Source organism: Ylistrum balloti, unplaced genomic scaffold (genome assembly GCF_031769215.1).
Source record: "Ylistrum balloti isolate Yb309-2 unplaced genomic scaffold, AGI_CSIRO_Ybal_v1 Utg371072, whole genome shotgun sequence".
Lineage (NCBI taxonomy): Eukaryota > Metazoa > Mollusca > Bivalvia > Pectinida > Pectinidae > Ylistrum > Ylistrum balloti.
Genome location: NW_026782592.1, coordinates 299471 through 371559, shown reverse-complemented (window position 1 = coordinate 371559; position 72089 = coordinate 299471). Strand labels below are relative to the sequence as shown.

General features: G+C 36.3%; 2 protein-coding genes across 2 annotated transcripts; one reads left to right on the top strand and one right to left on the bottom strand.

Annotated features, from left to right (window-relative positions):
* Positions 1-2739: 2739 nt before the first annotated feature.
* LOC132560521 (5-hydroxytryptamine receptor-like) lies at positions 2740-3936 on the top strand. Its single transcript, XM_060225188.1, has 2 exons — positions 2740-3563; positions 3639-3936. Exons 1-2 carry the CDS (start codon positions 2791-2793, stop codon positions 3934-3936), a joined length of 1071 nt encoding a protein of 356 aa, XP_060081171.1. The 5' UTR covers positions 2740-2790.
* Positions 3937-27458: 23522 nt separating this feature from the next.
* On the bottom strand, positions 27459-66013 carry LOC132560523 (methylmalonyl-CoA mutase, mitochondrial-like). The gene is made up of 17 exons (XM_060225191.1): positions 65895-66013; positions 64678-64809; positions 63960-64091; positions 62783-62889; positions 61133-61316; positions 60534-60668; positions 60001-60118; positions 59555-59634; positions 56572-56703; positions 55779-56039; positions 55098-55340; positions 54619-54744; positions 54086-54187; positions 51667-51807; positions 31324-31451; positions 29755-29843; positions 27459-29169 (listed from the first exon to the last, which is right to left on the bottom strand). The coding sequence occupies exons 1-17, from the start codon at positions 65964-65966 to the stop codon at positions 29108-29110; spliced, it is 2244 nt and encodes a 747-aa protein (XP_060081174.1). The 5' UTR covers positions 65967-66013; the 3' UTR covers positions 27459-29107.
* Positions 66014-72089: the final 6076 nt, after the last annotated feature.

The following is a 72089-nucleotide window of genomic DNA, read 5'->3' as shown; positions in this document are numbered from 1 at the left end:
TACACATGTGACAGCCTTGATTCGTGAATAGAAATCACAATCTCAGCATTTCATGTAAATATCGATTATCCTTATCTGTTTTTATTTAAATTTTACCGATTCATTCCAAAATCAAATATAACTATCTATTTAATTTACTCTGTTATCGATGTATTTGACATATGGTCACGGAGATCTATTTACATAAACATGTATATAATTCATGTAAAACTCAGGATAGAGAACAAAAGTTGACCAGCATGTCTGTGACTTTGTTCAAATAGACTTTCACAATGACAGCCAAATGAACACACAGCAAACAAACCGAAAACTCAACGCAAAGCACACTTGAATTATTGGTCGAAGGTATTGGTGCTGGGTTCTTATTTACATCCAAATAAACTCAATGTTGATAGAAAACTCTTGCCAATATTAGTTTTTATCCAGCTCGATCTCAGACTTTTATTTGAGAAATAACTGAACAGAGAACACTATAAAGACATTTTTTAGTTAAAATCTCATAATACACAATTGTAATGATGAAATATAAGCTTTATGGCTTCACAACGACTTCAGAAATAAGGCTAGAGAGGACTAAGTGAAAGTGGCGTGCACGAAGGAATCTATTATGACGAACTTCGACATTATCACCCCATGGGAAATGACGGGGTGTTACACAGGGTCTGAATGATCAGTGATCTCGTTAGTGTTATTGGCTATTACATCCAAGTCTCCTTATTTCAACATCAGACACCAAAGTTTCATGATCCGTTCGTGCAGGCATATCTACATATTAGTGAAAGTGACAGTATAGCTCACATCCCGACACGATACCAGGTGTGATGTTGTCACGATATCTCTCATTTACGCTATGTGGTTCCATGGATTACTACGTTTAACTAGGTAGCAATAAGTTGTTTCATGTGAGACTGTGTAATATTCAATAGAGTCTCTTGGTACCCTGAATATGATTTTAATTATTTTAGAGAAATTCTTGAAAAGGAACTATATTTACCGTGTCATTGTCTTGAGACTTTTAGTGAGTATTCTATCACATGAATATAACCATGTCATATACAATGTGTATCATGAACTCTCGACGAAGAGAAATTGTCTATAGAAAGTCGCGGTTCGATTTCAGGTCAGTAAAACTCGTCAAACAACGAAGTACATTACTGACTGATCAGAGCGGTCTGTTACCCGATTTCTCATCAAAAAACCCGTGTCATTGTAGATCGCCAGTGTTCTAACGTCAAATGTCAGAGGGCACACCTGGACGCCAGGGATGTACGCCAGCATGTCCCTCTCATAAACGGAAAATGTCAGAGAATACATAACGCACGGATCTCACCGAGCGATGTAGACACATGTTACAGCCCGTGATTTTTTTTAAACATACCCTATACCAACGGGTCCCTAATTTTAACTCCAGAACGTCAAAGGTCAGCAGCATTCGACACTTGGTGAGAGATGGATGATCTTTAACATTATGATTGGGCGGTTTGATCGCAGTGCTATAATCCCGTGCAGATATGACGATTTCTCTTAACACTCCGCGTGTTTCTGTTGTAGAATATCAGTTTGTCACATGTTCCCGAGGGAAAAGGATATTGTTATGACATAATACTATCTCGGTGAGCCATTCATTATAACGTTACAGAAATTGCGAGCGTGAATGGAAATAAACGTGTTGCGTAATGGATTTCCAATGTACACGAACCATGATCTATTTGGGAACATATTCGCAGACTGACAATGACAGCATTTTCATCCGAAAAAATGGCAACACATTTTGGAATTGGCATTTTTTAGTAGTGTTTGTCGAGTAATTGGACACAATGCCCTACTGATAGTTGGATGTACAATTTCCTTGGGATTAATGTCTAAACATTTTATGAGAAATTATGTTGAAAAAATATTGAAACTTCTAAATCAGATATAAAAGATACACAATAAAACCATGCAGGGCAATACACAAAATTGCTGTTTGACATTTACCGTCGCGGTCTGTTGGCGGAAACTATTAATGATATTTCCTGTCCATGTAAAAGAACGGTTACAGACCCGCTATATTCCCAAGTCAAATCGGAAACGTTGGGATAAAAGTTGTTTTTTTAACCATCATATTTACTGTAGTACGAATTTCATTTCGTTACTTCTATTGTTTATTTGCCGATATCTATAGAACGCGTCACACATGACAGTGTCCTCATTTAACTTCTCTTTCTCTTTACAGGGGCGTCCCGTTGTCACAGTTAAGCAATTTCCGGTATTATTGTGGTACCAGAACATACACGTCACCAGACCAATGGATCAGCGATGGCCATAGTGGATGTTTCATCAACGCCCGGCCCTACACATAATAGACTTGGGATTATCTTGGTACTATATCGGTCGTGGAGTGCCGAATCACAGCCATGTCTGTAGTGCAGTGACGGTGTAGAGTGAGACAGTGACGATTCGTTAATTAAAACCGTGTCCTCTTACTCTGTCACTGTCAAGTGTACATCTGTGTATTCTGACCAAAGATGTGGATTTGCGCAAGTATTGCAATGCGTTACGTGATATGATTATGTGATGTCCACAATGATGTACGGCAGCGTCCCATTTAATAAAACTTCGACATCCTTATATATCACGGGATATGGACTGATTCTAAATGAGACGGACATGTATAATACCACTTTCTTTTCAAACGAAAGTTTTGGAAATGTTTCTAATTCGTCTGAGGGCGGCGTTGCGGCGGTACCAATGTGGTATGTTCCCCGTTACAGTTTTCCGATCTTCCTTTTCATCGTTATTCTTCTGGGAATGATGATCATTTCGACAATAATTGGAAATGTGTTCGTCATAGCCGCGATCTTAATGGAGAAAAGTCTTCAAGGTGTTTCGAATTATTTGATATTGTCTCTCGCTGTTACTGATTTAATGGTAGCAGTTCTTGTGATGCCGATAAGCCTCGTGAACCAAGTAAGTATATTCTGGTATCTTGGAGCCCATTTGTGTGATATGTGGATTTGTTTCGATGTTTTGTGCTGTACTGCATCCATACTTCATCTCGTGGCTATTTCGCTTGACCGGTTCTGGGCTGTATCTAATATAGACTATATAAGAAGGAGATGTGCTAAACAGATATGTATCATGATAGCAATTGTTTGGATTGTGGCGGCCATAATTTCCATTCCTCCAATATTTGGATGGAAAGACCCCGGAAACGACCCGGATGTCCTAGGTGTCTGTATGATAAGTCAGGACCTAGCTTATACAGTGTTTTCGACAGTTGGGGCATTCTATTTCCCTATGACATTGATGATTGTGTTAAATTTGAAGATTTACATGGCAGCCCGGTCACGGATTAGACGGAAACATTTCAGTGGTATCGCCCGACCAGTCGGTTGTCCGACAATTACGAAGGCCGAGGCGACTACAAGAAATAATTCTTCAGGAAGTGATGTCAGCCACGACGAATACACAGTGTATAATGGGTCATGTATTAATGAGGAAACCGCAATGAACGTTTCTGAAACAAACGGTACCGTGACAGTAAATGGAGGCGAACAATACTTAGCAGTGCCATCAGCTGTGTACATTGTAAACAAACAATTGGGAAGTTCAAACGCGAGAGTAAACAACAATAATCACAAAAGGATTCGACAAAGGGATAAAGAACGGTCAAGAAAAGCGAAAGTTGAAATGAAAAGGGAGAGAAAAGCTGCACGTGTATTAGGGATTATTACTGGATGTTTTATAGCTTGCTGGCTGCCTTTCTTTTTCGGGGCCTTACTGGGGCCATTTTGTGGCGAGGGCTGTTTCCTGTCATTGGATATGATGAGTACATTCTTATGGCTTGGGTACTTCAATAGTTTATTGAATCCAATTATTTATACTATATTTAATCCTTCATTTCGAACAGCCTTTCGCAAATTAATTTACAGAAAATATCGTTATCGAAGGTAACAGTTTACCAGTATATACATAATATTGAAGGTGGCGCCGCCATCAATCATGCTTTGAGAAGGGTGAGTCGATTGTAAAGGAGTTACTTTCAGTAATGACCTGAAGTCCGAAATATTTGTGTCGTAATGTACATTATTTTTCTGTTTTATACTGAATTCATTCAAATCGATAAAATTTTATTATTTTATAAAACAGAAATGGAGCCGTTCTGTTGATAAACGATGATAAACAAATACCCGCAGCTCCTCCTGTTCCTACGGATGGGTCTGAATGTGAGTTTTAATTCGAAAATGGAAGTGTTTGCTGGTGTGGAGTGTTTGAGGGAATCTCCAGACGAGGATATGGCTACGGTTGTTAGTGTGTGTGGATATGCAGGTTTTGGTGGTTTCAAACATTCCGGTGTGTTCGAGACCAACAAAACAAATATAAATACAGTTCCAATGTAGAATAGATAGACCATGAAGATCAGCAGCTTAGGGCTTCTATCCAATTAACAATTTGAGACTGGCTGAGCAACTTAAACTGAAGACAACATCACACCAGTGTTGTCACTATATACCCCCTATGATGCTGACCTGATGGTTATCTGTTCAACAGTGGAATTGATGCGGTAAAGTATGTTTGGATTACTGTCAGATATTTCCGACATTGGTTTCAAAAATTTATATTGTACTTAAGGCCTTTCGGTTGGAGACTAGCGCCAAACACACTGTACAGTGTTAGCCGCGTGCCACTAGTCAGCTAGGGTTATTTGTGAATTTATTTTTAAAATTCACGTGCTTATTTCATTTTATAAAGATATTCTCTTTTCAATTCCACGTTTTCAAGATTCTGGAGGGTTATTCCAGATGAGATGAATATATTCTTGCGGTGAGAATGCGTCGCTTTAGATGGGTTCTTACAAAATATTTTTAGTACAGAAATATCTACTTCATATTAAAATATATTGTGCGATCTTTAAATTGCAGTGTAGTGAGTAAATAAATGAAATATGTTAAATATTTTGTAAATGGGGCCACAGCAAATGATATAAGTGAGTTCCAGTGCGAGACGTTTATTTTACAGGTAAAGCCGGCCCCCTGTGCCTCTTAATATTGTCACTATAGATTAACAATGTATGTTGATAAATACATCTAAATTGTTTTACATCTGTGATCTGTGGAATACTGCACCTTTGTTTGATAATCCTATAATCCTATACAGTTTTGTGACAGCACTTTCCTTTTGTTAGGATATCGTCTGTGTCATGCATGTAACCTATTCTGTAACTTGTATGCATTTCAACCTATACATACATACTGATGCAATATATTTTGATAAACCACATAACTTGTACATGGGTTTAGCACCGTTGTATAAGTAAATTCTTTATTAAGAATTGTCAGGAATCATATTGTATATTTTATCAGAAAACGCTTTGTTACAGCATTGCATTGATTTAATCTGATATCTTGTTTTTGAATGCATGATTTCATTTTAACAACAGACACAAACTTTGGATACCTGTAAATGCTGTTTATCAAAGACACAAACCTGTTTATGTTGTTAAATTATGTCTCCATCTGACAATTTCCCCAGTCTTTCTAACCTTCTTATATCATGACTTTTGTCCCCTTGCTGTATATATCAAGTTCGAATTAATTGTACATAAAATGTAATGTATGTATGGACCACCAGATGTAAGTTTTTTCCGAATGAGAACAAAGTGATATAGATTTGTTGATAGCGTGACAATTGAATAATTAATGACTTGTATATGTACACAATATTAAAAAGAAAATAATTGTATATAACTATTTTTACAAATGATTTATTGTGCTGTTAATAAATGTTGAAAACCCGATCATTGGTCATTCATTCATGGGTGCCCTACACCACCTCCAATACGTCCTTTTTTGGGGGCGCCCCATAACTACCTGTTGTCATTATTTACTATCAAACGCCCTAAAACCTATCATTAACATCCCCTTTGAGCGCCCTATAACCTGTCACCAATTACTTCCTCGCTGAGCGTCCAATAACCTGTCATTATTAAGTTCCTCGCTGAGCGCCCTATATCTTGTCACCATTTACTTCCTCGCTGAGCGCCCAATAACCTGTCATCATTAAGTTTCTCGCTGAGCGCCCTATAACTTGCCATCATTAAATTCCTTTCTGAGCGCCTATAACTTGTCATCGTTTAGTCCCTCTTGAGCGCCCTATAACCTGTCATTATCAAATCCGCCTCTGAGAGCCAATTATCTTACAATGAAAATTGATTTATTTCTGTACCTCTATGACCTAGCATACGATCATTACATTTAATTTGTTTTTTTTGTCCTGAAACAAAGCAATGCTATATGTCATGACGTCCCTTCCATTTTTCATCTGTTAGTGTCTTATCTTGTACTAACGTCGGGGTCGTAATCTATCAATGTCATGATATTGGAGTATTGAATTCATGCAGTAATATCATTGACTCGTTTTAGACATCTTAAAATGACATAAATATGAGTGTGTGAGCGTCCTCAAATGTCATTGTTATGACGTCCTGCTTGAATATATATCATAATTCCTGCATTGCAATTATAAATACCTCTATGTCGTAATCGATTGATAGACAAACTACTTGTAAAACCGTGTAGCCGGGTTTTTTTTGGCGGGGTGATATACTCGCTATTTCGCGAAACAATAAAATGATCACGAAAATTAATCCGTGAAATAATGAGACACGTGCGTATAAGATGTTCTTTTTACATCAAGAGCGCGAAATTTTAATTCGTTGAAATATCATTATGTTGTTTTAAAAGTAAATCGCGAAAATTTTGACCCGCTAAAATTACCAGCTGTACGGTATAATGCTATTGGTGGAGGGTTTCATTTGTGTTTCTTACCTATGTAACCTGCACCAATATTAATATTTCATACTTATGTAATGGCCCATTAACATTCTCGGATTGGTTGTTCTGAAAGTCAGTTCAGTGACATCGTTACATTGTATAGACAATGATAACTGCTTCAGGCTTAAGGTGCCAGGTTGTACTCAGTGTATGAGTTGTATCTGTTTTAATGACTACTTTGAAGATCTTCGGTTAGGTCTTCAATGTGCCCCGTTTGGTGATAAACTGTGATATATAGTATTGGGTTACATAGTAGTTGAACACCAGGCGGGATCCTGGTCTTAAAGAATTCCTGACTGTAACTGTTAATGCATAGCGAACGACTTGGGCATGGCCACATTATTCTTATCATCCAAGCAATATGTTGGTGATTGTGGTACAGCTTTGATAGGGTGACGCACCCATTTCGTGTGATTAAGTGCAATCAGATTATATAAACAACATATTAGATGACTAGAATAAAAAAGTCACTGTAATACACGTGTTCGGAATTTATATAGGTTATCATTACGATCACGTCCTATTTATTTATACTTGTTTCTTGTTTATAAATGTGAATCTGTTATACATTTACGTACCACCCAGACATACCACATCTAACAAAGCATTTAAGTGTACGCGTAACACGACACGTGTTACGTACGTGATGAAGGTAAAGTGTCACGTGTGGATGCTGCAATAGATATATTTGTATCATGTAGCACGTGACATTTACAAGTGTGCTTTGTACGATAAATACAATAGTCACGTGCGTTGAATGCAACGTACATGTTCTTCATCATCTGTGTCATCCTTTTGTCTATAGTTTAAATGTGCAACGTTCCAAAATAAACGGCTACAATACATGTTTGTTATGTGATTGATGTTTCTTTCTGTTTTTATTGGTAAACGATAATACTGGCTGCTAACACGAAAACTGTCAGTAAATAGTTAATGTATCCCCGAGTGGGATCTGTTTCAAATGTTTACGATGCTTTGTTTCGTTTATCATGGTTGATTTTACATTTTTTTCAGATTTCTAGTTTCATTTCCTTAGTTTTAAGATTACCTGGCGAACTGAACTGGCGAATCTAAGTAAGGAAGTATCACATGATATATGTATGTAATTCTTGTTCTTCACCAGCAAAAGTCTGACGATCTTATAAAGATATATTCTGGTTTAGACTCCGATCGGAAATATTGCGCACGGTAAAATCAACCTGTTCTATGTTATAGGGAAATACATATATACAAACAATATACTTATATGTGTAATATAATTGAAATAAAATACCTTGTTACACGAAGAAGTTTAAAACGCATTTAAGAATAGACTCGTACAAAGTTGTAAGGAGAAAAAGAACGTATTGGGTAGTTTTGATAAAATGTAGACGCATAGATGTTATGGGTAATTTTACCACGGATAAAAGTATTTAGATTACATCTATACCATGTATTGTAACGTACGAGAACCTAATATTCTACTCTATATTTAATATTTACTTCCGACGATTTGGATTGTCAAACCTTAGACTCCTAGCATCACTGTACGACGAATCCTAAAAGTTTACAAAATATATATTTGTTGCTATAAATTTACTGACATATACCGTAATTATAATTTTTTCATCAAAATTTGTTATCAATTTGTACGTATATATATATACAAGTGTATTTATATCCTTTTCCGTATAACAGAAAGACTGAATATATTGCTTTACCATTTTTATTGTTGTAGATGTCACATCGTAAAGCGGAACCATTTATCTCATGATACTGTGAAATGGGTAATTTTCGTGACAGATTTATTATCGTCGATTTCGTGGGTACAATTAATCCGCGAGCTGAATGCTCACGAAATGATAAAAAATTAAGTACAAATGCTTTTTCAATACTAGTGGAATTCAAGATTTCTGTATTCATAAAATCAAGTTTCAACGGAAATGTAGTTTTAATGGAAATCCACAAAATTTGTGCCCACCACGCTTTTACAGTTGACATGTTTTTATTTACAAGACGAAACATCATCATATCACTTTTACAGATTAAACCATGTTACTTGGTACCTGCAATATGTTTATATTTACACAACGAAACATCATCATATCACTTTTACAGATAAGACCATGGTACCTGGTACCTACAAGGTTCATTCGTTCTTTTGATTTCTGTCAAAGTACCACCGGTTTAAAATTGGAGTTTAAATCTAGGAAGTTTCGTCTTTTTTTCTGAGATTTCCTGATTTCGTTATAAATAAATAAACATCTTAAACCATATCCTTAACATTGACCTAGTAGAATGACCTTACGATCAGATAATATATTCGCCCTTATTCCACCTCACCCAGGGGGACGGCAGTTTGTCACACACGTATAATGTAGTTACGGTTATGTCAGACTGACAATTTTAGACTGACCGAGAGGATGTATGGCAATGAGACACCACTTGTTTACACAACAAAGACTGGCTGGTGCAGATATTGATCGCTTAATTGGTTGACTTGATGTAAATACTTTCCCTCGTTACATAGACTATGAGGTTATGTCTGTCCTGGAATTATACATAACCTTATAAGTAAACCACAACATTGATTAACAAATGAGAAATATTGACAGATACACTTTAAAATGTTCACCCTTAATACAGGTCAATCTTGTATAACGATTGTATGCATAAATCCTGAGAATATCAGAGTGCCTGGTTGACAACATCGAGTTTGATTACAAGACATTTAAACAGACCGTCAACCTACCCACAGAAGATTGTACTAAAGATGCACAAGTCAGATGTACGTAAAAGTGGATACATTGCAGCCTAATAATGAAAGAAACTGCATCATACATTTGTTTTGTCTTTTGTCTGGAGTGTATTCACCCACCTAGTACATTACGTTACATACCTCAAAACACGGCACGATTTCGGAACTGTATTTACCCCATCTAGGACATATAAGTTACATATTACAAAACATGGCAAACAAAAAGAAAATACCAACATGTCAATATAATCATTATCCATATTCTAAAAATAAAACTAGAGAAAAGTAACAAAAGAGAGTTACATGGATACTCCTGAACACGTGCGAGGATGATAAGACCAGGTTTTCTGGAAGAGTAAGCGTCTTATGCTTTATTAACGAAGACATCCACCATGTAAACCTTTGTCAATCCAAAAAAGTAATGTCACGTTCTCTATAAAACATCGCAACCAACAGGCAAACTAACGACCATCAAGCATGTCGCAAAAAGAAATATAATATTTCTCATTGAAATCACTATGATGATTTTCCAATCATATGCATCAACATGCATCTTTTCAAACCACGTGTTACGAGCTTGTCCCTCCATTGACGATTTCTAGCACGAAAATCGAGATAATTGGAACAAACCCTTGAATATCGACTTCGAAATGTAAACACCATAGGCTGGGGATGCAAGGATAATGCTATCCAGAAATAGAACATTTACAATAGGGAAATTGAAATCATCACATTTCTCAAACAGCTTGGTGGAAAGCCGTCCATGTTGGTTTCGTTGTAGAAAGAGATCGAGATATACTGCTGATGAAGAAGAGTCTGTCGTGTCTTTGATGATGGGTATATATAATGGACGAGGATGAACTCACCGACGGCCTTACCAATATCACTTAAAGATAACAACTTGTTTTCGACATGTTAAACACTGACCAACATTTCTTCATAAGCGGTTTAATTAATAATGCAAACATAATATTCCAAACAGTTTATACAACAGTTCTGGACACAGTGTTTTCAAAATATGCGTACCATTGTAAAATAAATAAATAAATATGTTGAATAACCTTTGGCTGAATCACTTAATCACACAGAATAAACAAATATTCTCGCTTCGTTTAGTTACTGACACAAAGCAATTCTGACCGACATGGTGATAGTGATGTGTGTCGTGCTAAAGACATATAATGAGTAAGACTTGGGAACTGTAGATTACGAGAGGTAATAAATAAAGGTTATAGCAACATACCAGCCGTTTCGTCGTATCATGACTTTTCAGTAGTAATGCTGGGGTTTGGACCTAAAGTGGGAACTTACAGAATGCAAATTTTGAAAATCAACTATAAGCTAAAATAAGAGTGTAAAATATGGATTCAACAATGGGTGATTGTAAAAGAAAAGGTCGTAACCAACATGCCATGTTTTTATTCATTCGAATAGTGGCACAGTTCAGAATATACACACATACTTAATCATCAAATTATCAAATACATGAAAATCAACGACATATGGAAGAAAGTGCAAGGCCCGATCTGGATTTTGATTTTTTTTTCTTTTTCGATCACTGGTTTTTCCCTCACATTTGCCTCCTTGGTTTTAAAATTTAGGCCTTTAGTATCACTGACGAGTCCTAAAATGACGAAACAGCTGTATGATGCAGTTTAATTCATTGTTTGACTCTGCTGTATCTACTTCTAAATTGTTACTCAAAGGTGCCATTCCACTTGTGTCTTTTGTTACAATAATCAGTGTATATGACCTTGTCTGTTCTGCTCTTCGTTTGCATTTTAATATAGGAAGAATGCATATGGCACGAAAGTTTCTAAAATCTGCCTAGAACTCGTCCAGGAATACAAACCCTCTGATCTCCATTACTACACGTCTTGAGCATACTACTGATACATCTCCGTTAATCCTTTTTCTCTTGTTGATGACAAGATCGATTTTCCTCCAGGATTTTTCACACTTAAGTGTTAATATAAAGCATCATGAACTGAAATGATTCTTCACTGAATCAAGAATATTACCACAGATGGAGAATTATAGCATGATATTTACATTTGATTGTTATAAAAGCTAAAGACTGCCAACGGCTCATGATGGATTTATTGTTCACGTTTGGACAAAAAGCGATTAAGCTTTTCAGCTACGCCATTAAAAAAAATCAAAGATGGTTCCATTTCCGGTAACAGTATTTTCGGATGAAAAATCGTTGCAGGAAACTCGATTTTCAGTGAGAAAAAGGGAATTTGATTAGGTCTTGTGGAATAAAAACAAATCTTAATTGTCTTGCTTTCATTATTGATTGATTCAACATGTATAAAAAAAAAAAAACACAGCGGTTTCTGTTGCCTGGTGTAAGTTTAATGCCCTGGTAAGGAGATGTAGTGAATGGTTCTGACAGGATGCGCCTTTATTTACCGTTATTTGTGCCATGGCATATTATTTATTAGCATATAATCGACATTAGTACAGTTTATGCTTACAAACATGCACGTTCATGAAATCAAAATTAATGGTGACACTTCGGTCTCTGGTATTTGTAATTTTTTATCATGACATGTAAATATGAGTTAACGTACCGACAGAAGATTGTACTAAAGACACACAAGTCAGCTGCATGTTAAAGCGGATACATTGGAGCCTAATAATGAAAGAAACTGCATCATACAGTTGTTTTGTCTTCCGTCAAAGATTTCTGGAGTGTATTTACCCCACCTACGACAAATAAGCGACATGGTAGGTTTTCTGGACTTTATTTAATCCTAATAAGGACATAGGTTGCATACCCGAAAACACGACAGGATTTCTGGGCTGTATTTAATCCTAATTAGGACATAAGTGACATACCCGAAAACACGACAGGATTTCTGGACTTTATTTAATCCTAGTTAGGACATAAGTGACATACCCGAAAACACGACAGGATTTCTGGGCTTTATTTAATCCTAATTAGGACATAAGTGACTTACCCAAAACAGGACAGGATTTCTGGACTGTATCTAATCTTATTTAGGACATAGGTTACATACCCCAAATCAAGGTAGGATTTCTGGACTGTATTCAACCCTAGTTAAGACATAAGTCACATACCCCAAAATACCGCATGGTTTCTGGACAGTAGCTAATCCTAATTAGGACATAGGTTACATACCCGATAACTAGACAGGATTTCTGGACTGTATTTAATCCTAATTAGGAAATAAGTGTCATACCCCAAAACAAGGCAGGATTTCTGGACTGTATTTAACCCTAATTAAGACATAAGTCACATACCCCAAAATACGGCAAGACGACTGGACTTATTCATCCTATCTGGGACATATACGTTACATACCCTAAAATATTTCTGGAGTGTACCCTACGTTGAATACAATTAGGAAAATAATATATATGTTCACAAATAAAACACCGAAAAACAATAGATGTTTGATTGTGCATAATGTATATAAATGTAAATGTGCAATCAGAATAATTAACAAAAATATTAACAAAGTGAGAAAGCACAGCGACAACACATGGACACTTTTCGAGACATTTGGACACAAGAAAGAAAGGAAGGTAATTGTATCTAGTACTACCTATGCTTCCCGTCATAAGCGAGTCAGGTGAATGCGTTATTATTACAATCAAACTCAGGTGTCACATGTAGCCTTAAAGAAATCATCGAGGTTATTTCGTAGTGTTAATTGGAGGCGTGCCTCAAATTTAAATATTAACAACATAAGAACGTTATCTATCTAGAAATTTACACTACTGAAAATAGCCTCGAATAGCCTAGTGAGATCTCACTAGACATAACGGAATGGTGTCGGGGAAATCTAAACGGATATAAAATGTTTAAACCTATTTGAGAAGAACTCAAATTCAATAAAACTAGGGCAACAAAGGAACCAGAGAAAAATCTACACGGAGACTTCTGAAAAAAGTACAAGGAGAATACTGAGACCAGATGTTCCAGAAGAATAAGCTTCCTTTGGTTTATCGACGACACCCGCCATGTGAACCTCGGTCAATGTGAATTTTATCAATGAGAAAGAAAATAGGTTGTTCAAAAGTTGATAGGAATTAAGAAGGTATTAAAATCCACCCTTTTATTATTTGTTAGTTATTTGGCAGTGAAAGGTGGCTATGAAAAGGCAATGAAAATATAATTGTGTATCTAAGTATATCAAAATGCAGTGTAAACAAAATAGATCAATTTGGGTTAACTTCACTTAAATTATAAAGGAATAATCACTGATTGAAATATGATTATGATCCTAAATTTGGTTATTAAACGTGTCGGCATATTAAAACACAACATTAAACTTGACATGTAATTCATGGAGGCGACAAGGAAACATAGATTAAAACTGAAAGTTATATGTAGTTTACATGACTAGAGTGTTTTTGAAAAATATCGGATAGATTAATTATCTAATTAGGAAATATAATAATAATGATTCTGTATGGCATACAAACAGTTTCGTTACATGTACCATCCCGGAGTTGTGGATTTTCCGACAACGAGTACCCTAAGGAACTCAATACATTAGCCGATGACATTGATCCGATACCGGGAAATTGAGAAGTTGCATTCGAGTGACAGGGGCAGTGGAGGGAGGCGGAACCACTATTGATTAGAGTCGATATAGTGTAGTGTAACGTTAGATCTGAGTTAGTTAAGATAAATCTGAATTAGATTGATGAACAACATGCTCTCTTTATGAATCTTAGCTAAGGGCAGTGTTATCTGCGTCACGTCTTCACGTCTTATTTTATGTAAATTTATTTGGCAGAACTTACGTTATTGTAAAGGTTCAGATATTTGATCGAAATAGACACGTGTCACTGAGATTGTCTGTAATCTTAGGTCGTGATATCCAGCACAGAAAATGTTCTTTTTGATAAATCGTATTGACATTTACCTTATTTAAAACTCATAATAATCTCCCTCGCCCGATTGTAAGCAGCAACTGTCTGCATTTTATGGGTTAAGTAGTTTAACATAGTACGTTATCAAACCATGGTAAGCATAGATGGTTGAGCACTGGGACGAAACAAGGCGAAAACCTTAAGTGATAAACTGGCAACTTTGGGACGGCATCTAGGTCAACCAGCTTTCAATATGCAATGATGAATATGTAATTGAGAAGAGGTTGTTTACATCAGGCGTGCTAGACCTGTGTCCTCATTCATAAGCAATTTTTGAATAAACGAGAATAACATAGACAGCAACAAAGAAAGCACATGACCGTATATGTGGAAATAAAGGGTTCGATATACATGTAACCAAAGTCTGATAGAACGGTCACCCGATAACGTTGTTGTATCCTCATTGGGGTCAAACAGATCAATAAAAAACAATTTAACTCTGAACAATATTGTTAGTTACAGATGGAAGAAAATAACAACATGTGAACATAACTATAATCCAAACACAAATAATAATAATAATAATAAAAAAAATCAGGAACAGATACCGAAACCGCTGAAAATACTGAGAATACTGAGAATAAGACCATACGTTCAGGAAGATTGAGCGTATCCTGCTTCATCGACGACACTCGTTCTGTATATCTTGGTCAGTCGAAGTTAGTAATGTAACGTTCCCAAATGAGATCAATTTATACAACAGCGTAACCATTAGGTAAGCTAACAAGCATTAAACACGTCCTGCTTTATATCGTGCAAAAAATGTATAACTTCCTAATCAGATCACTATGAAGACTTGTGGTTTTATTTGTTCATTATCGATATCTTGCACGACAATCGTGATATTGGGCACACGCCCCTAAATATTGAATCAACTACAACATACATATACCAAAGACTGTAGGTTTGGGATGAAAGGATGTTGCTACCCAGAAATGGAAAATTAAAAAAAAAAGAAATTGAAATCATCATCCTTATCATACAGTTCGATGGAAAGCTATCTGTGTTGGTTTCGTTGAAAGAAAAGATCGAAATAAGCGGACGTAGAATAGCACGTCGAGTGATTGATTTCCAGTTCTAGTGGGTATGTAAATAAGTCCCTTGTTATTCAAAGATAAGCGTCTTCAATATATATGAAAGTTTAAATGAAGGATTTTGCAATGTATTTGTGACTTGTTTTGATAAGCTCTTCGACAAAGTCAGAATCGTTTGAAAACAAAATTAAGAGGCTAAGAAAGTTAGCTCTCATAAGTATGTCAGTAGTCTGTTGGAAGATCTTACCACTAAGCCCGACGAATATGTTGTCTACCAGACACTCCATTATTTTCTGGATGATTTCGTCCTCGAGAGAACGGAATTCTTTTAGTTTAGAATGGGGTATGTTGGTGCACTGAGTCGAAAATAGGTGTTAAAATTTGTCTAAAGTTATGAGTTCATTAAAATCCGCTTTCTATTCTTCCACTTCTACTGTAAACAGTATTACATTGAGACTGTAATCAAGAGTACTAATAAAGATTGTTAGAAGTTTGGACAAAGATTTGACAAGCCAGCAATAAAATGTTGTATATATGGAAACTTGTGAAGTCAAAATTATTCATGCATAATCAGCCAGTGTTTCTCCTTCTGAAATATTGGATAATGTATTGGAGGGGTTTGTTTTGTTATCAAGCAAACCTTGTCTTTTTAATATGCAGAAAATGAAACAGTGTTTGCAGACAAGGATCAAATTATTGGACGCCCTATCTGCATGCACAATAGCACACTTGTCAGATAAACCGTTACTCCGGGTATGTTCTAAAAATTACATGCTGTATATGAATATTTTATTCCTAGAATACTGTTTACAGTGGTTTGATTAGAACACCGTGACATTAACGAGTATTTCTGCATGTTTCCGAGTGCAACAATGGAACAAAGTAATTAATTAAGCATGTCACAGAGAGCTTGGGTGAGTCAACACATTACTAAATCATTGATGTCCACTTCCTACTCGCTGTCTACCCACACACTGCCCACATATTCACCATGTTATTTACATTATGTGTTACAGTGTCACTGTTCAAATGAGGTAAGTTCTGTTCCAGGTTAAGGGAATATAAATAATTAGGGACTAAGATCGGAGTAACATGTATATAATTCGCCGCGTGAAATAACAAACAAGTGATATGCATGAAGTTTTTGCATTTTGATCTCAGTCTTTTTTCCCCCAAATTTACAATGTAATTTTACATTTTCCGTTGGGCTATTTCCTACTTTGACAACGTCAGGAGGCATTGCTGTTTTGACTGCGCCGTTATAGACCCATTCAAAGCAGAGAATACATCACGAATTCGACTTTATATAATTAATATCAAAAGCTATTAAAGTATTGAAAACAAATGTTAACTTGTAAAGATGTTCCGGAGCCCTAGTGAAGACAAATGTTATATAACATCTTCACCTAGTCCAGAGAGTACCCCGGTCAGACATTAACCTTCACCAACTCTAGAGAGTGCCCAGGACAGAGGTTAATCTTCACCAAGTCTAGAGAGTGTCAAGGACAGAATTAAACTTCACCTAGTCTCGAGAGTACCCAGAACAGAAATAAACCTTCACATAGGCTAGAGAGTACCCAGGACAGACGTTAACCTTCACCTAGTCTAGAGAGTAACCAGGACAGAAGTTACCCTTCACCTAGTCTAGAGAGTACCCAGGACAGAAGTTAACCTTCACCTAGTCTAGAGACCCAAGGGTAGAGAGATGTTATTAGGTTTTCATTAATCGATACACCGTGTGTGATGGACACATTGGAATATCAAATGTCGGTCAGTACCTCGGCAAACAGCCAAAAGCTGTCTGAATTCCTGGCGTCAATCACATATCTCATTGGTGACTAAAATATAGGACAACTTGTTTGATTCAAAACAACAGTAAGCACTAGTAAAGTGATGTTACAGACCTCCAAAATCTAAATTTTAGAGTGGATACACATTGGCAAAATTTTCGGAAAGTACAAATATGGACCAGCACTGAATGTAAATTTGAGGAATCCGCCCTGTAGCAAACTGGGCGTGTGTAGTACAGGACGTCCCTTTAAGTGTATTATTTCTACTCAATACTTTTGCTGTGGTTTTATACCGGTTGTTGTAGTGCGTGTGGTGATGCCAGTAGGAATTTTAGTAATCAACCTCACAACTCTCATAAAATAAGCCTTTGATTATACCTATGTATCACAACTAAACAGGAAGGGACGGTCCTCTGTCTAAGTATAACAAGACCTAATGTATTTACAAAAATATACGTTCAATGTCATAATGATGACAGCCGTATTCCTAAACTGTAGACAAAATAAATGATATCAGTACCGACGTGTGGTGATTGATCCAGCACGCTGACCAATAAATCCGTCGACAATATAGATATTTTTTATGTTTTCCGTAAGGCATTAACAATTAACTAGCAATGCTTGTATTATGGAAGGGTTGAATAATTCTTTTGATTATAGTATAAATACGAAAGATGATAAGTAGATCAGTCCTTGATTTTAGAACATATCAAACCTATGATAGCATTTCATGTCTAAAAGCGAAATCCCAGATGAAATTGGACCTTGAAGACGACATGTGAAACCTCACAATATGGAAACAGTACAGGGGTGATGGGACATTTACACCATTTAGTTGTCATTAACGCTTGATAAGTGGCACATGGTAAGCGCTCACTTAAGATGCAAATTGTAACATCTAATCACGCCTTGACTTTGTATAGGAGTATCGTTACTGTAAGATAGTAGTAAAGATTCTTTAGTGAACATCACCTTTTAATTCTACTTAGAATTAGAGACAGTATAATCAACTAATCAAACTGCACCATGCAGGTGATTCATCCCTCGAAGACTCGTCAGTAATATTAAAACATTTGATTGGTCCTTTGAACTCTGGTTTGTTGAGGTGTGTTTGTGTTGATTGATTCAGTAACCGGATGTTTCCACCAGTTATACTTACATATGGGATAAACGACCTCAATGAAATCAGAAATGTCGTAGATTATAAAAGATAAAATCATCACATAATTGCACTTTGAAACTAAAACGCTAAATGAAATATCGATATATCACTTGTTCCGAAAATAGGATTGTTTTTAACCAAGATGTAAGATTAATAGTAATTTATCAATAAAAAGAATATCTACATGTTTGTATATGGAGAAATAGAATATTTCTGTGTGCGATATAAAGCTGTATGTGTTTGATGCTCGTTAGTTTACCTGTTGTTTCCGTTGTTGTATGCCTTGTTCTCATTTGAGAACGTGACACTACTTACTTAGATTGACTAAGGTTTACCTAGTGAGTGTCGTCGATGAAACAGAAGACGCTTACTCTTCCGAAACACTTGGTCTTATTCTCCTTGTTCTGTTTCAGGCTTTTCAGTGAAAATCGTTCTTTTGCTGATAATTTTTGTCCTAGTTTTATAGAGTTTGAGTTTGAATTATGATTATGTCGACATGTCCGTATGTTCTTGTTGTTTCTAGTAAAGGGTTGTTATTTGTTTGCAGGATACAACCCGTGAATAGACTTAAGAAATTATAAAACTGTGGGCTATGTAGATAATTTCTCACAGACGATTATTAAAAACCAAATTGAGAAGTTTAATCTGTTGTGTGATACTTTAACACTAGTTCGTACACGTTCACGTGACCTGAAGGTACGGTTCGAGTTGACTGTAAAACACAGAAGTGCAAATTGAAAGTGTGAAACTAATAACAGTAACAATTAGCTGGCGATAAACAGCGACTGTTAATAACAGACAGTAACAATTGTCTGGCATTACATGCGGATGCAAATAAACAAAACAGAGGAAAACGAATGGAATCAATATGAACAAACCTCTGGCGATAAGCATTTAATAATCGTTTTAAGCTCCAGAGAAATCTCTAATGTGTAATTACTGTTATACATTTATCAGTGTAATGGTGACAATATAACGTCATTGACACTGTTTACGAGTCTACAGGGACGAATTAGATATAAAAAAAACGCAACAAACATGAGAAGATATGACAATATTTCTCGAATACCAGAAGACAACACAGAGAAAGCTGCAGGTTATTGGATGCTTACCAAACACATATAACAGTGAAGATCACACATATACCTGAAAAGAATACAGATCCCAGTAACGATAATATATAAACCAAAAAATAATACAAAGATACCGGTCAGGATTACACATATACCAGAAAAAAATTGGGATTACGCATTGCACATGTAGCAGAAAAGACTAGAAAAGAATGACGATTACAGAAACCAGCAAAGTCGTAATGAAAAAAGGGGTTTTACACAACCAGACAGGTACCGGAAGTGATTGATATTTTCATTCTGTACTATAATATACACTATTCCAAAGTATCTCTGTACCAGAAGGGCTACTCTGATGCAAGTGGAGATTTCAAACATACAAATACAGTCGAACCTCATTATTTTAAGTCCGCTGGGACATTTTGTAAACTTCGAGTTATCCGAGTCTTCGAATGTTAAAGTGTGAAATTTGGCCGGGACCGATAATTAAGAAAGGTTTTCGAGTTATATGAGATCGTGATAACGAGGATCGACTATAATACAGTTTGATTTCCACGTCTTCATTTACAATTTGGCTCGGACGTAAGTACTAGACACAATACGACTAGGAAATACACATAGGAATATGGGATGGACGATGTAGTTAGCGGTATGATTCGTTGCAATGTAACAGAACAATTATAGAAGTAGGATGATGGTTTGACACCTCAGCTACATAATTACTGCCATCCATAAAAAACTGACGGGACTGAAATTGGATTAACACGCAACATAGGAATTAGGAATAAGAATCGATAACACTTCACGTGATGGTATCGTCAACTCATGAAAAATATTTTTAAAAGTTTGTTAAATCACAACGTACACTCTGTCATCAGTTAGGGACCACCAAATGTTTTTGACTGGGGTCCATTTTGCTCGCAGTTTTCAAAACAAATTCAACGATAACTCAGCAAGATATATGAAATGATGTAGAAATGTGTTAAGTATCTAACGGAACAACACGCGGTCGACAGGAAAAGAACTTACAGATTCGAAAGTGTTGTACCATTTTAAGGCTTGTTCAGAAAGACATTCCCAAAACCTAGAAAAAAAGTTCTTCAAATCACCAAACACATAAGTGGATCGTTGAGATCAATGGTTTCTATTGGGCGTGTAAATGCTATTATCGGTTATAGCCACCACGCTTCTGGTACAACTCTTGCGTATGCCGTCTCATTCTATTGCCAATACGCCGAAGGTTGTCCTGAGGACATTTCTGCCTTTCCAGAATCAATTCTGCCCGTTGTTCTCCAATTGTTTTGTATTTTGGACCCATGTCTATTTGTCCGAGATAGATGTAATCCCACATGCTCAATTTGGATAATGTTTGGCGACATTGCATGAGAGCACATCTATCAATTCTTCTTGGATGTAGTCCTGCACAACAGGACACCGTGCATTGGCTTTTTCCTTCATTAGGAATATTCCCTTTAGATGGGCATCAGAATCAGGAAAAACTTTAAAATGCACATCAACATCCATATGTAAGCAACGTTTACAGTTTAAAGAAAAACATTCATAAACAAACAGTAACATCACCGCCATCACCAAATGCTGTTGTCCCCAATATGTTATTCTGGTGGTATGTTGTATTTCTTGGTTTCCAAACACAGATCCTTCAGACAGCAAAATACGACTGCCAGCAGACTAGTTGAGTCATCGCCAAGACCTTATATTTTATGTACGGTGATCACGTACCATACTGTAGTCTTGCTTGTTTTTACCTTCCAGTAACCAGAAGTACATTTTACTGAGCAGCGAATGCTAAATCTACTATTCAGATGTCTATTGGTGGTACGCCGTCTTACGGGAGCATTATTGTCCCACTTTCCTCTGATCCTGCCGGTAATGGTGAATGGCGCTCACCTTGCCTTTCTACGATGGAGGTCATCTTCTCTGCGCTCTTGCCAGACCTGGCACGCTCGTCAACATGCCCGGTTTTGTTCAGGTGTCACATTAACAGAGAAATAACAGAATTAAAACACTAAAACTTGCAGCTAATTACCTCTACTTCTTATCTCCTTGAATCATTCCAATATTTCAGTATGCATGAATTTTACACGTGTCGTTTTAAATTACAGGATGAGGACGTGCATGACTTACAAGTGATACACGTGCACACGCTAAATTAGGTAGCAATGCAAACTTGTGTTCTGGTAGAGTTCTACAGTTTCATTTAGATTATAGTTATAAGTGTATCGCGTGATGGCAAATGGCACCAAACACAAAATGAGATATAGCAATAATTACGAAAAGGTTTACAAAAGGAAAAATCAGTTTTAATTAAAATGTTCATACTGAAATTGATGGTCCCTTAATTGAGCGAAACAAGCTCATAAAATATCACGTGCAAAAAAATTGTTTCACAAACTGACAGTCATGAATGACACGGAAGTGGAATGCCAACTAATGCTTTGCGATAGCAACATGGCGGACATAGCAACATATAATATCGCTCATCAAATCACTTTATCAACAAGGATATCATTAAACACTGTATGAAACAAGTGTTTTCATTGGACATGTATTATGTTAACACCTCATAAATACGTCTTGTAACATTATGATTGGTCAATACGGCGGTGTAAGAAATGATAAAAAAGAAGTCTATCATCGAGTTATTTCAGTCGGTAATTCAATGATACGGTTATCGTTTGCTTGTTGCTTCCATTGTTGTATAACTTCATTATGACATTATTACTTGGATTGAGATTAACATGGCTGGGTCGTCGATGAAACAGAAAACGTTTACTCTTCCGGAACACCTGGTCTTGTACTTTTTTAAGGGTTTCCACGTTAACATTTCTTTTGTCCATATTTTGTTTTATTGAATATGAGTTAGGAATATGATTATGTTCACATGGTGTGTTTCCTTGTTTTTATTAATTCTATTTTTGTTATGTTATTGGTTAATGACATAAAATAGGAGGTTACTCTTGGCACGAGGTCTATTTGAATTGCATTCCGTTTTTTGTGGTTAGTTTTACAAGAAGTAATTATAAATAGGGGGCATTGTTACTCAACATCCAGCGTGTATCACTTAGTGAACAACTGTTACTTCTACTCTGAAATAACATTTTTCACTGTGAAACAATGGTAACAAAAGTTGAGAAATTATCTTAGAAACACATTTATTTCCTGCATATCTTTATAATTCTATGCATTCCATTTACGATCTCTTTAACATTTGGAATTTCGAGGGCAAGATATCCGTGGTCAAATAAGATCCGATTAATTTTCATAAGTACCATACCAAAATTAGTTATACGCTTGAACAACACGCAACACGTGTTTGTCTGTAAGGTTTAGTTCTAATACCAATAACACTGAATTATTTCGATTTCCGACGTTCGCTATACGTACTCTACAGCTCCGTTGTTTCCTTGTGCAGTATAAAGTAGGAAGTGTTGTATGCTTTTAATGTGTAGCTTGGCTGGTATTTCCGCTATTGCTCTTATCTGGGCACATGACATTGCTTACTACGATTGATCAAGATTTACATGACTGGGTCGTTGATAAAGCAAAAGACGCTTATTCTTCCGGAACATATAGCCTTGTTATCACTGAACCGTTTGCGAGGGTTGCCATGTACATTTTTGTTCATAGTTTGCTCTAGTTTTATCGCATTTGAATTTGAATTTTCTTGGCATGTCGATATTTACTTTGTTTTTTGCAGCGAAGGATTTTATAAATTGGTGGGATACCAAATTATATGGAGTTTTTTTTAGCATACATTGTTTCCTTTGTTTTAACAGCTTTTCGCATTTCAGGAACACGAAAATGCCAACATGTGAACATAAACATAATTCAAATTAATGAAAAACCAGAAAAAAAATATAAGCAAAGTTAAGATTGACACTAACGATCACCTATTAAGACTAAGATTTACGTGTTTCGTGTTGGGAATGAAGCTGAAGATATTTGTCTTACTGAGCGACTAAGTCCTATTTCCCTATTTGTCTTTTGAAGGCAGGGCCTTCCTTTTTTGTTTTTTTACTTTGTTTTTATCAAATTTATCTTGAAAATATTTTGTTAAAATGCTTATATCTTCCACACATATCAAAACAATTTACTTTCGCCATAAAATTATCACCATAAATCTAGCCCCAGTGAGAACAGCAAAATCGACATGGCACTGTGTCTACCTTTCATGGTAAAGCAGTACTTTCAGTAGTTACTTAGCGATGAATTGTTGGTACTTTATTATAGATGACAAACGCGTTCACCAAGCAACGGAGACGAAAGGTAATCAAAGACACAATACCAAGACAATAACGACAGAAAAAGCTAAGTCATCATATACTAGTTTCCTTATGCGAAATCTAAACAAAGCCATATATTTTTAAAAATTGACAACAGATTTTAATTAATTTCCTTTCACGGATACTGACACATTATTATTAATAGCATTTGTTTCTTATTAACATCTAATGTCACGAGGGTGTCTTCTATGCAAGCTTTTATTGAAAATACGTGAAGGTATCTAATACCTCAAGTCCATCCATATCATACCGGATGCAAGGGACCACATCTAATTCTCTTAAAGAGAATCACAAATTGACCAGTCGCTTAATATCAATTCTGATTTGATCCGCTAAAATTTTATCCGAGGCACGTATTAATACACCTACACGAAACAGCTGCTGGAAGTAGACCTGTACTATATAACCATGGAGATTTGTATATCTCAGCTAACCAGGCGTTAGGAGATGGTCAATCATGACTACCGACAGCAATCCGTCCTAACCTTAATAGTGCTGACGGCAAGAATGTTCAGTACATTATCTTATAAAATCCGTTACAAAAGACTCTAAAAACAAAACAGTGACATTACCCAAAATAGCAGCACGTAACTCAATAGTGGTACAAATTGATAATAGGAACAAAGCGCCAGATTAAAGAAAGTGTACCGGAACGTTAAGTGTTTTGTGCAAAATGTTGCACCGTTTATAGCATCTTTTGTCCTCGAGTTAATCCCATGTCACTTAGGTTAATCGACATTGCTTCTCATTCAGATTGATCATGCGGATGATCTGTGAAAGACTGACGATGCAGTGTCATAACAACCCCCGATAACCGATGTTTCTTTGATATTATTATTGACGAATTAGACATCGATCTCTGCATTACATTAAAATAATATTGTCAATAATTCACTTGTTTGTTATATCAAACATTAATAATTAGGGATAAAAAATAAGAATTATGTATTTTCATCTGATCTATAAGCGATATCCTTGGCGGTGAAGAATTCGCTTAAATACGATCGATTCGACGAGTTTATCGAAAGAAAGAAAATGGAGGTTTTCGACGAAAGCAGTTATATCTTAATGTTCAACTCTCGCTACCCCGTTTCTTATTTTGAACTCCTGTCATAATTCGAACTGGACTGAAATTGACCGACCTCTGATATCAATGATTTCAATGCACTTTTCAATATTTGACTTCATTTCGTCTGTTTTCTTTAAGCAAAACGGCAATGTTGTATTGTATCAACTGTTCATACAATACAAGGGTTTACACTGTTGATATGCGTTCCTAATGGTTTCGTAGTCCTGGCTTCCAATTTGAACGAGACACTCCTTCGGGTGACATATATATTACAACACTGAATGTACTGCCTTTTCAAAGGCACCATGTGTTCATTGTGATTTCTCTGGATTTAGCGAAGTCGTTCGTCCAATTTGATGAATTTAAGTAAACATTTCATTACTTTCCATGATATTCGCCTGTTTTTTGTCCTTCCTTACTAGGAACGGTATTGATCCTGGAGCTCAGTGGAGGACAAAACCACCTATCAGTAATTTTAAATTGGATTTTTTGGTCACCTGATAGTTTAGGCCCAGTTCATTACTGATGGGACCTAGAAGCAATCAGCTGGATGTTGCAGTTTATCTTTTTTTTCGTGACTGTATCTTATTTCAGATTTGCTGTCCTTTCGTATAATCATTCATCTTACTGAATTTTGTTGCAATATCTATGTAAACCTTCGAAATTCTATCTAAATAAAAACAAACTCTTTTTGTGACCCTGAAGTGAGAAAATGTAGTCCTTCTCAAGGATTTTCTGCTATATATATAAAGTAAGAGGTATGAAGTATGTAAGTAGGAGACTTTGGCCTGAAGTTGGCCGCTGCTTACTCCGACACCATGATGTCTACTCAACCATCCGACATATTCCCCGATTAGACAGGTTTACAACAATGATTGTATAATATTGAAACCAAAAAATACTCATTTCCTTGATGTACTGCAATCTGCTAAAGTGAAAGTCATGTTTTCTTTTTATAGAGTAGAAAATAAAGAGTTAATCCCGAGACAGTCCGTCGCGTACCATCCTTCTTTCTCTTGATTTCATTTCCTAGAGAGCTGATCTTTTGTCAAAGAAGACATTCAGCACATTTTAAGTCATTTCGTACGGTTTTCATCAATAATCTATCATTATTTGTCAAAGATAATGGGATTTGTTGGTGTGTATGTCGTGCGTTATGTAAAAGGGCATCGTTAGAGTTGTAAACAGAGAGTATTTATTCTGTTACATGTTACAATGCCAGTAAAACCCTGTATTGATGATAAATACTTTCTAGGAATGTCACGTACATGGCAATAGATCCGAAATATCTATTCAAACAGTGTCCAAAATATCTTTATCCAGTTTCAATTATCATCTAAATACAACTCTACAACAAAAGACAATTTATATCATCGGGCTCATGCTCTTTTCTACAAAATTTGAGAAGTCCCGCGTTCCCAAGCGATTTATTGCAGCAAGAGGGTCATTAGAAATATTGTGATCGCTGCAAGGAGGGAGCATTGAAAGTGGCCGCTACACGAAGGAAACTGTTGCGGTTACCGCTGCATAAAGGAAGCTGTGGTAGTGACCGCGACACGAAAGCCATTATAGTGATCTCTACATGGAAGAAGCTGTTGTAGTGACCGCTAAATAAAGGGAGCTGTTGTAGTGACAATAACACGAAGACATCTGTTGCAGTAACCGCTGCAAGAAAGGAGCTGTTGCAGTGACCGCTACACGAAAGGAGTTTTGTAGTGACGGGTACATGAAGATGTTGTAGTGACCGCTACACGAAGGGAACTGTTGCGGTTACCGCTGCATGAAGGAAGCTGTTGTAGTGACCGCTGCATGAAGGAAGCTGTTGTAGTGACCGCTACACGAAAGGACTCTTTGTAGTAACCGTTAAATGAAGAAAGCTGCTATAGTGACCGCTACACGAAAGGAGCTGTTGTAGTGACCGCTAAATAAAGGGAGCTGTTGTAGTGACAGCTACATATACAAAGCTGTTGTTGTGACGGCTACTGGAAGGAAACTGTTCCGGTTACCGCTGCATGACGGAAGCTGTGGTAGTGACCGCTACACGAAAGGAGTTGTTGTAGTGACCGCTAAATGAAGAAAGCTGTTGTTGTGACAGCTACACGAAGTTAGCTGTTGTGACCGCTATACGAGGGGAGCTGTTGTAGTGACCACTACAGGAAGGGAGCTGTTGTAATGACCGAAACATGGGAAGTTACCCTTGTAATCACTATAATAAAAGCGCTACCACTTTGGGTTTAAGTCGTTCGATATAAGTATTTGCATTCGTACAGTAAAATATTATGGACAAGAATGATAAGATATTGAACTTTTTATGACGATAAAATTGGCATTGGTAATATACTAACAGACAGACACATATGATATCTTTGAAGAACACAGGTTTATAATAACGTCAAGGTTCGAAAAAATAAAAAAAACTTCTTAGACTTGTCCTATAACATCTCGTGTGAAATGAAAACTCGTTAGAGACCCTATAAAACTAATCAAAATAAAAGATCATACTCTGAATTTATAACCAACTATAAAATAGCAATACACCATTCGATAAGACAAGTAACATCCAGACTTGCTGTTTTTTCATTTTATTTGACACAAAACATGCCAAAATGTACATGTATTACATACTTTATTCAGAATCTCACCAACAAGAATTCAAGGCAATTAAAATCAAATACATCTTGTGATGTATAACACATAAACCCTAAACAGGCCAAAAGAGGAAGTTTTAGAGACCATGCATTCGTCTTTGATACGCTGCTTTAGCAGTGTAAAACCCGAAAACAGACAGGACACTCTGCCATATTTTCTAGTTTATGTCCGACTACAATGGAAAGGACGACAAGAGCAAAGAAAACTTTAATCAAACCTTTGAAACATAATTAAACGATTACTAATTGATTCTTTCCTCCTTCAGCAAAATACTGTGAAACTAATCTAGAAATTTGGGTTTAACGTTTTAACTTACACGAATCTCATTTTTATAGTTTGTTCGTATGCTTAATGTCTGGGATTTAATTACGATAACTTAGTTGTGACGGGGGTATCACGATCTTGTCGTCATTTGCTTACAACAAATATCACAAGTATACTCCTCAATTTTGACGTTTTAAACAACATTATTTCCATTTAAGTTTGAAAGAATTCAGAAGTCAATATAAATCGAACCATATGTACAAGTTAATGGCGTTATCCGTGATTATATTTCCGTAGTGACAAAAGGGATTGGTTTGTAGTTACTTTAACGAAATGAGATTTCACAAAATGAAATCTTCAAAACAACCACTGTGTATACCAATTTGATTATTTTACGTCGCAATTGTATCATAATTATATTAAATTGTTCCTTTGAAAATGTAAACGTATGTCGGTATATGTTTACATGACACTTAATATGCACTTGCATTACACGAAAACTTGAAATGATTTCAGACGTTTTTGTATTTCGATACAACTGTCTTGTCATTTACATTATAATTAGATTTCTCTGTTTGTTCAGCTGTTTTTTTTTTTTACAATGGTGAACGTGACTTAGATTGACAAATATTTACACCGTGTGTGTCGTTTCAGTTTCCGCAGCACCTTGTCTTATTCTCCTTGTACTATTTCAGAAGTCTTCGTGTAAATCTTTCTTTGGTTCATATGTTGTCCTGAATTTATTGAATAAGAGTTTGGGATGTGATTCTGTCGATATCTTGGCATATTCTTGTTTTTTTTTAATGTTCTTCATCGGTCTTCAAAACTTTCATGTCATGACTTCAATGAAGTCAACGAAGTGACGCCCAAAAACATTACTTATTTTTATCACTTATCAGCTTGACACAAACATAAAACGCTGTGCTTAAATCACTACATTGTACGTCATTTTTATGACATTTCATATATCTGAAAAGTGAATTCTTTCATAAAATTAAATATTCGCATATTACATACATATTATACATTTAAAACTGCTTTGGAGTATTATCTGTCTGTGAATTACCAAATGATACATACATCCTTCTAGCGTTTCAGTGATACATATGTACTTGAAACGCGTGTCGCGTGTAGAATATGGAAATTCAACGTATTCTCAAACGTCATTTAGCTGACAAATATCCCGTCCACAGCACGCCTAAATAAATTACAAAGTCCTCTGATCCACAAAACAGCGGCCACTGATTCATGGTCGCCATGTCATACAAATGATATTAACACACTCTCTCATCTTTTAAATGTTCAATTCATTCTCTTCAGCAATTCATCAACGATCTTCTCAGCAGCGTCAGGGATTCTTGTTCCTATGACAACATAAAATGAACCAAGTTAATGTTTCATTATTACAACGTGAAGGCGGTACGGATATAATGTCATCTAGATCTAGTAACTCGTTAAGGAAAATTACCATACCAACAAAGAATTCGTTACATTATCTCACTACGATGGCAGATGATACAAATCATTTCAACAAAGTTAGACAGGAGTAATATCCACGAAATCGGTAATCATTGTCCTTCCTTTAAAAAATCCAGGCAATTTAGCTTGCATTAAACAAATGAAAGCACAATGAAGATGGACGACGTAAATTAAGCGACTGAAGTTTTGAAATATTTATCCTTGAGATAAACGTGATGAGCTGAACATCTCTAATTCACGTAAACAATTGAAACTATTGTTGGAGAAAGATATGATGAATCGGTAGATTTGCAACATAATTCAAGCCATATATTTTAGAAGACTTGAATTATTGACTTATTTAGCTGTTTCTTAGACAGACTAACATATATGCAAATTTTCTACCTTCATAGTTTGATACAAATTAACTTTTCCTTCCGCGTGAATTACAATTTTTGCTAAAATTACGTTTTTTTTTTATTTTTACAAACCTGGTCCAAATATTTGTGAAACTCCGGCTTCGTACAGGAAGTCATAGTCCTGTGGAGGGATAACTCCACCAGCGATCACCAAAATATCACTGAAAAATGAATGTGATATAATTGACAGGACAGCGCTTCGTTCTCGTAAAATATCTAAGGAAGGCTTATGACCGCTCAAAGGTACATAATATGAAGCAGTGTTTTACGTAATATGGAACATATACTGTATTTCAAGTCCCAAGAATATCTGAAAATTGCCACAGCTGCAACAGAAATGCAGTCAATGTGTCTATAAACCTGAAACAATGGAAACAAATGTGATTACTATGATACCATATTGTGCACACTAAAATAGGCAACAAAGAAAAAAACGGGTTTCTATTATTTCATTTTGAAAATTGTTTTTGACTCATGTCTACTTTTTACGATTCTTTCCTTGTAAAATTCTCCCTATGTCTTTGGTAGAGTATTTTTTGTGGAACTCGATTTAAGAGTACTTTCTGCTGAAACGTTTACAATAGAAATTAAGTGAAATAGGTCAGGGTAACCTTTCACAAGCAGTTACAAGTCTAATTCACTCTATGAAAGCGTAATATGGTTCAAGTCGTTTATGCACAATCGATCAAACTAGAAAGTGAAAGCAAGAAACAATTTCAATCCAAAAACCATACTCAGCTCTATTCACAGTTTCATGATAAATATGAAAGTTTATCCTCACTTTCCTGACTGTCAATAAGATTTAGAACCGTCATAAACCTGACGCCAGATTACCTAGCAGACAATCAGCTTTGCTTAAAATACATGTTCAGTATTCAGACCATTCCAAATAGGTTTGCTAGAAAGGAGAGCAAAGGTTAAAACAACGTGATACCCAGAACAGGCCGACCGCTACATTTACATATGATACTGTTAGAACTATTAGGAACAAAATCATGCAGAAGCCTTGGGGTAATGATGAGAAAACGTGCTCTTACTGATCCGTGACCTACAACTACTCTCCTACCAGCAGGCCAAGCAATGGGCTACTAGGTCAGAGCAGAATCGCAACGCAATCACCAGTAACAGCAAACCTAATGGAAATTTTTTCGAGTATGAAATTAGGAAAAGCCTTGAGATATTCAAAATAGGAGACGCTGTCCGAGGTTTATTAGTACTATGTTCAAGTTGAGTGTCCTAGAGCATACTACAGGAACGTTGTAGATTACAAGGATGTTAGAAGAGATCTACCGTTTTAAAAATAGTGATCTCTAAGCACTAGGTACTGGAACGTTTTTGATAAGATCATAAATATGATGAGTGCCCCTGAAAGAAATAGATTTTGAATCTAAATAAGAAATAAAGACACTTTAAACGCCTCTGATTACGTTATGTAGGTTGCTAACAAAGTGATTCTTATTTCACACCGACAAAATTGTTTGTACTGATAATTATCTAGTGCTAAAATGTATTAAGTACCTTTGGTTTTATCTCATATTCAGAGTTAAATAAAATGTATTTTAAAATTTCATTGGTCAAAACCATTGTCATGTGGATCAAAATTTTACAAAAACGTTTTATGGAGGAAATTTTTATACGTACGATCGACCGATGTCTTTCAGTTCTTCAATGAGTTGCGGAATAAGAGTCTTGTGGCCGGCGGCCAATGAACTGACCCCTACCACGTGAACATCAGCATCAATGACCTGCTGAACTGCCTCTTTTGGTGTCTGAAATTAAAATATCTATGCTAGAATCATCAAAGCAAGTAAATCACCCATTTAGTTTCCCGACATACACGCATCTGCATCTACATCTTCAAGACGAAACGATGATATCATATACATGTATACATCAATGTAATACATCAGAAACGAATGCTAAAAGTAACGGACACTGTTACATATTGTACATACAGGTCAGTTGCAACAGAAACGCCACTTATCAGATGTAACACGTAACGCAATCACAAAGTATTTATAGGCAGATATTTGAAACATGCGTATTTTAGTTTGAATCTGCCACATACATCTTTTCCTGCTAAAAAATTTGATATATGACAGTTTATTTTGCATATAAACTTGCTTTCTGGAAGCCTATGCAATCTAAATGTTCATCTGTTAATACACATTTTGCTTGATTTTAATCCTTAGTATGTTTTATCATAGATAAGCAATTGATGTCAATATCAATTCAAATATGACCAAATATTACTATTCTAGATTCATCAGCGCTTTTCCGAAAGAACATCGGGAAACATCAATTGTCTTGGCAATCTAGTCCAGATTTGAATCCAAATGAGAACGTTTGGGGCTAAATAAACAAGATTTCAATGACAATGTCGACAAAACCTAACAATTTTTATGGTGTTTTGCAAGAAATGATCTACCATTCCAAACACATCTTAAAGAGCTGAATAATAAATGAAAGATGTTCTCCGGTATAGGAAAATCCTACAAAAACATCAAAACCAGCAAGCTTAAGGAATGCAACATTCATGCGTTTCTAAAATATACACGCCTTATTACTAAGTATCTGGCATTGGGCTTTTGTGAAGGTGGCCATACCTTTGTAACTTAACTGTACATTGTAAATTTCGCCCTCTGAGGATTATATAAAAGGAAGACATAAATGTAACACATGTCTTTAATCAGCTCTCCCTGTTCATGTGCGAAAATTAAACAGAGGCATTCCAGAATACAGGATGTCCTAAAACCATTCGGAATGAACCCTTCCCAACAACCAGGTCACAATTGCCTTTTTATTTTGCTGGTATTGGCGTATTCCATTTACTAATGCATATGGAATGCCTTCTTAAATCGAATATAAGTTCGTTGTTCCAAGGTGTCATATTGTTTTTGTTTTTTTCATAAATCCTGATGTTTTCTCGACTTTTTCATAAATTGTGTTCAATGCACAAGTTTTAAATATAAAAAATGTTTGCTGTTTTTCGTAGACTATGAAACAAAATAACTATCAATACTAGTACAATCTTAGGTCAAGTTTAACAATATACAGATGAGGTTATTCAAGATTCTTTTGTTCAATTCGTTTTTGTTTTCTAAGGTTCCGACCTGTGTAACATCCTGTTGCTAAAATTATGTTTGTATACGTAAGAGAAGGTGTCTAGCTCATTATCGCTCACAGCAGTTAGCTTTACCAACTCTGCAGACAGCTGGGCTCCGCCATATAGGTTTAACAAACGGGCACCTCACAAATGGTAGCCCATAAACCATGCAGTAATTGGATGTTAAGTGTGCTCTGAACAAGACAAGAAAGGAATCAATGAAGATTCTCATACTGTAGTTTACTTTAATAGTTTTTAAAAGTACATGTAAACCGTAATTCTATTTACAGAAATTAAATTCAACAGATAAAATCAAATATATATACATTGCTTTTCTGCGAAATTGCCTTAATTCCGTTCTGATAACATAAACAGCTTTTAAAACATTTCCACAGGAAAATTAAGACAAAGTCTAAGTATATCTGGAAGTTGCATTAATGTCATCCAAATATCTGACATATTTGAAGCTAAAGGATATTCATGACAACGTAAGATTCCATACTAACAGAATGTCTGAGGACAGTGCAGATCATGGAATGTCCACAACAAAGCGAGAGTTCAATGGAAAAAATAAAAGTTCGGTTACACAATGTACTTTCAGTCAATATACCAGTCAGCGTTTTCGCCTCGTAAGTAAACTTTAATTGATATGAAACATTTTCCATGTGATTTTAAGTAAATAAGTGATTAAATTTGCATACAGAACAACCAATAAGGTAATGTATTGGCTCAGTCAATTCCATCAGTAAATGACTCGATGTGGCACTTTCATCAGCGAATGACGTTTCGGAGACTCATTCTATCCATTTCATCAGATATTTTTTTAATTGGTTTATATACAGATATGAAAACTTTCCCAGATATAAATTGTACTTTGGTCTCAACAAGGTTACTTCAAATTGATCAACTAATTGACGGTTAACATGTTTACCCATCAACCTAGTATTCCTTATAACTTGCACCCGCATTTCGAACGTAATAGAGTAGTAGTGTTAGCTAGATGCAGAAAGACTATCAAAGAAAATAATGGCGATGTAAACATGTTCACTCTTTCTATCCATTATCCAATTACTACCATGTGTTCCAGAACAATGAGAAAGAAACTCAATTAAGAAATTGTGTAGAATCGGTAACAGACTGACTACAGAAGCAATTTTCAAGTCTGAAAAGTGAACATCACAACAGTTTTGAAACTCATTCAGTATCTTCTGATAATAGATTTTAAACGAATTCTTTTCACAGCAAACACGAGGCAGTAGCATCAATTTACTAATTAAGTAATTTTCTGTGTTGAAAGTCAAATGTTCAATAAAGAGATGAAAAGGTCATTGTCCAATGAAGTTAAGACAAAGTATTGCTAATGATGTCAAAATGGATACAAGTACATGTCTCTTAAGTATAAATACGAACCGTAAATATATACATTATGTCATATCGTCTGTCGCCGCTGTTTCTCTTACATTCGTAACAGTAAGTAGGATCGTGCTATGTTATGCAATGTAATAAATAATAAGTGGGCGGTGACATAAAAAAATTGTATCCTAAACATCTTTCATATTATCAATTCTATTTATACATAAAAACTTATATAAACATATGTTAATCATTGAATTGTTCACGTTGCCAAGAGTAAACATTTGGACGGTAGGAATGGCCCAATATTGCTCATTGAATTTTCTCCAGACGTAAATGCTTAATGAACTACTGCACATTTTAAACACAAATCAGAGACTTTCACATACAGCCCTAACATTTGAATTCATTTTTCGTGAACGTTAACTTATTTTTCTAAATAGGCAGAAAAAGAAACATGTTCTCATCCAGTTTCGCGTGCATCCCTAGTTGAGGTGTGAAATGTGAGAATACAAGTCAACTAACGCATGCCAAGCAGCTATGTTTTGATTGTTTCTATAAAATCACTAATAAAGTCCCTCGTCACTGATCAACGTTGATAACGTTCTTTTCACTAGATTTTATTTCTTCCAGTTCGTAATATTGACAGACCAGTTGTAACCAAATTGTCTGATTGTGCTGTTCTATAATGTGATACAACCGTGTGGATGTTACACAATGTGTGAACTATGCATTGACAATATTTCAATGTGCGGAATTTTCGATGCATTGTACGATACTATAAATGTAAAACTGTATATAGTTACATAAAGTAAGGTAAGCTCAAAACTGTAGGCGGTAATACTGAAATTTCAGGTCAAATATTTCAACTATTTTGTTCTGATCGAAGCAAGGTCACACGAGACTAAAAAAACTACATGTTCTCATGCGGAGAATGATTTGAACTTGGTGTTTCTCGTATGAGAGATATAGAAATCTTACAAGTTATCCTATGCACAATGTCATGTTTTGTCCGGTCTGTTTTGGTATCGTGACTCATTGTGTAACCTCAATATGGGAAGTAAAATCAACGAATCGAAGCATTCGGAAATAAAACCAAGTTCAAGAGAGTTTTATCCAATTGCAGGCCGACATTCTGTAACATATCAATCCCGACTTTTCCTCAAATAACATTTTGGTAAATTTCCAAATTGTAAATTTCCATTTCTGAATAGCAAAATCCCTGTATCCCCTACTTCTGGTGTTAAAATGTCGTAGTTGATTCAATGGCTTAATCCCATGCTTCCGTAATTGTTTTATCTTGTTCTAATTTGGGGACATGACATTACTTTTCACGCATTCAGTGAACGAAAGATGTTTAAATTTATCCTGCTGTGTTTTAAGTCGTGTTTTCCTTGTAGGCAATTTATTTCTAATAATTTTAGAACCAAAGATGTAAAAATTGTATTTAGGCGAATTTCACTCTGTTATTTCGATGGTCCCCATTCCTAGTTAAAGTATACCATACAAGCCCTAATACCCTAGAAACATTGTTACAAGTCCCTGTTAACATACTCTTCAAGATGATAGCCAGGTTGTGGTAAAGGAGGCTTGTTTCGATATTAATCGTTAAACATTTATTCCCCAGATAAATAGAATAGCTAAAAGATCTGAACGAAAACAGAAATATTGCTCATCAAGTCTTGGTATATAAACTTGCAGGTCATGTTACATATAATGGCTAAAGGTGGGGTATGATAGGAATGCGTGTGTTAACTTGTGGCTGGCTGCTGCTGTCTAGGTCAAGTGTCCATCAGGTAAGGTCACTGAACTTCAGCTAACATCTGGCGGTACTCAATCGAACTGAAGGTTACAGGCGCCAGCTACTGGTAGTCATTGAATGGTTGTGTTATGGGATGGAACTAATTGATTTTGAGATCAAAAGCTGAAAACTCATAATTAATCACTGTATTATCACAGATGACCTTTCAATATTATTACTTATTACTACAGGTGGACAGTGAGAGTTTTATATGGTACAAAACATATTATTGGTGATAAACTAGGCAACAGGGTCATATTGTTCCCAATAGAAAACGTTCTTATATAAATGTCCATTATACTTTTTTTTTAACTTTTTAATTACAAGGAGGTCACTGAACATATAAATATATACGCTGGAGTCACCTACAAGAAAATACCAACATCTCAACATGATCGTAATCCAAACTTGAATTCAATACAAGTTGGGCAAAGTATGAACAAAAGAAGGATTTACACAGAGACTCCTATAAATGTACACAGAGAATAAAGCCAGGTGTTCCGGAAGAGTAAGCATCTTCAGCTTCATCGATAACATCGGCCATGCAAATCTTTATCAATCCAAGAAAGTAATGTCATGTTCTCAAACGAGAACATTCACTATTTGATATTCTTTTAGTTTTATTAATTGAATTTAGGTACCAATCATGGTTGGTATACCTTGTTGGTGATATTCGGAAACACAAGCACACATATGATAAGGTTTTCATTACTCATACATAAACGATAGCAAATTAAAAACAAGAGGCCAAACTTGACCTATCATTTAACTGTCAATTCTAAAAGACTTGAGTTGAAGTGGTTTAAGAGTGTTCAATATACCTGAGCTCAGTAAATATCAATATTTTCCAATAACAATTAATACGCTGCCAATCATTTCTGAATCATCATTTTTCCTTGTTTGTCCACAAAATACCGCTTTCTGATTTGTCATTCTTTTTCTTTAATTTCTCCATGAAAAAAAATCTAACACGCCCACTTAATGATTATTGGGGTATTCTATGGCAACACGCCACTTTGCGGCAGGACTATCACAATCCCTTTTTTGTATGAATGGAATATCAGTTTACACATTGATGTGGTGTATAGATATGCTATGATGTAAACAAAGAAACGGACTACAGCATCATAAAATATTCAAAAATCTTACAACGTTCACAAACAATTAACAACCAATAAATATCAAATTGATCATGGGGGAAATATGTTATTTTATAGTTTTAAATATTTTGAACTGGGATGAAAGCAATATCACATCACCAGATCAAAATGTCATCTGCTTACGCATTTTGTGTCAGACTTATGATTACAGGATAAATATCGATGTTGTTAGTGTTTTGGCTTTCAAACCGAAATGATTTTTTAAATAGTGAGTTAGATGAGATTTCAGCAAATGTCAGCAACATCTTATCTTTTGTATCAGGATCATCAACTATTACAAGCCAAGTTGCTCTTCTACCTCTCAGCATGCAGTATCACATTTTTATTTAATTGATACTGCTTTTAATCCAACAGCACACTTTCCGACTAATGATGTAAACAAATCAATTGTCACGTAGATGCTCTAGCCTCCATCCACTGTCACACTATACATTTATTTCTGTTTGGAATGTGATGGGCCAACTCCTGAGTGAATTTTAAGGACTGAAATAGCTATCACTGACTTTACACCATGAAAACCTGTTTTAGTGATTTAATACAAAATAATCCTTAGTTAAATTAACAAATCTATATGTAAATGGGTTATATTTGAACCTATCTTAAGAAATTCATTATAAGCTTGTCAAAGCTTAAAATGATTAATTGAGTCAATGTACATGTAAGAATCTCTCTGATATTATGTCCACAAAGAACAATGTTTAACGGTGTTGTTAAGATGTATTAACCTTACCTAAATTACATGCCAAACATACTAAATACAGAGTAACATATCATAACACATTGGTTTAAATGTGATATTGAATATTTGTCATGGTAATGTATTTTTATCTACTATGTAAAATCATCGTTGATACATTTAAAGTGATTCTTAGCATTCAGAACACTTTGGCATACAATTCTATTAAAAAAACCCCAGCTTTTTTGACAAAACTTCAATGACAGCCATAACTCAAATTCACAAATATGTCATGTTGCACAAAAATCAATGACGCCGGTGACAAGGCTGATACCAGGAAAGTGTTAACTCCTGAATTATTAACTGAACAGCAGAAAGGTAAATTCTGTTATTCTGTACACAGAAGAAAACCAAAGAAGATAATAGTTTACTATACGAAGTACAGAATTGGATTACAAAACTTTGCTCAGTTAAACAATGTTTTCACCTTTTGTATGGTTAAACAAATCCTACTGCCTAAACTTCACCAGAACATTCATCGCTTGGGGCACGATGAAGCTAATACTATGCCTGATGTTACAGTGACAAACGGTAACCAGTAAACATCCTACACTCCCGCAAGACCACGACCTTGATCCACTAACAGGATGTTAAATTTGTACATCTGTTACAAAGGTTAGAAATAGATTATTCTCATGAACACTTCCAAGGAGAAATAGTTTATAGCGTCATAAGATCTATTGCATTTAAAATGATATGCCACTCTCTAGGTCATGATATATGACCTGGATATACTCCTTTCTCTAACCTAAATATCACCTACTGAAACATAAAAAATTCCCCTCAATACAAGAGTATCAGTGAAATTAATGAATGCTTCCTTAAAATGGACTTTAATGGACACAAATTTTTAACAAAGGGCAATAACTCTGTAATTAAAGGGTTGCAAGATCTGAGTTTGATACGCTACTCATCCTCTAAGTATGACCAATATATACACCTAGTTGCATTGTCCTAGTTAGATTGAAAGTCAAGTTATGGTTTTGAAACATAAGATTTAACAAACGGGAATAACTCTGTAATTAAGGAAATTTAAACAAAGGGCACTAGCTCTGTCATTAAGGGGTTGAAGGACCTTGGATCTGGTACACTGCACATCGTCTTAGTATGATTAATGATTGATGGACAAAATGGCAACTGTTTGCTCCTCTAAAAATTTTCAGGTAGTATAAAAACAGTCCTACTTTTAACTTCATTATCATAAACTGAACTGTGCATCCTTGTTTAATATTCTTTAGCTTGTTCTATAGGTCCAGAAATTTCTGAAAATTAATTTGACCTTATAAAACAAAGCATGATAATACAATTCCTTTGACTTAATTTAAGCCCCAAAAGAACAGAAATAAGCAAGTTGACTTCATGAGTAGAATCATCAAGCACTAAAAATTTTACAGTCCTCAACAATATGCTCCCATCCTAAATACTGTATCTCCCTACTTTCCCTTGTATTTCTGTGTTTTTTAACTATTTTTGCTCTTGATTCTTGAAAAACTATTTCTGCCCTGGTATATTGAAGCACTGTGCCATTTGCTTGAAAATGAATAACTGGATAGAGGAACATGTATGTAATTAAGAAGAAATCGAAGCATCAATAATGTTACTCAAGGGTCTGATAATTAAAATAAGCTTGCCAAGAAAGGCAATGAACAACTGGGTCTTATACCTCTGAAATCTGAAATATCCGCAGTACAAATTAGATTATACATACTAAAGAGCGATTAACACCTTTCTAAACAAATTTAGAATCGGAGACATTATAGCCAGATAAAGAAGTTAATTGCATGAACCGCTGTTTCAACCTTCTAGCACTCATCTGGTATGCTAGTTATAAAAAACACATGAGCAATATGAGTTATAAACAATAATCAAGAACAGTAATATAAAGTGTTACAATGCAGTCCCCCAATGGACAGGAGTAAGATTTGCTAGTGTTTCTGGAAAAATGTTAACAATGGTGGCATACTGGGGTGAAAGGTCACCACACAAGGTACTCTCCCAGTTTTTTTGGTATATAAATCTCTGGGGATTTAAACATCATCTGAAAATGCAATCTTAAAAATTTATACATAAATAGCAAAATTTTAAATATATCTGGAAACTAAATCATGATTGAAAAAAAAAATTGTTCAAATTTAGATTGGAAAGAGCATTACCTCACTAAACCCTAGAAACTTTAAAATCTATAATAACAGCACGGCTGTATAATGTGCTGACAAATTCAATCTAATTCCAATTTGTTTTCGATTGCAATAAATGATTTTTGTGTTTCCTTTAATGACTAGAAATGCATATGAAAATAGCAAAGCAGAGGGACTGCATGCTATAAAGTGCTCTGTGACACATTAATTAGGTTGGATAGTGGTCTAATCAACAGTTCTCACTCTACCGCTTACCCTGTGATTTCCAAATTAACATGCAATATCAAGCCGAGGTTACGCGTTGTTATTACACAACACACTAACATTTATTGAAATGATAAAAGGTAGTATCAGATGGTATCTGACAATAAAGCAACCTGTGCATCGTTTAGATCTCCTAAAAATTATATCACATTCCCGGCAATCTAATTAATCTAAAAGCACCTTTACTAGGGACTTCAGAATATTACCATATTTACCAGTGCGTGTATATTACAGGGAATGATGATGTCTGTCACTGAAGTGATTACTCTCATGTGAGGGTACAATTACAGTGTAAGAAAACTCAACAACGTACCTGCAAAATCACCTGTTTAAGACAATAGATGCATAGGACATTGTCGTGATGAAATATAATCAAACTGACAGCATGCAATACTGTCTGCATTTGATTTAATGCTGTTGTGATCGCATGACGGACAACAGTTTAATAAGTAAGTGTCAGACAAATAATAAAATGAAACGATTAAGGCTTTGTAAATATTCTCAATGCAACATTGGTAACTAACAAGTTCTTTTATCAGTACAGATGTTTATGTGTTTGCTGATGGGTAATATATAGATAATTGACATAAATTGACCACCTAATAAACAGGTGGGGAATTACCATGGTAAAGTGAAAGGATACATTTGAAAATATCATCAGACACAGAGATCAGGTTTAAGTTCAAAGCAATGTTCCTCTAGTACAGCATGAACTAATGTTCCGGAACAGTGATCCCTCATTATTATTTCATATTATCGTACAAGAGTACTTTAGAGCAGAGTAGTATATGCCCACCCAATGTTCATGATATATTCTGGATTTGTTGTATCCATACAGTATAGTTACAGTGACTTTGGGTTAGATTAGCTACAGCAAACTCCAGTTCTTCCACAAAATAGATTTTGCATTGTAGAAACAATAACCTCAACCTTTGACTTATGGGTCTGAAAAGTAATCCCTAGCAAGCACATTCAGTAAGAAAGCATTGTATGAAGTTTGAGTTTGATTGGCCCAAGGGAACCCAAGTTATATCACAGAAACCAATCTTCTACTTAGAGTAACAATAATCTGGACCACTGACCCTGGGATCTGAAAAGCAATCCAATGCAAGCCATTTTTGTAAGGAAGTGTTGTAGAAGGTTTGAGTTTGATTGGCTGAAGCAAACTTGAGCTATTGCAGGGAAACTGATTTTTCTATTTATAGTAACAGTGACATTGACTTTTGACCTTAAAAAGTATAAAGCAATTCCAAGCAAACACTTTCTGTAAGGAAGTACTGTCTGAAGTTTGGGTTAGATTGGTCAAAGCAAACTCTAGTTTTCACATGGAAATTGATTTTCTATTTATAGCAACTGTGACCATGACCTTTAACTTTGGGAGATGAAAAGCTACATACCCTAAGCAAGCACTTCCTTCAAGGAGGCTTGGCATAAAGTATGAGTGCCATTGGCCTAACAGAATTTGAGTTACTGTACAGAAACTAAAAAAAGATTGACAGACAGACATGCTGCTTCCTAAAGGGCACCGCATCTCCAAGCAGGCCCTAATGAGAGTTTATATGGCAAATAGACAGATGGACAACATCATATCATAATGCATTTCATCACCTAAACAAATTTCTTTGAAAGAGTATATTGAGTTAGCATGCAGATGCACACCAGTGGAAGAATGGAGTCAGGAACCATTGTGATACAACTTGTCCAGTTACTGCAGCACTAGCTGGCACCGATGACTCAAGAATGCTGTTTATTTCAAAATGGTCATGTTCTCCTCAGAGCATTGTTATACAGGACATTAGAAAATCAAGAGCTAATCTATATGTAACTTCTAACTATTCCATAATAATACTTTACAAATATTTAGGAATATGGTATATCATTGATACAAATGCAAACAAGATGTGTTTATGAAAAACTATGCCCCTGGTTGCAACACAATTCTAAAGTGAGATATTAAGACTGTACTGTGAAAGGCATGTGCTAATTGCTTGCTTACTTTATGAAACACATGTCTTCATTGAGGTGATGATTCTTTTTTTGCTCTCAAATATAGGTCAAGTTCACATGGTCAAAACTATTGGTACCACTGGAAAGATCTTGTCACAAGGAACCACAATCCTAATATGGAAGCCCTATCTCTTACAGTTCAATAGTTACTGGCAAGGTTAAAGTTGACAACAAACAAACAGACAACACAAAAACAATATGCTCCCAATCTTTCGAAGCAGGGGCATAAATTAAAAGTGTTATTGAATGCCATGTAAATTAGTAGCAGAGTCTGTCAAATACTTGTAGATAGCAACAGAATGTTGATTTTTTCTCATAATGCTATTAAAAGGACAAATAACTACGCATGCAAACTCATAGATTTATTTCTAGAGGCTATGTCCTTTTTTTATCGTTTTTTCCCTTTTTAAAAAACTGGCATGTATTGGACATAACATTTCCAAGGTTATAAGGATTTTTGTTAGATCAATATTATTTCTGAGTCTGTCGTGTTTTTATTAATTATTTTATCTGATCTTCTTCTTACTCTTCTTCTTAATGTATTTAAATCTAAGGCTCCATTTCCCATTAAGTAGAAACTTTGGCATACATGTTCAACAAATATAATTAGGGAACAGTATGCTTATTTTCATGCTATACTGGACATTACATAATGAATTGTGTCTCGTGTTAAAATGACAAAATTCATGACTTTATTTCGAGTATATGCATAAAAACATTCCAAAATAGTTTAAGTCTAAAAATGGTGTAACTATCCCAATGTCAAGGAAATTAAACAAAAATCCAAGACCTGCAAAATTTGTTTGAAATTCTCCCTCATACTGTCTTAGCCAATCAATACGCTTCCTTCAACCAATGATGATGTAGAAGCTCTCCTCACTTTCCAGTCAAGTTGTCTGTAGTTTCAGGTCAAGATGCAGGTGGAGGCATATTAAAAGGTTAAAATGTTTGTCTGCATGAATTATCCGTCTAAATTGTTGTTTAATTCCTGGTGTACACACCCCAAATTCGTCATGTCTACCTTTGAATGGTAAAGGTACTTGTTCACTAAAGTAGACTGACAAAACAACAAAAATCGAGGAGAGACATCAACAAGAGATCAGGACAGAAAACTAATCAAAGTTGTCAGCACATTTCTTTCAACTGTAGATTGAGATTTATGCATTGTTCTCTAAAGAATTATCCATTAAAGTTAGGACACAAAACCATGTAATGTAACTTCATTTCATTGTAATATTATCAACTGAAATTGATCTGTGGACTGAAAATATCGCCTGCTGTAATGGTTATCAACTTTATTGACCTTCTGACAAAAAGCCCACATTCTAACTGACTGGAAGAGAAAAGTGAATTGGAAAATGTCACAAAGATTGTCATTGTTATACTCTCCTCTTCACATTTCGATAACACATTTTAGTATGTCGTTATAATCAATTTCTCAAATGTTGATCATCTGTCTCAATCGGAAAGACGGCTGCCATCTTTGTACCAGCATCAGAAATCATGAGTATATCAGGGATTAGATCTTAAAAATTACCTAATGAAAAAATGTGATCCTTATTTAAGAATTCCAGTTATAGTTTAAATTACAGTGTTTTTCATAATGTAAAGATTTTATGAACCATCAAATTTCCTTCATTTTTATTTTTATTTAAAATTTTGATATGCTTAATATTTTCCATAAAATCAAATTTATTGCTTACACTACTTGTTTGAGGATCGGCATAGAAATAAAATAAACATTCCATGTCTCTATATGTTATCAGTAATTTGGAAAATTCCATTGCTCAGTCAATGAATGCATCATTGTAATCCAACAAATACAATGGAGGACCACAAAGCTCATCGGAAGCGGCCACAATAAAAAATGATTTAATTATTGTACCTGCCAAACTGAATGGGTTTGGGATCTATTAAAAAAGGTCTGAAACATGGTCAATTAAAAAAGAAAAAAAAAGAAAATGTCAGCACCTAATTGCTGTAATAAGAAGCTTTGACCTTTAAATATATGTCATATGACAATAATGAAGGTAGCAGATGTAAGGACTTCCAAGAACTACAAAAATTTTCATCCAAAAACTTAAAATGGTTTGAGGTGGGATGTGGATGCAGATGCTGGCAGAACAGCATTAGCTTAGGTTTACATTCTTGTAACTGCTGAACCAGAAATGAAGACAGTTTAAAAGTTTTGATTAACTTTTTACGGCAACTAATTCACATTTGGAAACAAATTCCTGAAAATCTGTTAATATGGTGAAAACTTGCACTGAGGAAAGACTTCTGACTCTGCTCTGCGCATTGACGTTTTGGTTATTTCAACAGAATGGATTAGTTGGCTATTTTTTAAACATCAGTGTAGAATATTTTACATAGCATAGGGGCACATTTCTTATCAGCCAATAATGTAATGAGTGTAGATCTTGTCTGGACTTTTTCACTTAAACAAAGTAACCTCACATGTATAATGGATTCCATTCATTTGTTTTTGAACTTTAATTTCAGTATGTTGCAGTATTCTATTTTTATGGGCTTATTGGAATAAATGTGTGAAATTTGTGCACTTTTGTGTGGTGGTTTCTTCAAATGATTTGCTTTCTCTATTTTTATAACCCCGTGCAAATAATGGCAAGTACTTTTTTTTTTAAACTAATGTCCGAATGGCAAATCCGCAAACTATATTGATCTCTAGAGTGTGGAGATGTGGCTGGGACTAAGAACAACATTAACTTTATGTCTCTTTTATACATATAGTCTGACCACAGTCACTGATTAACATGGTCACATATAAAACTGTGTATTGATTTTTTTTGAATACCACAAAGATTTACTTAAATAAATATAAATATCATTTGGATAATAGTAAGATATGTAAAATAAAAGTACCTCCCCCCCCACCCCCCACCCCAAAAAAAAAAAAAAAAAAACAGAAACAAATTAAAAGAGATTCTGTGGAGAAAGTACAGGGAGAATAAAACACAGGAATGGTAAAGCTCTTTTGTTTCATCAAAAAAACACATCAATTAAAGACACTGAGGTAGTGATGTCATATTCTCAAAGGAGAGCAAGTTAAACATTAAACACACAGAGGTAGTAATGTCATATTCTCAAACGAGAGCAAGTTAAACAACAATGAAAATACCAGACATTATAAAGAACAGAAATAATGTCCAATTCACAATGCAACAAAATACAAATTTTGGTACCACATCATATGTATACAATTAATGCATTTTTATGCCAAATGATTTTGAAAAAAAAATGGCTTGCATGAAAAACACTCTTTTAGGATTCAACTCTATAATTTCCAATTAAAAACGATAAATGAATAAAAAAACATGAAAAAAAGGGAGAACAGAAACTAGAAATCGAAAAAAAAAACCCCAAAAAAACAGGAAGTAATGTCTGTAAAAGAAATAATTATAATCATTATGGCTGTGATTTGAAAAGTTGAGCCTTATTTATCAGAAGTTCAGTCAGTAGGATATGAAACTGATTGCCCACATCTGTCACGATCTTTTGTATATACACACATCACATCATCTCCCAGACACATCATTGTAATTATCCTGGCTGTGAATAGGAACAAACAGTAAGTTCTTTCATGTATGTATCAGATGTGGCACATATTTTGAAATTTTAATGATATTTTTCAGAAATAATACATCCTGAACAAGTTCAATTAAAAAAGTCTATGCTGATAAAATCTGTCCTCAGTTCTGATTGGACTGCGGGATCTGACAACACCATTAATGACGAGAAAAATCTATAAAACAAGGATTTCTTTTATAGTCACCATAATGTGTATCAATTCTCTTACAGTATTTATTGACAGTACTCTATTGATGGGTGTTTAATTTACCACTGCTTGGGCTTCCTAATTACTGATCACAAAATGTAGTCATTAATCAAGCTATTGTTATAAATACTTTGATAATCAATACAATCAACATCCTGGAGAGTATAGCAGTGTAGCGTTTATTTTAAACTCCCCACTTACAAAAATCTTCAATTTTATTTATAAAGAACCTTTACAAGTTACCATATTGCTAGAGTAAGTCCAGGGAATGTCTTTCCATCTCAACCCTAGATAATCAATATGCCTCGGCTGGAAAATATCATATTTTTTCAATTCTTTTCATCTCATTCAAGCAAGGACACAAATACACATAATCAATAGCCCTCCCCTCCAGTCTTCCATCTAGTTAGTCCCCTTCTCCCCGGGAAATTTTTATACCCCTGTCCAAGTCAATATTGAAAGTACCTATCTGAGTGACAGTGTCAATCTTAAGTCAGTACTGATAGCACCTGTCTGAGTGACAGTGTAAATGTTAAGTCAGTACTGATAGCACCTGTCTGAGTGACAGTATAAATATTAAGTCAGTACTGATAGCACCTGTCTGAGTGACAGTGTAAATCTTAAGTCAGTACTGATAGCACCTGTCTGAGTGACAGTGTAAATCTTAAGTCAGTACTGATAGCACCTGTCTGAGTGACAGTGTAAATCTTAAGTCAGTACTGATAGCACCTGTCTGAGTGACAGTGTAAATATTAAGTCAGTACTGATAGCACCTGTCTGAGTAACAGTGTAAATCTTAAGTCAGTACTGACAGCACCTGTCTGAGTGACAGTGTAAATCTTAAGTCAGTACTGACAGCACCTGTCTGAGTGACAGTGTAAATCTTAAGTTACCAATGAGAGTACCTGACTCAGTGACCACGTTTAACTAAAGTCATTGATTTCTCACTGATTTAACATGAGTAAAAATACTTGCATTTAGAAACTAAAAGTCTGACAGAAGTTCTCCATGGACCTCTGGTACCTAAGATTCATTAAAAGAAAATTAAGAAAATCCATAATTAATTAGTGTAGTGTATCTCATACCGAATCATCAGATATTTTCATCATATATATGAGTCATGTACAGTGATTAATCCATACAATCAGGACATCCACTGTTTCAGGCATAATCTTGAGGTTTTTTTATGTAAAACCAATTTTCATTATGTAATACTTACCATAACTTTAGAATGCAAATATGGTACCTAAACCCATCTTTGTATCCCCAAAACAAAAGATTAAAAAATCCTGCCCTCCCTACGATCCATGAGCCTTCACGGCAGGAACATAGAGTGATATCCCTTCCTCTAGCCTTTATGGGGTACCGCAGAGGGGCAGCCAGGCAGATAGGAAGAGGGGAGGACAGGGTGGGACTTGATAAAGTTATGGTAAGTATTACATCATGAAAATTGGTTTTACATGAAAAAACCTCAATTTCATTTCAGCAATAACTACCACAACTTTAGTAGGCGAATTTGTCTTACCGTAGTGGTGACTAGCAGTCAGGCAGCCCATCCAGCACAGCTGAAAATGGTAGGGAGGGGGGACAGAGTGCTGATGAGAAGGAGGGGAACCTCCCCATGAATGAGCAGGTGTACCCACATGCCGCCAAACGGAATAGACCAGCCCGGGGCTAATGGGGTGGCACAGCCACTAAATGTGCCACTACCAGAGGTCCCAACGAATACAGACCTTCTGAGTGAGAAGCTAGGGACCGCAGATAAAAATCTTCTGTGAAGGTATCCCTGTCCCACCAGAAGGCAGCAGACATGACCTCCTGGAAGGAAGACCCATTAAGGAGGGCCCAGGATGCAGCGAGGGCCCTGGCCTCTTGAGCCCATACTTTCACCCTGCCCGAGCCTGATCATCAGAATGCTCATAAGCATACTTAATGACCTGGCAAACCCACCTAGAAACCGACTGGGAGGAGACATCTCGCTGTCTCTGTTTGATGGGCAAAAACAGATGGAATCGAGAGCCCCGCCCCCCTGGTTTTAAGATAAAACCTAAGAGCCCGACAAGGACAAGGCAATCTATCCCCGCTCATCCGAGCTAGTCAAAGACGGAATCCTGATGGGATCAGGCAAGAAACCCGGGACCTGATTCTTTGCAAGAAAGGATCAGTAAGAAGTGTAACTGCAGCGTAGCCTCTGGACCAACGCAGGCAAGAAGGAAGTGACAACAAGGTGTGGACTTCGCTCCTCCTACGTTCAGAGGCCTGAGCCAAAAGGAAGACTGCCTTGAAAGTGATAAACTTTAATGAGGCTCAAAAGGAGACCTCGTCAGGGAATCTAGCACCAGTGCTAAATTCCACTGCTGGGCTAGATGCCGAACTCTGTGTCTATCCAGCCTCTGATCTCCTTCCTGCCATATAAGGCAAGGACACTAGCAATAGCTGTCTGATAGCCAGCAATAGTGCCAGGGGCCAGATTGCGGTCCCTAAACAGATAGAGTAGGAAATCCACAATCAGCTGTACAGTGGCTTCGAACGGATCAACCTTCCTGCCAACACAACAATTACAGAAGATCTTCCATCGTGACTGGTAGACGGCAGAAGAGAAGATTGATCATGCGATGCGATCTGACACATCTTGAGAAAAGCCTGTCTTGGCAAGGCTTCCAGAGATAGCCTCCACGCGTGAAGGTGGAGAATCTCGGGTCAAGAGTGTGTCGTTCTGGACCGAGGCTGGCGACGGAGATTTGGTCTGGTGTGGAGAGCCAAGGGCTCCTCCACCAGAAACGACAAGAGCTCCGGAAACCAAGGCTGCCTGGGCTATCAGAAGTAGGGAGCAGTGATGCTCCCAAAACTTCTGTAGCACCCTGCCCACCAAGTTGAAGGGAGGGAATGCATAAACATACATCCTGTCCCAGTCCACAGAAAGGGTGTCAACGGCCCAAGCCTTCAGATCTGAGAGACGAAGGTTGGCAGGTGATTGTTCAGAGAAGTGGCAAACAGGTCTATAAAAGGCCTGTTCCACACCTGACAAATTCCCCTGAACACCGAGGGGCACAGCTGCCACTCCATCAACACCTGCTGGCGGCGCCTGGACAGAGTGTCCGCCAACACGTTCAGCCTGCCTGGAAGATGTTTGACCGCAATGGACAAATGCATCTCCTGGCAGAGAAGAAGGATGCAGATGGAGAGAGCACACAGGACGTGAGACTTGGTGCCCCCCTGTCTCTCCAGATATGCAACAACTGTAGAGGTCTGGAGAGGTCTGATGTGAAGCCTCCCGAGGGGGACCACATCTGCCAGGGAATTGAGATACCCCAGAAAACCCGGAAGAGAGGGTAGAGGAGCAGTTCTTTTCTAAAACTCGAGCCAAGGCAGTGGCCAGAGCCGAAGACACGATAGTGCCTTCTGGCAGAGACTGATCTGAGCAAATGGAAGCCTGAGGAGCCACCAGAGAACCCAGAAGGGTGGTGGATTTGGGGAGATATCGGCCCGGAAGGCCCGCATCCCCCAAAGAATAGCTGAGCTTCAGCTTCAGCTGTCTCAGGGCCATCTTCCCCCTGGGAACCCTCCTGGACAGGAGGGTCATCATCAGATGACTCAGATGGATCAATATCCGAGCACTCAGGCGAAAGATGAATGACATCGTCTTCCACTGCTGAGCCCGCACCCTAGACATCCATCTCCTCCTCAACAGGGACCAAAGTCCATGTGGGAGGAACAGGGGCCGCCAGAGGAGCCATCTCCAGAGAGGGGGACTCTTCTATACGGTGTTTAGACGCAGATCTAACAGGCGTAGCTGTAAGCTTGGGTCGGTCAGCACGGGAGGCGGAAGTCCTAAAGGTCCGACGAACCTTTTTAGGACCGGCTGACAAGGACCCCAAAGTAGCAGAACGTTGGGGAGATTCCACACTGCTATAATGTCTCCTATAAGGAGAGACCAACCCCCATGGGTTCCACGAGGGAAGACCCATGGGGTTAAATCCAAACCCCTGAGGGAATGGGAACGGTCCCGCTGGCTGGGAGTGACCCCAGAACTGGCCAAGATGGCCTGCCTGAGTCTGGGGTTGGACACCCTGTCCAAATTACCAGGATGAACCGCCACTCCCACCAGGTGGAAACCCAGACATGAACGGGCTAGGCTCGTAACCGCTGGGTAACTGTTGGTACCCAGAACCATTCGTAAGCAGGCCTGGGCGGCCTAGGGATGAGTGCCCGCAGGCACCCCGGCACCCTGAGCCCCGGGTAAAGCGACACTGGATGCCTGGCTGGAAACCCCAATCCCTAGGGAGAAACCCCCTGGGTAACCCTGCACTGGGAAATCTGGGCTGGAGCAAAAAGCCCCAGAGCTAGCAGCCTGTGAGGGTGGGAAAAAAGGCCCCGTGCTGACACCAGGATTAGTGAACAAATTTCCGTAGACATAGACAATCCTGACAAAAAATCTGTGGCCTATACCCGAAGGTACAGGCCCGGAGTCAAGGCGGCCCCCACCAACGACGCCACCTGGCTCGCCGGTGTCACTGAAGGAATCAGTGACCAATGACCAGCGACCAGCGACCGGAAGTCCCTAACCGACAGTAAAACCACCCGCTGAGAAGAGCTACTGGTCAATTCGACCCTGGACTGTGCCGAGTCAGGGTCGGGCTGCCCTCCCCCACCCCTTCTCCAGGATGTGCCTGGATAGGGGGAGCCACCCCCTGCTCAAGGGCAGACCACCCCCTGCTCAAAGGCGGAGCTCTGTGGAACGAGAGCACCCCCGGCAGGAACACCTAAGTCACCCACCTGTTCAGAACCAGAGGTGGAGGACCTAGAGGGCTTACTTCTCTTGCCGGAAGAAGAGGGGAGTATTGACAGCAGAAACGGCGAGCGAATACAGTTCACACGGCGCAGTCTCTGTGCAAGGGCGTTACAAAGGACATGCATCATGGGGGTCCCGCTCTCAGAAGAAATGGGAACACCCATGTGCTGAACCACGGCCTAAACCCGCACTAGCCATACTTGAACCAAAAAAGAATCAAGAAAAACAATTTTTTTTTTTTTGGAGAAAAATATGTCAAACAAAAAAACCATGAACGCAAGCACAAATCTTACATAATGTAGCAAAATAATAACGAAAAACCGGTCGTATAAAAAAGATGCCTGAAAAAGCAACAAACTTCACAAAAACCTAATGACGAAAAACACATGGTCACACGCTCGGCCACGTGGAGTACGGATAGGCCGAAAAAAGGCCGAAATAAAGAAAATATAGCAAAAATATAACGTCTGCAAAGAGACTGTGAATTTGGGAGATGGGTTTGAGAGGAAGACTGAGTAATAAAGTACTCAGCGACAAAACGAAATACTACAGTAGTACATCTGCCCTCTGCTCGCTCTGGTAGCCTTTAAGGAAAGAGGAAGGGAGATCACTATGTTCCTGCCATGAAGGCTCATGGATTGAAAAAAAAGGGGGGGGGGGAGGGGGGAGAGGTTGAGATTTTTTAATCTTTTGTTTTTGGGATACAAAGATGGGTGTAGGTACCATATTTGCATTCTAAAGTTATGGTAATTATTACTGAAATGAAAATTGGATTTTAAGTAAGGTGATTTAGCATAGACAATCTATCAAAATAACCAAGGTATTACTTACAGAAAACAAAGGTCCAATGTCAACATCAAAACCAAGATCAGCAAACCCTGTGGCAATCACTTTGCCACCACGATCATGGCCATCCTGTCCAAGTTTGGCGATCAGAATACGGGGATGACGGCCATCTTTCTCTGCGAAACTCTGCCAATTAAGATAAGATATAACAATACAAAAAATACTGTTCCTTTGATCTGATTCAGTTTTAACATTTTTATGAACTTACAAAAAACTGACTTGGATTTCCTTGAAATTCCTATGATACATTGGGAGATTTTCTGAGATCTTCTAAGATAATACAAAAAATCTCACCTTTTTCTATGTAGGATTTTCAAGGATTTTGTGGGATGTCATTAGCAGTCCAGTTTATTTTCCATTTTCTAGGAGGGTTATCATTGGATAATCAAGAAGATCCTGATTCTATATTCAATATGAAGTCTAAAAATATCCAACAAATGCCTAATTTTACTTTGTACAATTTTCCAGGAATTTGTGGGATATTATTTAGAATATATTAGAAATTCACACTTTCATGCCCAGAAAAAAGTCTTAGAAAATCAGTGTCCTTCCTTAAGTAATATATCTTAGTAATTACTACCCAATCAATATGATTCTGAAGATAACTTCATATAGATGTCTGCCGTGGAACATTCTTCATCATTATTGAGGCATTATTGAAGCCCCAGTGTACGCAACCTTGGTTAAAAAATCAACAAGAAATTGTAATCTATTTATATTGCTATAGTAAAACTTTGATTAATGAAGGAATACTCAGGATGATGTGATGAGCTGGTATTGATATAAAAGCTCACAATATTCACTTTATTTGTAAACATGCCTCTATTTAAGATCTTCGCCAAACCGAAGTCAGAATATCTTTAAGACATTTCAGTGAGATGTAAACATGTATATATCCAATTTAGACTACATGTTTTAACCATATTACTCATATTTTAATCATATTTGCATTACTACCGAATGGAAGTTTTTCTAAAATTTTCTGAATCTCGTGAATTTGCAAAATGGTGTGTATATAGGGGATTTAAAACTGTGCTGGAAATTACATATATTACAGTCAGCATTAGAAGAAAAATCTCTGTTAAGTGATCAAAGGGAAACAACTCAATCTATATGTACTAACTAAAATGTGTATTAGGACTACATCTGATTCTACTTTTTACTTTCAATTTTCATAAAAGTAATGTTTAATAATAATTTGATATTGCCAATAGTAAGGTACCATGTTGTTAAAATGAAATGCCATTTTGGAAACAAAAAATATCAAGATAATAAACCTGTTCAAATGTAATTTAACTGAATTAGGATGTGTTGAATAGGCAATGCTATATACTACGAAATGGTGAGTAGATGGGTCCTTGACTTCCGTCTCGATACTCGAGGGTATGCAGGGGATGGATACGATAGGGTGAGCTAAAATACAGAGAATCAATAACAACAGGATGGAGGTGGTTTCTAGTAATTTATTAGGTATCATCTACAGGTTTTGTTCTATATGTTGTAACCCTGACACAAATGCATTATGTGACAAAGCTGTGCTACCACTATTATTGTTAAGTTCAAGATTTCTAGCATTCCTACCACTGTATCCAGTACAGGTGTTGATTGTACTGGTGGACTTCTGGTAATGATGCTGGCTGCCTGGATTGACCTGAACTTGGTGAAAGGTTTCTTATTGTCAGGTTTCTGTTCATCTTCCTTGACTATATCCTGTTATACTTCAGGTTCTACTACGTGTCCTGGGTATGCTTGTTTTAAATGTCTCTGGTAATTCCAATTCCCTACTATGGGTCCTTTTGAATTTCTTGCATTTTTGCCTAGTCTTTGTTGCCCTGTGGGCCATACTGATGTGTCTTCTTAAAATCTGTAGGCATTAACTGAACCAGGACATTAACAAGGGTGATAAATATAGCATGGCATGAATCAATTTTGTGAGAAAATTCAGCAGAAGTCAGCATTATATTCATTCTTAAAACTGCTAGGATTTGACCTTGGGACTCTGCCTTTCTAGTCTTACACTAAACTGATCAACCTAAAGAGTAGTTTTCTCTAGATGAGCGATATATTGCATCTAATTTCTATCAGGGTTACATATTCACTCTCAAGGAAAGAACATGTCCTCAAGTTTCCAGGACTTACAGTGATGCTTGTGAAAATTATGTGAAGTATTATTTCCAAGCCCCTGCATGAGTGCCAATGTAACTGAGGTCATTATTTATTTCAATGCCTCCACTAGGATTTGAACCTGGGACCCCTGGTTTACTAGTCTTACTCTCAACCGATAAAGGTTATTAGCAGTTCTATGTAACCGAGTGGTACAGTGGGTCTAGTATATATCAGGGTAACATTATCATCAGTTGTTAAATCCTGAGGATGTCAAGTACACATTATAGATCTAACATACCTGAACTCTTTTCATTACTCTGCTGATTTCATCATCCTCCCCAAAAGCCGATTTATATGCCCCACTGACCATTCTGTCCGAGGCTTTGTGGCGCCCAAACACCTAAATTAAACATTTTAAAAAAGGCAGACTTTAATTGACCATGATATGAGGTCATTTTTATTTCTGGTGGCTGAGCATTTTTCACTAGTACTGTGCTTGAGATACCATCAAATATCATGACTGGATTTGAAATTCTAATCTAGTGACATTAAGTGATGCCATACAATCTGTAATACTTAAACACCACCATTAAATATACATCCTACAATAAACATAAAAAATTACCACACCAGCCAAACATTTGATAATGAGAAATTTTAAATATGACAATGGAAAATTTTAGAAATAGAAATAGTAAAAAAGCTTGTATGTTTTACCAGCAATATAAATATATGATTAATTTCACAAAAGTTTTTATCTAGGAGGCCGGACATTTTCCATAGGGCTACCATCTATTGGTAGAGACCATCTTGTACAACTGTTCTATTCACCTTTGTCATGGCATCCGTAATTTCACCAACTGTACATCTTGCTCGGGCTGCATCGACACTGAGAGCCAGCAGGTTACCATCACCACTCTGACAAGCCTTCGTTATCGTCTCTAAGCACTCCGTTGCCTGTTTACATAGTGTACATGTTCAAACATAACCATAGAAACTTCACCTACATAGTAAACAGTTACTCAATATAGATAAAAACAAATCTCATTTCTTTCCCCAGAAAATCTCAAATTGGATGAGAATGTTTATACTAAACATGACAGACTAGAAGTTGAATATGATTTCTCAGAGTACTCATTCACAAGTATTTGGTGATTTAAAAAGCTAACTGCATGAATGTATAAACATTACAACACACATCAAAAGTTCTAAAGGGATAATAATATCATGTAAATACATTTATACTAAATATTAAATGAATTACATATTACATTTTTCCATCAGCATATAGAACTATAAAGTAGTCATACTTTAGCCTGGTCACGGGATGCCTTGACAGCAGCGAGTCGCTCTAACTGTTCTGTACGGACTTGATTGTTGTCAATTGACCTGACCTCTACATGTTCCTCTTTGGCCAGTCGGTGTTTGTTGACTCCTACAATCACTTCCTGGACACTGTCAATTCTTGCCTGTCGCTTCGCAGCACATTCCTCTATCTTCAGTTTAGGCATTCCAGAAGCCACAGCTTTTGCCATACCACCCATCTCCTCAATCTAGAAAAAAAGACGATTAAACTCTAGGTAAAATGCCATGAAAATCTTAGAAAACATGCCATTAAAAAATATACACATGAGTATTTAAATTATTTCAACATTTCCGAAGACACGAAACTATCCATTTCATGCTACAATGTGTTTCAAGACCCGCTCTATCTTTTCAAACAAGACACACCTGATCAGTACTAACACCCATCTTCTCAATCTCGGAAAAAACCTAATTAAAATCTCAGTAAAATGCCGCTAAAAGCTAAGAAAACATGCCATTAAAAAATATTCAAATGAGAATTTCATCGAATTTATTTCATTATGGAACTTTGAATTCTGAATTAATTTTCAATAAATCTAACATACAAATGTCGAAAGTGATAAAACCTGTATGTAAATCATTCATCAATTAGATAAATAGACAAATGCTGAATGTCCTGAACTGACCTCTGTGATGACCTTTAACGCAGCATCATACATGTCAGCTGTGAGATTTTCCATCATGTAAGAACCTCCCCAGGGATCAGCAACATTTGGGATGCCCGACTCCTCCTGTAGGATGATCTGTGTGTTACGAGCAATGCGAGCACTGAAAGGTGTTGGCAGACCAAGGGCTTCATCAAATGAATTTGAATGTAAAGACTGTGTTCCTCCGAAGACAGCAGCCATAGCCTCAATGACAGTTCGCATGATATTATTGTAGGGATCCTGTTGATAGTAAATATGAATTACTGAATAATCATGAAAACTGGTGCTTACAAGAACAGGCTTTTATCCTTATCAACTTGAATTGGCAATTTTGAGCAAATACATGTATATATATATATATATCTTACAACTGTTAATCACAGTAGAACAAGTGCATCTGTATTGGACTATGTTCTCAGAACAACTGTTCTAAATCTAAATAAAAGTCCAATTAGTACCCTCTGCTGTGATTGATGTTCTGTAAACTATATCACTATTGACAAACTTTTCCCTCTTTATATCAGAGAAGTTATAGATATTTGTATAGATCACCAGACACTTAATCTATACAAAGAAGTTACTTTGAATGCTCTTTTTCCCTTAAGAAATTTCTCTAAATATGAAAAGAGCAAATCGATTCTAACCAAATCTATATGCAAAACATCAATTTTTATCCTTATACCATCATTTACCTGCAGGGTTGAAATTTCTTTGTCACATTTCAAAGTCGGGAAAATTTGTACCAAATAAATTATCATTGTTATATTAGTACCTGTTCTGTGAGTGACCAGCCAGATGTCTGACTGTGTGCCCTCAGTACCATTGATTTGGGGTTCTTGGGCTGGAATTTTTTCTCCACCAGATGTGCCCAAAGTCTTCTTGCTGCCCTCATTTTAGCTATTTCCTTAAACACAAGAAGTATATAATTCATCAAATTAAATACTGTAAAAACTGTAACAAAGACATTTCATTAAATAGGACTTAATCTAATTAGAGAATGACATGTAAGAAGCTTCCATGAGTCACAGTTGATAAAGATTCTATGAGACCATGGTGTATAAGTTACTTACCTTCTAGTAGAGACCATGGTGTATAAGTCACTAACCTTCTAGTAGAGACCATGATGTATAAGTTACTAACCTTCTAGTAGAGACCATGATGTATAAGTTACTAACCTTCTAGAAGAGACCATGGTGTATAAGTTACTAACCTTCTAGTAGAGGCCATGATGTATAAGTTACTAACCTTCTAGTAGAGGCCATGATGTATAAGTTACTAACCTTCTAGTAGAGACCATGATGTATACGTCACTAACCTTCTAGTAGAGGCCATGATGTATAAGTTATAACCTTCTAGAAGAGACCATGATGTATAAGTCCCTAAACTTCTAGTAGAGACCATGATGTATAAGTCACTAACCTTCTAGAAGAGACCATGGTGTATAAGTCACTAACCTTCTAGTAGAGACCATGGTGTATAAGTCCCTAACCTTCTAGTAGAGACCATGGTGTATAAGTCACTAACCTTCTAGTAGAGACCATGGTGTATAAGTCCCTAACCTTCTAGTAGAGACCATGGTGTATAAGTCCCTAACCTTCTAGTATAGAACATGACGTATAAGTCACTAACCTTCTAGAAGAGACCATGGTGTATAAGTTACTAACCTTCTAGAAGAGACCATGATGTATAAGTTACTTACATTCTAGAAGAGACCATGGTGTATAAGTTACTAACCTTCTAGAAGAGACCATGATGTATAAGTTGCTAACCTTCTAGAACAGACCATGGTGTATAGGTTACTAACCTTCTAGAAGAGACCATGGTGTATAGGTTACTAACCTTCTAGTAGAGACCATGATGTATAAGTTACTTACATTCTAGAAGAGACCATGGTGTATAGGTTACTAACCTTCTAGAAGAGACCATGATGTATAAGTCACTAACCTTCTAGAAGAGACCATGGTGTATAGGTTACTAACCTTCTAGTAGAGACCATGATGTATAAGTTACTAACCTTCTAGAAGAGACCATGGTGTATATGTATAAGTTACTAACCTTCTAGTAGAGACCATGGTGTATAAGTCACTAACCTTCTAGAAGAGACCATGATGTATAGGTCACTAACCTTCTAGAAGAGACCATGATGTATAAGTTAATAACCTTCTAGAATAAGTTACTAACCTTCTAGTAGAGACCATGATGTATAAGTCACTAACCTTCTAGAAGAGACCATGATGTATAAGTTACTTACCTTCTAGAAGAGACCATGATGTATAGGTTACTAACCTTCTAGAAGAGACCATGATGTATACCATGATGTATAAGTTACTAACCTTCTAGAAGAGACCATGATGTATAGGTTACTAACCTTCTAGAAGAGACCATGATGTATAGGTTACTAACCTTCTAGTAGAGACCATGGTGTATAAGTCCCTAACCTTCTAGAAGAGACCATGGTGTATAAGTTACTAACCTTCTAGAAGAGACCATGATGTATAGGTTACTAACCTTCTAGAAGAGACCATGATGTATAAGTTACTAACCTTCTAGTAGAGACCATGATGTATAAGTTACTAACCTTCTAGAAGAGACCATGATTAACCTTCTAGAGTTACTAACCTTCTAGAAGAGACCATGATAGTCACTAACCTTCTAGTTACTAACCTTCTAGTAGAGACCATGATTTATAAGTTACTAACCTTCTAGTAGAGACCATGATGTATAAGTTACTAACCTTCTAGAAGAGACCATGATGTATAGGTTACTAACCTTCTAGAAGAGACCATGGTGTATAAGTCACTAACCTTCTAGAAGAGACCATGATGTAGACCATGATGTATAAGTTACTAACCTTCTAGTAGAGACCATTATGTATAAGTCACTAACCTTCTAGTAGAGACCATGACGTATAAGTCACTAACCTTCTAGAAGAGACCATGGTGTATAGGTCACTAACCTTCTAGAAGAGACCATGGTGTATAGGTCACTAACCTTCTAGAAGAGACCATGGTGTATAAGTCACTAACCTTCTAGAAGAGACCATGGTGTATAGGTCACTAACCTTCTAGAAGAGACCATGGTGTATAAGTCACTAACCTTCTAGAAGAGACCATGGTGTATAGTTCACTAACCTTCTAGAAGAGACATGGTGTATAAGTCACTAACCTTCTAGAAGAGACCATGGTGTATAGGTCACTAACCTTCTAGAAGAGACCATGGTGTATAAGTCACTAACCTTCTATAAGAGACCATGGTGTATAGGTCACTAACCTTCTAGAAGAGACCATGGTGTATAAGTCACTAACCTTCTAGAAGAGACCATGGTGTATAGGTCACTAACCTTCTAGAAGAGACCATGGTGTATAAGTCACTAACCTTCTAGACCATGGTGTATAGGTCACTAACCTTCTAGAAGAGACCATGGTGTATAAGTCACTAACCTTCTAGAAGAGACCATGGTGTATAGGTCACTAACCTTCTAGAAGAGACCATGGTGTATAAGTCACTAACCTTCTAGAAGAGACCATGGTGTATAGGTCACTAACCTTCTAGAAGAGACCATGGTGTATAAGTCACTAACCTTCTAGTAGAGACCATGATGTATAAATTGTTTACCCTCTAGAAGAGACCATGATGTATGAGATGTAGCAGGAGTAAGTGAACGTTCGCATTAAAAATTCTAACAAAATGTGATTTCTTCCACACAGATATGTATTGAATAAGTTTGTATAAAATTGAATTTAAATGACATTTACCATATAGAAATTCATTCCTATTCCCCAAAAGAATGACAATCTTGGAGCAAATTTGTCAATGTCCAGACCGCTGTCCAACCCTGTAAGCATCAAGACAGTGCATTAAGGTGGCGAACAGCCCAGAACCTGGGAGGTGATCTTTGGCCATCTATTCTCAATATACATTCCTGACTAAAGTCTCACAAACGTTTCTTTAATTGTACAGAATCAAAGTTTATTTTCATTGGTGGAATCGTTACTGGATATGATTTCATGTTTATCATTAACAAATATAAACAATCATTAAGTATTCAAAAGTAGGCTTTCTTCTAAAAAATATTTATGAGTCAATAAGTCATTTGTAAAGTTGAGTCGAGTCTAATATTGTACATAACAAAATACAGATGATCATGACTCCCCAACAGAGAAGTAATTTTATCTGTTTTCCAACTTTGATCAGGGCTTACCTGTTTGTATGTATTGAAGGCCATCAGCCAATGTAAAAGCAAGCTCTAACACAGCATCAGCACCAGCTTCTTGCATGTGATAGCCTGATATGGATATGGAATTAAACTTTGGCATGTGCTGGAGAAAGATGCAGAACAAATATTAATCAATCATTCATATTATATAAAGAAGCATAGGCATATTTTAAAGACAGAAAGTAGTATAGTCATCTAGTTTAAATATATATACAATTGTATTTATATTTTGAATTAATAAATTTTGAACTTTGACATGTTCATGTAACATCTAAAGACAATAGACAGCATCTGATTTGTAAATACTGCACTGAAGCCGTACTTCCTGTGAATTTCATTTGTCTACAATAACATTTGAATATTATAGCAATTCTATATGTCAAAATGTATATTCTTCATATTTTACACATACAGAAGATGTACATGTACAGTGCATGGATGTGTAAAATTTTATATAAATCCTAATTATGCTATAAAGTGAAATATTTTATCTTATTGGAAATTAAAGAACTTCTAACCTTAGAAGTGTACTGGAAAATGTCTCCGATGACCTTCATGGAGGGTTCTGGTGGAAAGATGTAGGTATTCCTAACCATGAACTCCTTCAGGATATCATTCTGTATTGTTCCTGATAGATCTGATTGCTTAACACCCTATATCAACAGGACAAAACACAGGCTTTTGATATGCGTGATTTTATCAGTTTCATTAAAATTAGTTTATATTACAATACATAACATCATTTGATATTCCTTCCTCCAAGTATTGCATCATGAAAAAGCATTCAGTAAGATCAATGTTGCCAATTCACTTTATTTTATTGATGATTAACGTTATAACTGCCATATCATGACCTTGTCACATCATGAACAATAGATCCCACATGGATTCTACATAGGAAATTTGTGAATGTTCCATCCTGCAGTACACAAAATAAACAAGATATATTCATAGATTTTTACCAAAATAAAATGATTGAAAACTCATTATTTTGACAATTAAATTCAAATCACTTTTATCTATGTTCTTATCGTGACTCAATTATGAAGTGGAAACATTATATCTACTCCTATCATGCAGCATTACATGCTAATAGATTTAGAATAATTTCACTAACCTGTTCCTCAGCTGACACCACATACATAGCCATCACAGGCAGGACAGCTCCATTCATTGTCATGGAGGTGGAGATTTTGTTAAGAGGGATTCCACTGAACAGGATATTGGTATCCTCAACGGTGTCAATAGCTACTCCTGCCATTCCAACATCTCCTCGTACACGTATGTTATCCGAGTCATAACTGCAGTTATCAAATTTAACTGTTAAGCATAAACCATACAGCTTTCTATGGCAATGGCTTGGAAGTACCCATGTACTTTTCATTTATACAAACAATGTATTTCAATGTACCAGATCAATCATGATGATAAATACTGATTTTATTTTACAAACTTTATAAACAGGTGGTTTGTATAATTTATTTACCATTATACCCGACCATTTCAGATATTTCACATTTCTTATTTGCTGTAAATAGCAGTTTTTTGAAAAATCCATTTCATGTAAAATCAAGCCAACTGACATAGCTAAGTATATTTTCTCTGAATCTGAAGGCTTGAAAATGTAGGCAGGTATTCAGTGATAGGAGATCATTACAGACAGGTGATCATTATAGACAGGTGATCATTATAGACAAGAGATTATTACAAACAGGAGATCATTATAGACAGGTGATCATTATAGACAGGATATCAATATAGACAGGAGATCATTATTGATAGATCATTATAGACAGGAGATCTTTTTAGACAGGTTATCATTATAGACAAGAGATTATTACAGACAGGAGATCTTTATAGACAGGTAATTGTTATTGACAAGAGATTATTACAGACAAGAGATTATTACAGACAGGAGATCTTTATAGACAGGTTATCATTATAGACAAGAGATTATTACAGACAAGAGATTATTACAGACAGGAGATCTTTACAGACAGCAGATCATGACAGGATATTGCTATAGACAGATCAGTATAGATATATCACCATACCACTAACGACAAGAGATAGCCTGTATCAATATAAAAGGTTCTTATAGACAGATTGTCATAGACAGGAGTTAATTAAAGAACATTCCTTTGCAGAAATACCAACGATAATCTTATTTGCCAAATCCAAAATGGTCAGCTGAAAGCCATTTTGTTTTTTCTGATCAGTTCCAAAATCAAACAGGCACAAGTAGAGACCAAAGGGAGCAAGCATGAAATTTCAGAGAAATCCATACAGTAGTTCTTAAGAAATAGGGATAACAATCTTTACTAGGCTAAATTCAAGATGGCTGTCTATTGGCCATTTTATTTTTTTATCAATCCTAAAATCAGACAGGCACAACTAGGGCCAAGAGGAACCTATACATGAAAGTTTAGAAAGATCCATCCAGTACTTCTCAAGAAATAGCGATAACAAACTTGCAAAGTCAAAATACAAGATGGCCACCTTTTGGCCATTTTGCTTTTCTGATCAGTCCAAGAATTATATGGTCATAACTAGGAATAAAAGGAAACCTACAAAAGAAATTTGAGAGAGATCCATCCAGTACTTTTCAAGAAATAGCGATATTAAAAATGGTTTACAGAGGAATGGATGCATGAATGTATGACGGACTAAGGATGTAGGGTGATTTGAATAAACAGGAGATTACTATTCATAAGAGATCACATACCACAGCTCTATATAAAATGGTCTATATAGAGAGGTAACCTACCCTCTGTGTGTAGCCAGATCAAAGGCAACACTGAGCCCCTGCTGCCCTGCAGCAATGTTATCTTTGTAAAACTTGTTGCTCTCGTGCACCGTACTGAATCCAGCATACTGTAAGGTCAAATTATTACAACATATTATCAGTTATTTTGAAACATTTTCTTCAGGTTGGTAATGTCAACAGAATAGAAGTCCTTATAACACAATCAGTAGAAGATTAGAGTGTGATGTTTTGATGAATGCAGTCACCTTCATCAGAAAACAAAAATCTGACGAAGGTGACTGTGTAGTCATCATATCATCACACTTCAATATCATTGGCTGTTCGATAAGAACTACTATTCTATTTGCTTATTATCTGACTGATGTCATCAAATGTGACATGACAAAGTTTAATAAAGCATATCAACCAGAGACAGATCTATCACACAATTAACTTATTCATCAATGCCATTTACTGTTAGTAACTGTTGTCTAAAGGCTGCGGGTAGAGGTAACATGTAGTTAGAGAAAATTATGTCATAGCAGTAGATTTGTTGAAATAGGCTAGATTGATATGTTTTGGTCATTATTTTGTCTTTAACATTCTTGATTTTTCAACTGCAAGAATTGGTTTTTTCTTGAACCACTGCTTAACTTGCATTAAGCTTTGAGCAACTGAGGCCAGATCTATGTAAAAAATCCAACTTTCCCCAACAGGTTATATTTAAGTGCTGATATATATATTATCACTTCTGAATCTATTTACATGTCACCCTCTAATATGATGATGTGATGTTATATTTAATATAAACCAGTCTTACTATTTCACTGAAAATACTTCAATGCCACTATATCTTGGAAGAGGAAGTAATTACAATCTATAAAAAATCCATACTGAGGATTGCTAAAGCAAAACTTGTCCTTTAATGATTTAAAAGATATTGCTGTTTGGGACCGTATTTACACTGTATTTTTTGAAGGGTTATTTGTAAATTTGAACACATTTAACTCCTTCCATTTTGAAAGTGGGTCAAGGTCATTCATTTGAACAAATTTGGTAGCTCTTCATCCTAGCATACTATTCAATGTAGGTCCAATATCAGCACCCACAACCTTTTGGTATCAAGAAGAAATTATAAGAAAAGATTTAAACATAATTGTACCTTATGATCTCATACAAACGGAATTTATTAACTGACCTGGCGGATTGTCCATGGACGGAAAGTATACATAGTACTGTATGGTCCTCTGGTGTAGGGGTATTCCCCAGGAATCTCCTTCTCCACACCTACCATATCATCTTTTGTATAGACTGGTTTTATATTTATTCCCTGAGAAAAGTAAAATTAAACATGGGTAAACGACCTTCTACCAATTAAATATGAAGTCTAATTAATACAAAGGGGAAAATACATCACACTGCATTGATACGGTATGGTGTATTATTACTTGACTTTCAGGTAATTACAACATAAGATTTCGTAGAACTTTCTACGCATGCTCTCAATAACTAACAACACAGTAATCAATCTTCAGGAGAGTCCTGAGTCCTGTAATTGTAGAATTTTGATGGGACTCAAGAGAATTTCTGGAAATACTTAAATTTGCAAGACCAATTCTTTTTAGCGTGAAGTTGAAAAGGAACTCTAAAGAATTAATTGTAAATTGATTACTGCAATAGAATGAAACTTTTCTATCTTCAAAAATATATTAGGAGTCATATTTTGCAGTCAATGGCAAACTAAGAAGATTTAATTGAGAAAGTTGTTATCCAGGGATAAATAAAAAAAAAAACGCCAATGTTTCACTTACAGTGTAGACATTTGATGTTTTACAATTACAAACATCATTGTAAAAGATATCATTAAACAAGGATACGTGGGTAATATAAGCTATGTGATTGTGTGTACATTGTACCTCTGGTGTCCTCCATGTCAAGGTTTCATTTGGGTCCTTGCCTTTGATTTCCTTCTTTGCTTTCTCCGCCCACACTTGGTCTAGAGGTTGTTTATGGAGGCATCTACACCAAGTTAGTGGTACATTTGACTTCTGTTAAGAAAGGTGCACACATCAACACAGATATCCATCATTATATTTTGATTTTTTTTTTTCTGTCATCAGATCGTCTTTTCTGTTCAAATGATGATTTTATGTAATACATATGTATGTCTGGGTCACTATTTGCTATCTGATGTGAGCAAATTTGAGGTCGAATACTGGTGCTTCATTGTTTGTGTTTTTTTTAAAATAAATTTTATAACATAGACATATTTGAATTCATTTATGTATTTTTTTCGTGACAAATCATTGGCATTGTGTAAAATGGTTCTTAAGGGGTCTGAAACTAGTGTGCCAAGGATATGTTTAACTTCCTCCTGGATCAGTACTACAGTACAGCTTCTTATAAACCAACGTTAAAGAATGTGTTTTGTCTATTTACTGTCTTTTTTTTTTTCTTGAGTTGCATATTTACAATCGATACAATTGTCATTCAACAAAATGAAGTGCATTGCCCAGTATTTTCTAAAACCATTCAATTTTTGCGATAGGTTTCAGGTCTGCTACACTGTGTCTTCCCACTCAGCCAACATATCCTATGTTAAGTATAGGTCACAGGTAATGTTGTTACAGGGGGAGAACAAAAGGTACTAATTACGTAAGGCTTGTTTTGGGAAAATAGGCATTTCTCAGGTAAAAACTTACCTGTAGCATTATTCTAGTATTAACGGAAACACACTGTTCTCTACTTATCACAGTTAGAGTAAATAATAATTAATTGTTTTTATATTGACAAAAACATGTTTTAAAAACCAGAATCTATGTTTTGATAAACTGTTATGATTGCATTGTAAACTACAAAAATACATGGGCATGTTTATCAGTAGAAAGGAAGCACTCCTAAATGCTCCCATTTCACACGATAAGCTATTCAATGTACATCACATGTCAAGCAATGGCACGACACTGCAGTTAACATCATAATATTTATATAATATTGTTCAGCAACTATGCATTTTTTTCGATAAACTCACGAATGTTGATGAACTTTTCAATATAGCATTCCGGAATACAACAGTCGTGAATTCATTTAAAACCCCAGATATGGAGACTTTGAGTTGTTGACAGTCTTTTACCTTGGTTGAAAAACTATTTCGATGAACCCATGAACGAAAAAATCCCGACGACTTAATCAACTTATGCGCCATCTCAAGAGAAATGTGAATTGTCTGTTTTCGTGTACGGCGCCGACTCCATATAGGACAAGTTTAGTATAAGGCAAAAAGTAAAATCAAAGTACGAAGACGGATGAAATGTTTCCGGACATGGTATTATTGTCTCTGTTATTAAGACAAACCGTAAGCGGGAATATATATTCTAAAACTCGATGCAAGGGTATATAAAATAATGCAACTGTTAATCTGAAATAATGATTATAATAAATCTGCGAATGTTATGAAAACACATAATGATAAATATCTGGTGATATGCCTCCATCACCGTATCCGTGACGTCATTACCCAAAACAGACAGTGTATACATGTATATTGGGAAAGTGTATGCCTCTGCTCAGAAAAAATGAACATTTCCTTGTTACAAATATATATATTTAAAATTTGAGATGAAATTAAGTTGCGTCATTTCTTTGTTGAAACTCACACATGAACCTCCTTCATAGTTTTGCCAAATTTTTAATAAAACGATTATTTTGACAATTCCAATGTTTAATAAAAGCGATAATATGTATAAATATCCAAATGTATGTCTCTGACTATCCAAAGTACAGCAACTTTCACAACTCGTTGATATAACTTTGACAAACTTGAATTAAACATTAGTTGTGTCATTTTTTTATGTGAAAATGACACATAACTACAGTTCACAGTCCCAACGCTGAACAGGTAAACACGGCATTATTGTACGTGTATCGATGAGTCATTAAGACGGACTGTTGTTTATATATAGTTATTAATCAGATCAGATCAGTTCTTTATTCTCATAACTTAATACATAAGTGTTAAGAAGGTACAACATGTGATTATACAGTAATGTATAGATAGCCTACCCATTCTATACAATGCACAACAGGTTACCCAGGAGGGTTAAGTTTATCTTTAAGAATAGTAAGAAATTTACATAGGTTGTGCAATGTACTGGAGCTTGAACAGTTCATCCAGTTGTAGAAATTAATACAATTTGGTATGTTGCGATATCGAGGGAGAATATAAAAAATTCTGTACTGTACCAGTTCTGGATTTTGGTATTTAAATATATAATGGAATTCATCCCCTATTTTATTTGTGAGTTTATAGATTTCTCTACTAATGGTAACCCAACCGCTGCTTCGGTTAGGCACTGATGACATGGAGCTCTGGAACCTTCTGTTGTCAACATCGTCAGATGGATTCCAACCATCATCGGCCGTTTCGACCCCTATTCCACGACGTCCTCTGGTTGGCGGGTCAGCGGTGGTGATAAATCACTGCTTGCTGTTGTCTGGGCTCCAGTTTGGCTCATCTCGTCTACACCATAGCCAGCATGATGCTCTCTCAGCTATTTCAGCCAAGGTCATAATAGCTGCTTTCCTCTTTGCTCCTGTCAGTCCCAATTTCTGGAACATCTTCCATACTGACTGTGTAGGGAATCCTCTAGAACCGACCTCTACTGGAAATAGCCATGTGTTCCATCCCTTTTGTCTGCACTGCTCTGCTAGCTCTTGGTATTTGCCAGCTTTCTTCTCATGTGCCTCATCACACCCTTCTTCCCATGAAACTGTCAGCTCCACCAAGATGACCTTCTGGCGCTGTTGCGACCATATCACAATGTCTGGTCTCAGATTGGTATGCACTACATCAGGAAAGACGAGACGCTTGTTGAGGTCCACTCTCATTTCCCAGGATGGTGCTTAGCTGAGTACATTCACACGATATGCAGTAGCAGTTGGTGGTCCCTTCTCTCCAGCTCTCACAAAGTGTATGTGAGGTTTATGAGGTTCTATCAGTGACCTCTTCTGACGCCGCTCCTTTTCCAGAATATCTGCTAGGGCAGCTAGAACCTGGTCATGACACCATCTGTACTGTCCCTGCTGGAGGGCTACTCTACAGCCTGATAGGATATGTGCAAGTGTACCTCTTCCACCGCACAAGGAACAAGCTAGATCTTCCAGAAGGCCCCACCTGCACAAATTGCATGGAGATGGCAGTGTGTCATACACAGACCTGAGCATGAAGGATATCCTGAGAGGTTCCATTTTCCACAAGTCTGTCCATGTAATCTTGCTTTCAGGAAGATTCCACCGCGTCCATGATCCTTGCTGTCCTAACTCAACTGCTCTACTTTTGCGCTGCTGTTCCTCCTCTGATCTCACCACAGACACAATTCTGTCTCTCCTTTTCCTTGCCTTCTGCTTTGCTCCACTGCTGAAAGTGATCGACTCCCAATCCTCGTCTACCAACACAGATGTTTCCCACGATGTCTTGTAACTCCAGCGTACTCTCAGCTTTGCTGACTGTAGCACCAGCTGACCATTTCCGGCCTGTCCTTGTGACCACTCCAGCTTTCTGTACCTTGATGTCTCTGGAGTCCTTCAGTGTCATAACCAATCTACACTTGGCTACCTTGAATTCTTCCACCATGGATGACAATGGTAACTGCAACTGAGATGTCTTGCTGTACAGGCCAACCGCCATGAAACTAGGTGGTACTCCCAGCCAGTGATTACGTATAAGTCACGGCTAATTGCTTTGTTGTGTGTTTGATCTGTTTTTTTCAATTCTTTCTCGGCCAATATCCATATTTCTATAAATAATTTGTATAACCTGTTCCGTGTCAATAACTATCGGACGAAGTGATCCTTAGGTAATGGCCGTAATGACAATTGTTGTACTGTGCATAGTTATACAGAACATTTTCTCATTCGAAATGTATTCCATATCCCACTTTAAAGAGGATGTAGTCAATTGCACACACATTTGTACGTATTCCTATATAAATATGTGGGGAGATATTAAGTAAGTCAAGAAAGATCTTCTAAACTAACAAATACATTATATACCATGGCTATTTATATCCCCTCCCATGAACACAGAGTAATTATTTCCTCCCAATATCGCCATCATCTTTGCACAGCTCATATTTACTAAGGAAGAAGGTAACGGATTTCATTGTCTATTTAAAATATGGTAATCCAAGTGTTTGTCAATTACGACGTAAATTCTTTCCGAAATACTACTTTAAATACCCAAAATGAAGGGTACCACATGTAATGTTAAATTACTCAACAATATTAGCTTCTTTATTGGAAAAAAATAGCTTAATTATATATATATAACAGAAAAGACATATATATATAGAAAAAACTTGATTTAGTTTCTTTTCTGTTATATATATATATAACAGAAAAGACACTATATATATATATATATTGTAGCTGCAGTGTTGCTACCAAATTATATTTAATATCAAGTATTGTTTCGACAATCTGAATGGATTTTCTAGCATTTGAAGCAATTAAGAAATGTAGAAATACGTTTCTGATTTTACCTGAAATGTTTGACTTTCAAGACTTGGTTAAAATAAAAATTGATGATGTTGGCGGGCTAGTATTGCATTTAGCACAATGTATAACTTCATATTGGACTTGCAAAAATCACGGACTTTTTGCTAAAAATTAAGAACATGGATTGAAGTTGCAACATCCAAGCAAATGGATTACATAAATTAATTGACTTTTGACTGATATTTATAAATGCAAGTCATAAATCTTAGTAAAAAATAAAATTTCAATAAATTCGAGAATTTCCGTGTACTAAGCATTTGTATTGGATAGAAACAAGGCCACGGTAGAGATAAATGTCTTTTTAAAAATGTTGTGGTTAATGAATTTCTAATCATTGTCCTTTTTCCTTAGTTTAATGGGTATTATTAACGGTAAATGTAAATCCCGCCCAATCCGAACCATTATTCAAGAGTTTTCAGCTCTTAATCTTCAAATTTTAATTGCTACAGTAATAATCAATTGTTTTGTTCAAATGTATTTTCAAATTCTAGATCTTCTCACAGTTTTATTTGTGTTAACCAAATTCAGGGGCGTCATATGATTACTTCGTATATTGACTATAGTAATGTGTGAAATCATATAGGACAGAGTCGGACGATGAGAAATTATCCCTTGAAAGAGATGACTATATTTCACACTTTTTCAGGTAAACTACACGGTTTCTCAGTTGGGCTTTTACTGGCGTGGTCTTCGAAATAACTGACTATATGCATTAATATAATAAAATGTGATGTTGTTATTCAACAGATATTGTTGAACTAAATTGTAACACTGATTTTTATAAGCGTTTCTTTGGGAATTATTTACATTTCAGTGTCGTGGAGTGGATTGATGTGATTTTCAAAATAGATAAACCCAAGGAAATCCTAAATTGAAGTCGATCCTGTTAGTAAGTGACGACATTTTGTTTGTAACGGATTCTACATTTGTAATTTGGACTGTCAGATCGACGTCGACTTTAGCAGACGAAGTTGACAAACTTGGTTATTAAATGTGTCATGGCGATAACTTTTGTGGCAAAATTATATGTTTGACAAAAAATGTTCTATTCTAATTTGATAGCTTTGCAAAGTGTCTTACATTTTGAGAAGTTCTAGCTAAAATCCAACAACTTCGGATATGTCAGTACAATGTATATTGATACCAAAGTGAAAGTGACCGGCGGCCAGTTTTGTTTACCTCGAAGACATCTGGATTTATTAATTTCAACACCGACGGAATCACTGTAAATTGTCGTATGCAGTCTCGTATTCTACAATTTTACAAATTCAAGACATATGGGCGAATGTAAAACAGAATGTAAATATTATACTTATATCTACCAGGGTTACTTTTTGGTTGACATCTCACCTCGACCACAGATAAAGTATTCATACGCCTGACCAGATGGGCTTTCATACATGTATGTCGCTTGATATACTCCCTTCTGGTTTACATAGAACTAAACAGGAAAGGGCCTGTTTCCAGTAATGTTAATTCTCCATTGGAGCCTGCCCCCGTATAATTTCTTATCTAGCTCAACTACTGTTTTTTTCTTTTCCGGAAAATAATTTTACACCTTTCCGACACCCAGATTTCATAATTTCAGTGAAAATGTATTTTTATAAAGTTGTCAATTTCAGCATCAAAGACACAAGTTCGTAAATAAAAGAAGGTTATCTCGAAATTGTAATTCGCAACATAGTATAAATTTCTTTTGATAAATATTTCCAAAACATCGTGTTTATTCATAAAACATAAAAAGAAATATTCTCGGATGAAAATGCACTTGCAGAGACACAATTATGAGGAAAAATGCCATAAATTTGCAATTTTCTCCCGTTATATAGTTTTGGATGCAAATTTCCATCAGAAAATCGGATAGAGCTTTACTTGTTTCATATGTGTACCAAAAACCAGCTAATTCCATGTGGTGGAACGTTCTCATATCGCCGCCTGAATGTGGTTGTAAATTGAAAGAAAGGGGGAAATGAGTAACAACCTTGTCTGAAACCCTATTATATAGCTTATTATATACAAACTTTTATATTGAATATCAGAGTGGATATTTTCATGACAGTTTTATGATGTTTAAAAAAAAAAAAAAATAAAGTACTGTTTCCCCGTCTCGATCTTGATTACTTGAGAACCATTACGTGTGGAACGTATCAGATATCTCTGGCTCCTGGTTACATCGCCGAACATTTAAGTGATGACGGCGACTATGAGGTGTGGCTTTACCAGCACTCCCCAGACCTTCTTCGATGTCAAATACATTCTCGACACAAAAACCAAACGAAATATAACGTTTGGATACGGTTCACCGTTTCACCCGATGTTGAGGCCCCAATAAAGGACTACTGCTGCCAGTGCCCAGTTGGAGAGAGAACGATGGGAATGTGTGCGCACATCTCCAATATCTTGTACTACCTTGGGTATTACAGGACGCTGGGAAACCCACGACCATTACAACCACAGGTAAAGAAAATTCCGACAAAACTTGAAATAGTTTTTCATGCGGCAACAGAGTGCATATGTCGAAAGTATGTTTTGGGCTCGATATGAAAGATCCCCGTTACCATGTTTATACAATCGCCCGTAGCTATGAACACTCCCGTAAATGCGAAAACCAACCAAAATCATAAGGAACACGTTTTGTTTGTTGTTCTGTCTATTTGTCAGCCAATGTCTTCAACCACGGGGACTTGCGAAGTAGCCATCACGGATTTTGTTCATGAAAAAGTGTTTCTCTCACTTTTTTTCATATCTTTGTACATATTCTCAACATACCGAG

Excerpts from the sequence above, each read along its gene's own strand:
- LOC132560521 (XM_060225188.1), top strand. The coding sequence starts at position 2,791 with ATGATGATCATTTCGACAATAATTGGAAATGTGTTCGTCATAGCCGCG. Across the intron at positions 3,564-3,638 it reads TTAGCAGTGCCATCAGCTGT|GGATAAAGAACGGTCAAGAA; the intron begins GTACATTGTAAA and ends GATTCGACAAAG.
- LOC132560523 (XM_060225191.1), bottom strand. The coding sequence starts at position 65,966 with ATGGCGCATAAGTTGATTAAGTCGTCGGGATTTTTTCGTTCATGGGTT. Across the intron at positions 54,188-54,618 it reads TTACGGATGCCATGACAAAG|GTGTTTGGGCGCCACAAAGC; the intron begins GTGAATAGAACA and ends TGTTTAATTTAG. Across the intron at positions 51,808-54,085 it reads GAGTAATGAAAAGAGTTCAG|AGTTTCGCAGAGAAAGATGG; the intron begins GTATGTTAGATC and ends CTTAATTGGCAG.